Genomic DNA, 72,089 nt, shown 5'->3' with positions numbered 1-72,089 from the left:
GTTCCACATATATGTGTTAATATACAATATTTGCTTTTCTCTTTCTGACTTACTTCACTCTGTATGACAGTCTCTAGATCCATCCACGTCTCTACAAATGACCCAATCTCGTTCCTTTTTATGGCTGAATAATATTCCATTGTATAAATGTACCACATCTTCTTTATCCATTCGTCTGTTGATGGGCATTTAGGTTGCTTCCAGGACCTGGCTATTGTAAATAGTGCTGCAATGAACATTGGGGTGCATGTGTCTTTTTGAATTATGGTTTTCTCTGGGTATATGCCCAGTAGTGAGATTTCTGGATCATATGGTAATTCTATTTTTAGTTTTTTAAGGAACGTCCAAACTGTTGTCCATACTGGCTGTATCAATTTACATTCCCAGCAACAGTGCAAGAGGGTTCCCTTTTCTCCACACCCTCTCCAGCATTTGTTGTTTGTAGATTTTCTGATGATGCCCATTTTACCTGGTGTGAGGTGATACCTCATTGTAGTTTTGATTTGCATTTCTCTAATAATTAGTGATGTTGAGCAGCTTTTCATGTGCTTCTTGGCCATCTTTATGTCTTCTTTAGAGAAATGTCTATTTAGGTCTTCTGCCCATTTTTGGATTGGGTTGTTTGTTTCTTTAATATTGAGCTGCATGAGCTGTTTATATATTTTGAAGATTAATCCTTTGTCTGTTGAGTCATTTGCAAATATTTTCTCCCATTTTGAGGGTTGTCTTTTCATCTTGTTTATGGTTTCCTTTGCTGTGCAAAAGCTGTGAAGTTTCATTAGGTCCCATTTGTTTATTTTAGTTTTTATTTCCATTTCTCTAGGAGGTGGATCAAAAGAGATCTTGCTGTGATTTATGTCAAAGAGTGTTCTTCCTATGTTTTCCTCTAAGAGTTTTACAGTGTCTGGTCTTACATTTAGGTCTCTAATCCATTTTGAGTTTATTTCTGTGTATGGTGTTAGGGAGTGTTCTAATTTCATTCTTTTACATGCAGCTGTCCAGTTTGCCAGCACCACTTGTTGAACAGACTGTCTTTTCTCCATTGTATATCCTTGCCTCCTTTGTCATAGATTAGTTGACCATAGGCACATGGGTTTATCTCTGGGCTTTCTATCTTGTTCCATTGATCTATGTTTCTGTTTTTGTGCCAGTACCATAATTTCTTGATTACTGTAGCTTTGTAGTATACTCGTCAGGGAGTCTGATTCCTCCAGCTCCATTTTTTCCCCTCAAGACTACATTGGCTATTCAGGGTCTTTTGCGTCTCCATACAAAGTTTAAGATTTTTTGTTCTAGTTCTGTAAAAAATGCCATTGGTACTTTGATAGGGATTACATTGAATCTGTAGATTGCTTTGGGTAGTATAGTCATTTTCACAGTATTGATTCTTCCAATCCGAGATCATGGTATGTCTCTCCATCTGTTGGTATCATCTTTAATTTCTTTCATCAGTGTCTTATAGTTTGCTGCATACAGGTCTTTTGTCTCCCTAGGTAGGTTTATTCCTAGGTATTTTATTCTTTTTGCTGCAATCGTAAATGGGAGTGTTTCCTTAATTTTTCTTTCAGATTTTTCATCATTAGTATATAGGAATGCAAGAGATTTCTGTGCATTAATTTTGTATCCTGCAACTTTACCAAATTCATTGATTAGCTCTAGTAGTTTTCTGGTGGCATCTTTAGGATTCTCTATGTATAGTATCATGTCATCTGCAAACAGTGACAGTTTTACTTCTTCTTTTCCAATTTGGATTCCTTGTATTTCTTTTTCTTCTGTGATTGCCATGGCTAGGACTTCCAAAGCTATGTTGAATAATAGTGGCAAGAGTGGACATCCTTGTCTTGTTCCTAATCTTAGAGGAAATAGTTTCACTTTTTCACCATTGAGAATGATGTTTGCTGTTGGTTTGTTGTATATGGCCTTTATTATGTTAAGATAGGTTCCTTCTATGCCCACTTTCTGGAGAGTTTTTATCATAAATCGGTGTTGAATTTCTCAAAAGCTTTTTCTGCATCTATTGAGATGATCCTATGGTTTTTATTCAATTTGTTAATATGGAGTATCACATTGATTGATGTGCGTATATTGAAGAATCCTTGCATCCCTGGGATAAATCCCACTTGATCATGGTGTATGATCCGTTTAATGTGTTGTTGGATTCTGCTTGCTAGTATTTTGTTGAGGATTTTGCATCTATATTCATCAGTGATACTGGTCTGTAATTTTCTTTTTTTGTAGTATCTTTTTCTGGTTTTGGTGTCAGGGTGATGGTGGCCTCATAGAATGAGTTTGAGAGTGTTCCTTCCTCTGAAATTTTTTGGAAGATTTTGAGAAGGATGGGTGTTAGCTCTTCTGTAAATGTTTCATAGAATTCACCTGTGAGGCCATCTGGTCCTAGACTTTTGTTTGTTGGAAGATTTTTAATCACACTTTCAATTTTGTGATTTGTGATTGGCCTGTTCATATTTTCTATTTCTTCCTGGTTCAGTCTTGGGAAGTTATACCTTTCTAAGAATTTGTACATTTCTTCCAGGTTGTCCATTTTATTGGCATAGAGTTGCTTGTAGTAGTCTCTTAGGATGCTTTGTATTTCTGTGGTGTCTGTTGTAACTTCTCCTTTTTTATTTCTAATTTTATTGATTTGCGTCCTCTCCCTCTTTTTCTTGCTGAGTCTGGCTAATGGTTTATCAATTTTGTTTATCTTCTCAAAGAACCAGCTTTTAGTTTTATTGATCTTTGCTATTGTTTTCTTTGTTTCCATTTCACTTATTTCTGCTCTGATCTTTATGATTTCTTTCCTTCTGCTAACTTCGGGTTTTGTTTGTTCTTCTTTCTCTAGTTCCCTTAAGTGTAGGGTTAGATTGTTTATGTGAGATTTTTTTTTTGTTTCCTGAAGTAGGCTTGTATAGGTATAAACTTCCCTCTTAGAGCTGCTTTTGCTGAATTCCATAGGTCTGAGATTGTCGTGTTTTCATTGTCATTTTTCTTTAGGTATTTTTTTGATTTCCTCTTTGATTTATTCAGCGATCACTTCATTATTTAGTAACGTATTGTTTAGCCTCCGTGTGTTTGTTTTTTTTACGTTTTTTTCCCCTGTAATTGTTTCTAATCTCATAGCGTTGTGGTCAGAAAAGATGCTTGATATGATTTCAATCTTCTTAAATTTACTGAGGCTTGATTTGTGACCCAAGCTGTGATCTATCCTGGAGAATGTTCTGTGCACACTTGAGAAGAAAGTGTAATCTGCTGTTTTTGGATGGAATGTCCTATAAATATCAATTAAATCTATCTGGTCTATTCTGTCATTTAAAGCTTGTATTTCCTTATAAATTTTCTGTTTGGATGATCTGTCCATTGGTGTAAATGAGGTGTTAGAGTCCCCCCTATTATTGTGTCACTGTTGATTTCCTCTTTTATAGCTGTTAGCAGTTGCCTTATGTATTGAGGTGCTCCTATGTTTGGTGCATATATATTTTTTTTTTTTTTTTAACATCTTTATTGGAGTATAATTGCTTTACAATGGTATGTTAGTTTCAGCTTCACAACAAAATGAATCAGTTATATATACACATATATTCCCATATCTCTTCCCGCTTGCGTCTCCCTCCCTCCCACCCTCCCTATCCCACCCCTCCAGGCGGTCACAAAGCACCGAGCTGATCTCCCGGTGCTATGCGGCTGCTTCCCACTAGCTAACTGCCTTACGTTTGGTAGTGTATATATGTCCATGCCTCTTTATTGCTTTGTCACAGTTTACATATATATTTATAATTGCTATATCTTCTTGGATTGATCCCGTGATCATTACATAGTGTCCTTCCTTGTCTATTGTAACTTTCTTTAATTTAAACTCTATTTTATCTGATATGAGTATTGCTAGTCCAGCTTTCTTTTGATTTCCTTTTGCATGGAATATCTTTTTCCATCCCCTCACTTTCAGTCAGTATGTGTCCCTAGGTCTGAAGTGGGTCTCTTGTAGACAGCATATATATGGGTCTTGTTTTTGTATTCATTCAGCCAGCCTGTGTCTTTTGGTTGGAGCATTTAATCCATTCACGTTTAAGGTAATTATTGATATGAATGTTCTTATGACCATTTTCTTAATTGTTTTGGACTTGTTTTTGTAGGTCCTTTTCTTCTCTTGTGTTTCCCACTTAGAGAAGTTCCTTAAGCATTTGTTGTAGAGCTGGTTTGGTGGTGCTGAATTCTCTTAGCTTTTGCTTGTCTGTAAAGCTTTTGATTTCTCCATGGAATCTGAATGAGATCCTTGCCGGGTAGATTAATGTTGGTTGTAGGTTCTTACGTTTCATCACTTTAATTATATCATGCCACTCCCTTCTGGCTTGTAGAGTTTCTGCTGAGAAATCAGCTGTTAACCTTAGGGGAGTTCCCTTGTATGTTATTTGTCATTTTTCCCTTGCTGCTTTCAATAATTTTTCTTTGTCTTTAATTTTTGCCAATTTGATTACTATGTGTCTCGGCATGTTTCTCCTTGGGTTTATCCTGTATGGGACTCTCTGCACTTCCTGGACTTGGTGTCTATTTCCTTTTCCATGTTAGGGAAGTTTTCGACTATAATCTCTTCAAATATTTTCTCAGGTCCTTTCTCTCTCTCTTCTCCTTCTGGGACCCCTATAATGTGGATGTTGTGGCGTTTAATGTTGTCCCAGGGGTCTCTTAGGCTGTCTTCATTTCTTTTCATTCTTTTTTCTTTATTCTGTTCCGCAGTAGTGAATTCCAGCATTCTGTCTTCTGGGTCACTTATCTGTTCTTCTGCCTCAGTTATTCTGCTATTGATTCTTCTACTGTATTTTTCATTTCAGTTATTGTGTTGTTCATCTCTGTTTGTTTGTTCTTTAATTCTTCTAGGTCTTTGTTAAACATTTCTTGCATCTTCTCGATCTTTGCCTCCATTCTTTTTCTGAGGTCCTGGATCATCTTCACTATCATTATTCTGAAATCTTTTTCTGGAAGGTTGCCTATGTTCACTTCATTTAGTTGTTTTTCTGGGGCTTTATCTTGTTCCTTCATCTGGTACATAGCCTTCTGCCTTTTCATCTTGTCTATCTTTCTGTGAATGTGGTTTTCGTTCCACAGGTTGCAGGATTGTAGTTCTTCTTGCTTCTGCTGTCTGCCCTCTGGTGGATGAGGCTATCTAAGAGGCTTGTGCAAGTTTCTTGATGGGAGGGACTGGTGGTGGTTAGAGCTGGCTGTTGCTCTGGTGGGCAGAGCTCAGTCCCTTTCTTTTTAAGGCTGAATAATATTTCATTATGTATATGTCACATTTTGTGTATCCCTTCATCCTTTGATGGACACTTGGTTGCTTCCATCTTTTAGCTATTGTGAATAATGCTGTTATAAACATCAGTGTACGAATTATCTCTTTGAGACCTAAGAAGGGTACTTTCTGATGGGAAAGTCACAATTCACAATGTAGGTGTAGCCTTATGAATATTTATGCATCAAATAACACCTTTATGAAAATAAACTATAGGAGTTGCAAGGAGACAGAGGTAACTACAGTAATAGTAGGAGACATTCATACAGTGCTGTTAATACAGGAAAGACGAAGTAAACAAAAAACATAGGAGATGAAAGACCTAAAAACATGACAGATGTGGAAGATCTTGTGCATAGGTATCACTCTATACCCTGACAATAGAGAAGACATTTTTTTTCTTGAGTTCATGCACCAGTCACACAATTTGATTATTTTTTACTACACATACACACACAGTAAATTCAGTGGTATGATGATAAATATTAAACAAGCATGTGTCTATGAGAAAAAAGCTCTGTTGCAGTATTTGCTAATTTCTCTGATGTAAATCCTCATACAGCCAATTTGAAGTTACCAAGGTAATGTCACTGAACAAGGAATTGGGAAGAGATGAAGACGATTGGATTTCATAAGCCAGTACAAGTCAGCTCTAACACATTACTAGGTTTCATAAAGTAGAAATATTACAGGTGAAACTCCATGATCACAAAGCAATAAAACTAAAAATTACTAACAAAAAGAGAACTGCTCTTTGAAATTTAAATATTTTTTATTAAGTAACTCAGTGAAAGGGGAAATACAAAATGAAATTATAGAATGAAAAATTAAGACAAAGCTCTCTCTTTATTACAATCTGTGGGATACATTTTAAGCAGTTGTCAAAGCAAAAGTCATTGGAGTAAACACTTTTACCAGTAAAGATGAAGTTCTGAAAATAATGTTTTAGCTCCAAAAACTAGTAAAAGGACAACAAAGTAAATATAGCACAAGGAAGGCAATCATAAGGGCAAAGCAGAAATCATTGTGGTAAAGAATAGCAAATCAGTAGACCTAATCAATAAATCCAAAATTGTATTTTTATAAGTCAACAAAACTAGCTAACTTGATCCTGAACAAAGGCAGAAAGCACATAAGTACAAAATAAGAACTGACAAAGGGGAAATAACCATTGAAACAGAGGAAAATTTAAAAGTACTAATAAACTATAGACCTCGATGCAAATCTGAAAATTTAGATGAACTGGATAAATTTTTAGGAAAATAGAGATTACCATAATTGACCCAATTGGAGTTAGAAAGTATAAACAGATCAATTTTCATAGTAGAAATAATGAGAGGTAAGGAATTATCCCACAAAAAAGGACTAGGCTCAGATGATTTCACAGAGGAATTGTAGTAAGTCTTCAAAAAGCAGTAGTCCTAATGCTCCATAAATTGTTCCAGAGCATTGAAAACAAAAATGAAAAATGTCCTAACTTCTTTTATGAAGCAAATATAATATTGATACTTAATGCTGCTAAATATACTGTAAAATTATAATAACCATATTATTTATGAATATTGATGCAAAAATAATAGCAAAGAGAGTTCAACAGCACATTAAGAAAAAAATACACTATGACCAAGTGAGATTTATTTCATGGTTGGTTTGGTATTAGTAAATTCATTAATATCACATACCATATTAATAGCTCTAAGGGGGAAAATCATGTGATTATCTCCATAGATGCTGATAAAGCCATTGATGAAATTCAAAATTAACTGATGATAAAAGCATTCAAGAAAAAAATGAATTGAGAGCTACTGTCTTAACATGATTAAATATATATTAATCTCAAAGCCAGTGTCTTAATTGGGAAATACTAGAGGAATTTCTACGATCAGGAATGTATGGCATGGATGCCAATATATTCACTAAATTTCAGTGTTTCGCTAGAGAGATTACCCAATGCTATTAGATGCAGGAAATCAAAGTATAAGGATAAAGAAGTAAACCTATATCTATCTGCACAAGATACATTACATTTGACAAACTGAACAGAATCAAAGATACAAATGATTCAAACACATCATCACAAATATGTCAGTTCTTCCTGTTAATTTCTAAATTTACCACAATAATAAAATATAATTTTTATGGAATTTTACAAATTAATGCTTAAATTTTTATAGAAAACCAAATGTAGAAGAATAACCAGAGAAACCCAGAAAAAGAAAAATTATGAGTATGAACTAAACCTATCAGATATTAACATACTATACAGCCTCTGTAATTAGAACAAGGAGGTATTGAAGCATAAATAGACAAATACACCAGTGGATTAGAAGAGAAAACACAGTGATAGACCAATGGTCATATGGAAATTTAGTATAAGATAAAAGGCAAAGATAGACTTTTTAATAAAGGAAGCTTGGACAACCCTGTTACCGCTTGGAAAAAGAAAAAAATTAGATTTGTACTTTACACTATACAGCAAATGCATTATTAACTTAAAATGCATCAAAGATCTAACTGTAAAACCAAAACCGTTTAATACTCTAAGAAAACATGTTAACAGCTGATCTTTCAGCAGAAGCTCTGCAAGCCAGAAGGGAGTGGCAGGACATATTTAAAGTGATGAAGGAGAAAAACATACAACAAAGATTACTCTACCCAGCAAGGATCTCATTCGGATTTGATGGAGAAATTAAAACCTTTACAGACAAGCAAAAGCTGAGAGAGTTCAGCACCACCAAACCAGCTTTACAACAGCAGCTAAAGGAACTTCTCTAGGCAGGAAACACAAGAGAAGGAAAAGACCTACAATAAAAAACCCAGAACAATTAAGAAAATGGTAATAGGAACATACATATCAATAATTACCTTAAATGTAAATGGATTAAATGCTCCCACCAAAAGACACAGACTCACTGAATGGATACAAAAACAAGACCCGTATATATGCTGTCTACAAGAGACCCACTTCAGACCTAGGGACACATACAGACTGAAAGTGAGGGGATGGAAAAAGATTTTCCATGCAAATGGAAATGAAAAGAAAGCTGGAGTAGCAATTCTCATATCACACAAAATAGACTTAAAAATAATGACTATTAGAAGAGACAAAGAAGGACACTATGTAATGATCAAGGGATCGATCCAAGAAGAAGATATAACAACTGTAAATATTTATGGACCCAACATAGGAGCACCTCAATACATAAGGCAAATAGTAACAGCCATAAAAGGGGAAATCGACAGTAACAAAATCATAGTAGGGGACGTTAACACCCCGCTTTCACCAATGGACAGATTATCCAAAATGAAAATATATAAGGAAACACAAGCTTTAAATGATACATCAAACAAGATGCACTTAATTGATATTTATAGGACATTCCATCCAAAAACAACAGAATACACATTCTTCTCAAGTGCTCATGAAACATTCTCCAGGATAGATCATATCTTGGGTCACAAATCAAGCCTTGGTAAATTTAAGAAAATTGTAATTGTATCAAGTATCTTTTCTGACCACAACGCTGTGAGACTATATATCAATTACAGGAAAAGATCTGTAAAAAATACAAACACATGGAGGCTGAACAATACACTACTTAATAACCAAGTGATCACTGAAGAAATCTAAGAGGAAATAAAAAAACACCTAGAAACAAATGACAATGGCAACACAACGACCCAAAACCTATGGGATACAGCAAAAAAGTTGTAAGAGGGAAGTTTATAGAAATACAATCCTACCTTAAGAAACAGGAAACATCTCAAACAACCTAAACTTGCAACTAAAGCAATTAGAGAAAGAAGAACAAAAAAAAAAAAAACCCAAAGTTAACAGAAGGAAAGAAATCATAAAGATCAGATCAGAAATAAATGAAAAAGAAACGATAGCAAAGATCAATAAAACTAAAGGCTGGTTCTTTGAGAAGATAAATAAAATTGATAAACCATTAGCCAGACTCATCAAGAAAAAAAGGGAGAAGACTCAAATCAATAGAATTAGAAATGTAAAAGGAGAAGTAACAACTGACACTGCAGAAATACAAAAGATCGTGAGAGATTACTACAAGCAACTCTATGCCAATGAAATGGACAACCTGGAAGAAATGGACAAATTCTTAGAAATTCACAACCTGCTGAGACTGAACCAGGAAGAAATAGAAAATATGCACAGGCCAATGACAAGCACTGAAATTGAAACTTTGATTAAAAATCTTCCAACAAACAAAAGCCCAGGACCAGATGGCTTCACAGGCGATTTCTATCAAACATTTAGAGAAGAGCTAACACCTATCTTTCTCAAACTCTTCCAAAATATAGCAGAGGGAGGAACACTCCCAAACTCATTCTACGAGGCCACCATCACTCTGATACCAAAACCATACAAAGATGTCACAAAGAAAGAAAATTACAGGCCGATATCACTGATGAACATAGATGAAAAAATTCTCAACAAAATACTAGCAAACAGAATCCAACAGCACATTAAAAGGATCATACACCATGATCAAGTGGGGTTTATTCCAGGAATGCAAGGATTCTTCAATATATGCAAATCAATCAATGTGATACACCATATTAACGAAGGAGAAAAACTATATGATCATCTCAATCGATGCAGAGAAAGTCTTTGACAAAATTCAACACCTATTTATGATAAAAACCCTGCAGAAAGTAGGCATAGAGGGAACTTTCCTCAACATAATAAAGACCCTTTATGACAAGCCCACAGCCAACATCGTCCTCAATAGTGAAAAATTGAAACCATTTCCACTAAGATCAGGAACAAGACAAGGTTGCCCACTCTCGCCACTATTATTCAACATAGTTTTGGAAGTTTTAGCCACAGCAATCAGAGAAGAAAAAGAAATAAAAGGAATCCAAATTGGAAAAGAAGAAGTAAAGCTGTCACTGATTGCAGATGACATGATACTATACATAGAGAATCCTAAAGATGCTACCAGAAAACTACCGGAGCTAATCAATGAATTTGGTAAAGTAGCAGGATACAAAATTAATGCACAGAAACCCTGGCATTCCTATACAATAATGATGAAAAATCTGAAAGTGAATTTAAGAAAATACTCCCATTTACCATTGCAACAAAAAGAATAAAATATCTAGGAATAAACCTACCTAGGGAGACAAAAGACCTATGTACAGAAAACCATAAGACACTGATGAAGGAAATTAAAGATGATACAAATAGATGGAGAGATATACCATGTTCTTGGATTGGAAGAATCAACATTGTGAAAGTGAGTACACTACCAAAAGCAATCTACAGATTTAATGCAATCCCTATCAAACTACCACGGGCATTTTTCACAGAACTAGAACAAAATATTTCACAATTTGTATGGAAACACAAAAGACCCCGAATAGCCAAAGCAATCTTGAGAACGAAAAATGGAGCTGGAGGAATCAGACTCCCTGACTTCAGACTATACTACAAAGCTAGAGTAATCAAGACAGTATGGTACTGGCACAAAAACAGAAATATAGATCATTGGAACAGGATAGAAAGCCCAGAGATAAACCCACACACATATGGTCAATTTATGTTTGATAAAGGAGGCAAGAATGTACAGTGGAGTAAAGACAGCCTCTTCAATAAGTGGTGCTGGGAAAACTGGACAGGTACATATAAAAGTATGAAATTAGAACACTCCCTAACACCATACACAAAAATAAACTCAAAATGGATTAAAGACCTAAATGTAAGGCCAGACACTGTCAAACTCTTAGAGGAAAACACAGGCAGAACACTCTATGACATAAATCACAGCAAGATCCTTTTTGACCCACCTCCTAGAGTAATGGAAATAAAAACAAAAATAAAGAAATGGGACCTAATGAAACTTAAAAGCTTTTGCACAGCAAAGGAAACCATATACAAGACCAAAAGACAACCCTCAGAATGGGAGAAAATATTTGCAAATGAAGCAACTGACAAAGGATTAATCTCCAAAATTTACAAGCAGCTCATGCAGCTCAATATCAAAAAAACAAACAACCCAGTCCAAAAATGAGCAGAAGACCTAAATAGACATTTCTCCAAAGATATATAGATTGCCAACAAACACGTGAAAGAATGCTCAGCATCGTTAATCATTAGAGAAATGAAAATGAAAACTACAATGAGAGGGCTTCCTTGGTGGCGCAGTATTTGAGAGTCTGCCTGCCGATGCAGGGGACACGGGTCCCTGCCCCTGTCCGGGAAGATCCCACATGCCGTGGAGCGGCTGGGCCCATGAGCCATGGCCGCTGAGCCTGCGTGTCCGGAGCCTGTGCTCCGCAATGGGAGAGGCCACAACAGTGAGAAGCCCGTGTACCAAAAAAAACCAAAAACTAGAAAAAAAAAAACAAAAAAACAAAACTACAATCAGATGTCATCTCACACTGGTTAGAATGGCGATCATCAAAAAACCTAGAAACAATAAATGCTGGAGAGGGTGTGGAGAAAAGGGAATACTCTTGCACTGTTGGTGGGAATGTAAATTGATACAGCCACTATGGAGAACAGTATGGTGGTCCTTAAAAGACTACAGATAGAACTACCATACGACCCAGCAATCCCACTACTAGGATTGCTATTTACAATAACCAGGACATGGAAGCAACCTAAATGTCCATAAACAGATGAATGGATAAAGAAGTTGTGGCACATGTATACAATGGAATATTACTCAGCCATATAAAGAAACGAAATTGAGTTATTTGTAGTGAGGTGGATGGACCTAGAGTCTGTCATATAGAGTGAAGTAAGTCAGAAAGAGAAAAACAAATACCTTATGCTAACACATATATATGGAATCTAAGAAAAAAAAAGTCATGAAGAACCTAGGGGCAAGACGGGAATAAAGACACAGACCTACTAGAGAATGGACTTGAGGATATGGGGCGGGGGAAGGGTAAGCTGTGACAAAGTGAGAGAGTGGCATGGACAAATATACACTACCAAACGTAAAATAGTTAGCTAGTGGGAAGCAGCTGCATAGCACAGGGTAATCAGTTGGTAGTTTGTGACCACCTAGAGGGGTGGGATAGGGAGGGTGGGAGGGTAGGAGGGAGGGAGCAGCAAGAGGGAAGAGATATGGGGACATATGTATATGTATAACTGATTCACTTTGTTATAAAGCAGAAGCTAACACACCATTGTAAAGCAATTATACTCCAATAAAGATGTTAAATATATATATATAAAACTATATATATATATATATATAGGAGCTCAGTTAAAAAAAAAGAAAACATGAGTGAATTCCTATTTACTTGGTGTAGAAAAAGTCTAATTACACCTCAAAATCTATAGGCAATAAAGTGCTGATAACTCTTGACTACGTAAAATAAGACGTTTTTACATGTTAGAAGAAAACACCGTAACTGAAAAACTGGGAGAAAATATTTGCAGCATATACTACAGACTAAAGCCGAATATCCGTTAACATATAAAAAGAAACCTTAAACATCAAGGTGCCAAGAGCCAAAATCCAACAGAAAAGTGGGAAAGAGACATGATCAGATAATTCACAGATTAACATGTAAAATGGCCCTTAGATATGAAAAAGTTTCCATTCATAATCAAATAAATGCAAATTAATAAAACCACTGAGATACCATTTTCCACCTATAAGGTGGGTGAAAATTAAAAAGTATCGACAACATACTCCATTGGCAAGGCTGTGGGGAACAGTTACTCTCATACCTGCAACATGAAATGCAAACAGATACAACCCTTCTTAAGGGTTATTTGGCAATGCCTACAAAACTGTGCTCACCTTTTGATTCTGCAATCTCGCTTCTCGGAATCTGCTCTGAAGATACATCCCCCCAAATATGAATATTATAAATGCACAAGGTTTATCATTGGTAATTGGAAAATACACATGGGAAAAATCTAAGTGTCCATCCATAGCAGAGTGACTGAGTCAGCTACAGTACCTCCATCCAATGGAGTCCTCTGCAGTTGTCAAAAGAATGAGGAAGGTCTCTGTGAACTAATACGAAGTGATTTTTCCAGGATACATTGGTTAAGTGAAAAAGTACAGAAAGTGTCCGTAATATAGTGCCCTTCAATATAGGTAAGAAGGAAATAGGAAAAGATATCTGTATCTGCTCATTTGTGTAAATAAATACAGAAAAGTTAAATCAGAAGCTTCTGACAGGCTCAGTGTAAAATTGGTGTCCTGAACCCTGGCTGAGATTTTTTTTTTGAGAAGTATAGTTGACTACAGTATTAGTTTCAGGTGTGCAACATAGTGATTCAACAGCTAAATAACTTTACCAAACGGCCACCATGATAAGTCTAGCAACCATCTGTTACTATATGAAATTATTATAGTATTGTTGACCATATTCCTTACGTTGTATATTACATACCATGACTTATTTATTTTATAACTGGAAGTTTGTACCTCCTAATCCCCTTCACCTATTTCACCTCCCACCACCCCACCTCCCTTTGTTCTGGTAACCACCAATGAAATATTTTTTTTCTCCCTATCCCCCTCCACAATATAAGTCCTCTCTCCCTACCCTTCCCTCCCTAGCAATAAGAACACACACATGAGATCTACCCTCTTAACAAAGTTTTAAGTTCACAGTATAGTATTATTATCTGCAGCTACTCTGTTGTAGAGCAGATCTCTAGAACTTATACTTTATACCTGTTGAATAACAACTCCCCATTTTTCCTTCCCCCCAACCCCTGGAAACCACCATTCTATTCTCTGTTTCTATGACTTTGATTATTGTTGTATTTGGCCAAGGTTAGGTTTAGCTTTTAATCAGACATTACGATCTCAAGGGCAGGGGTTAGAATAATTCATTCAAATGCCTTTTAAGGGGCTGGTTCTACTTGTTACTCTGTTAAACACTTGATAGATAGATCTTCCAACTCTTAAGATCAGTGCAAATGAGGAAAAAGTGATTCTAGATTGATGCAAAACCCTGATGACTTCCCCCTGGAACTGATTGAGTATATAATTTGAGTTGCCTCTGAGCAAGGTTTCTTGTCCCTTCTGGGGCCCTCAGTCCTGCCGTTCCCACATTAGAGCCTCAAGATGCTTCTTCTGAGACGCCTATGGTTAAAGGTTAGCAGCTCTGCCTGTTCCTTGATAGAAAGGAGTATCTTCAGTGTCCAGTGGATTATGATCAAGCATCTGTGGAAAAGCAAATAAAGCCAGTCCTATTATTACAATCTGGGGCATATGTTACCTGGGACAAAGGCAGAACTACTAAGACCTAAGAGGTGGGAATTCTAATGCCTTATAGCTGTCTCTATGTTTATATATCCTATCAACTGGAATAGGAAAAAAGTAACGTTTTAGACAGGCAGTCACATGTGGGGAAAAGAGGAGAATTTGCATCAGAGAGACCCAAATTTAAATCCTGATGCAGATACTTATTAGATATAACCTTTGCAAACTGCTTAACTTCTCTGAGCCTCAGTTTCCTTATCTGTAAGACAGAAGATCACCCTTTGGTTGAGCTGTCATGAGAACTGGATAAGGCACTGTGTATATCCAGGGTATGTACTAGATTTACAGTCAATGTTGGGTCGTTCCTTCCGATTATTATCTCATAATTTTATATCTTTTCATTCATTTCTGTATTTTTTTCTGTTTTATTTCAGTTCCCATTCACCTTCTCAGCTGCTTAATGACAGGGATTCTCCACAGTTGACTCTGCCTTTTCTCCTTCCTTTGTAGTCCATAGAGGTCTTCCCTCTATCCTTGGTTTTAATTATGATTTTCTTTCCCTGAGAGGGAACAGTATCAGTGTAAGAACTGTTTATATTGATTAGTACCAGGGAAGAACATTGCAAAACTACATTGATATCTAACTTATGGATCATTCAATCTCACTATCTATTGAAGACCTCCTTTGCATAAGGTATGGAGATAAAGTCATAAATGAGACCTAGACTTTTGAAGGAGTCTGGTTATAAACCAATAAAAAATATAAGCAAAATAATAATAAATAATATAAATTTTTTAATGTAATTTTAAACAAAAAATAAATTTTAAATAATAAAAGCAGAATGATAGGATTGAAATAGAGATGCATAGACTGTGCTATGGGATGTTAAAAGTCATTAATTATGACCAGAGAAATCTTTGCAAAGAAGATGCATTTAGAGTGGGTCTTGAAGGAGGAGAATGTCAAGAGGAAACCGTTTCAAAAACTGATTATTTGGTGATTTAGCTTAATTTTATTCAAAGCATATGAAAGAGAGAGAGGAGGGATCAAAGAGATCTAAGTAAACAAATAATATAATGTTCCTCGTTTTAATTTTCCCATTGGGTGGAAAATTGTTATAGGGCAAAGACCTGTGAGGAAAAAGCATTTTTCCCCCCACTGTGTCATTCATAAGAAGTCATAAAAAGAGCCAGTATCAGGAAATTACCTCCTCTCTATTGAGACTAGCTAAGGACTTGGTTTAATAGAAACCACTCATTAGAGAAATTAACAGTAATAATCTCAATTATGATCCTCTCTCATCTTGTTATGTGGAAACAACAGAGCACTGAAACCTAACTGCAGACGGGGGCAGATGCCTAGAACCCTGATGTGGCACTGATGGAAATAGTCCCTCAACCTGGGGACACTCTTGGAGGGAGACACAAGTCCACGCTGCACTGTGTTTTGGGTCAAGCTTGTACTGAGCAGTAGCAGGAACTGACTTGTAACAATATTTTGTCTGTAGTTTATCAATTTGTTTGGTGCTTTGAACAAGATAGTTATGCAAGTTTACTTGTGAAGAGCACGACCTCCAAAATAAGGAAATCTGGACTCATTCACAGCTGTGTGACTTGGGGACCACAGTTTCTTCACAAATCAAATGAACCAATGTGACTTCTTACCAGGCTTGGTGAGAATTAAAGGCCCAAATCCAGATGAACACAGTTTAAAACTTTTAAAAGCTTTTACTCATGTCAGTTATCGTTCAAGGGCACATTAAATCAACCAATAAATTACCAGACACATGGCATTACCTTGTCTCGGGAAACCAGGAATTGTTCTCATTTTGTGGAGAAAGCTGGAAGGTCATTATTGAATTCTTCTTGTGGATGGTCTAGATAATAGCTATAAATTATGACTCTATTTCCTCCAAAATAGTGTCTTTCAAACTGTAGGTTGTCGGCATTATTGGGGCCTGGAATCAATTTAGAGTTGTCACTGGAATTTTTTTTTTTCCTTACTGAAACAGAGAAAGTAGAATAGACCAGAATGCAATAGAAAATACACAACTGTATCATGGTCTAAGGGCACAAACTTTTTTTTTTTTTTTTTGCGGTACGCGGGCCTCTCCCGTTGCAGAGCACAGGCTCCGGACACGCAGGCTCAGCGGCCATGGTTCACGGGCCCAGCCGCTCCGCAGCATGTGGGATCTTCCTGGACCTGGGCACGAACCCGCGTCCCCTGGATCGGCAGGCAGACTCTCAACCACTGCGCCACCAGAGAAGCCCCAAGGGCACAAACTTTTAAATGAAGAATTTGTTACATGCCTGTACACATGTGCGCATGCACAAACACATATACACTTTGTAACTATTAGTTAGAAAGGTCAAATGTATTTCTTAAAATGGCTTGCAGTCAACATTTGAAAAACTTCCCTCTAGAGGGTTAATGATGAATGACATTCTTAAATTTTTTTTCCCCCCCAAGCTGCTGCTTTTCTCTCTGCAACCTGCCTCTGCTGATGGGGTCTTCGCTCATATTGCATTTCCCTTATTAGCATTCACTGGCCTTCTATTTTTTTTTTTAACATCTTTATCGTAGTATAATTGCTTTACAATGGTGTGTTAGTTTCTGTTGTATAACAAAGTGAATCAGCTATACGTATACATATATCCCCATATCTCCTCCCTCTTGCGTCTCCCTCCCATCCTCCCTATCCCACCCCTCTAGGTGGACACAAAGCACCGAGCTGATCTCTCTGTGCTATGCGGCTGCTTCCCACTAGCTATCTATTTTACATTTGGTAGTGTATATATGTCCATGCCACTCTCTCACTTCATCCCAGCTTACCCTTCCCCCTCCCCGTGTCCTCAAGTCCATTCTCTACTTCTGCGTCTTTATTCCTGTCCTGCCCCCAGGTTCTTCAGAACCTTTTTTTTTTTTTTTTAGATTCCACATATATGTGTTAGCATACGGTATTTGTTTTTCTCTTTCTGACTGACTTCACTGTGTATGACAGTCTCTAGGTCCATCCACCTCACTACAAATAACTCAATTTCATTTCTTTTTATGGCTGAGTAATATTCCATTGTACATATGTGCCACATCTTCTTTATCCATTCATCTGTCGATGGACACTTAGGTTGCTTCCATGTCCTGTCCTACATGTACATTGTGGTACATGTGTTTTTTTCATTTATGGTTTTCTCAGGGTATATGTCCAGTAGTGGGATTGCTGGGCCATATGATAGTTCTATTTTTAGTTTTTTAAGGAACTTCCATACTGTTGTCCACAGTGGCTGTACCAATTTACATTCCCACCAACAGTGCAAGAGGGTTCCCTTTTCTCGACACCCTTTCCAGCATTTATTGTTTGTAGATTTTTTGATGCTGGCCATTCTGACTGGTGTGAGGTGATACCTCATTGTAGTTTTGATTTGCATTTCTCTAATGATTAATGATGTTGAACATCCCTTCATGTGTTTGTTGGCAATCTGTATGTCTTCTTTGGAGAAATGTCTGTTTAGGTCTTCTGCCCATTTTTGGATTGGGTTGTTTGTTTTTTTGATATTGAGCTGCATGAGCTGCTTGTAAATTTTGGAGATTAATCCTTTGTCAGTTGCTTCATTTGCAAATATTTTCTCCCATTGTGAGGGTTGTCTTTTTGTCTTGTTTATGGTTTCCTTTGCTGTGCAAAAGCTTTTAAGTTTCATTAGGTCCCATTTGTTTTTTTTTTGTTGTTTTTATTTCCATTTCTCTAGGAGGTGGGTCAAAAAGGATCTTGCTGTGAGTTATGTCATAGAGTGTTCTGCCTGTGTTTTCCTCTAAGAATTTTATAGTGCCTGGTCTTACATTTAGGTCTTTAATCCATTTTGGACACTTACATTTTTTATCTCCTCTTACATTTCTCATAAGTCTTATTTTCTACATTCTCAACTGCCTACTAGACATTTTATCCAGGCTGTTTAGCTTTCATCTCAAACTGATATGCCTAAAACTAAACTCTCTACCTTCAAATCATTTTATTTTACTAAATTTCCATGTCTGTTTTATTCACTATACTGCTGGTTATTCTTGGTCAAGCCCTTTGTAATTTTCAACTCTTGTCTGTCTCTTTCCCTCTCTTCCTCATCTTGAATCGTGGGGGGTAAAGAGGGTGTGGAACTGTCATTAACAAAGTACTTGAAATTTATCAGGCACCTTGCCGCTTGTTTTATATGTTGCTTCATGTAATTCTCATGATACCTTTATAGGCAATGAGGCTCACAGAGGTTGAGGAGCCAGCCCCAAGTCAGGCAAATTGTATTTATGTGGAGCAGCTCTTTTCCTTCTGTCAGCTTAGGTATCTGACTCCAAAATACACATGCTTTCTGTCACATTCTGCCATCTTCCCAAATGTACTCTCCTTAAATTTATTTCTACAGAAGCTTAGTGCAGTTATGATCCAGAATAATAATCACGACAAGGTCTTGGGTTACCATCAGGGCTCATATTGCTGGAAAGGACTTCAGAGCCCTGAACTGTTATTTTACAAAAGACATAATTAAGACACAGAAAGGTTAAGTGATTTGACTTCAGCCGGAGGCTACCTGTGGCAGATCCTTGGTCAGAATTCAGGTCTGATTTTCATATAATGTTCATTTCATGTCTCTTACTAGCCTGAGGAAGTAGGTGAAAAGACAGAAAAGACCCAGGATATCTACAGGGCAGAGCGCTTCGGCACCCCCTAAGGTGTCAGAATCTTTAGATGAAATGGGCTCCTTATCAAAGCCTTACGATCAGAAATCCTTTGAGATTTTTCGTCTGAATCATCAGGGCTCAATATACTTCTAAAAGTCCTTTATTGGCCAGTCCTGTGTGCACGGTTGGAAGGCCTGGTAATGGGCCCTCTGGTGAGTTAAGGATTCTAAATATTAGAGAAATAAACTCACTGAGTCTTTTGCCTTCCCTCTGGGGCTCCAGCTGACCAAGCAAGGGTGGGGTTGAAGTCAAGCCCAAGACTGTTGAAGCGCAGTAAGTGGGGTTTATGTGCCGACCCCTTATCCTTCCATTTCATCTCTTGATATACTCAGTTATCCCAACCTTGGTTCCGTGACTCATTTATTCATTTCAACTTTTGGTGGAGCCGTTATGATTTTTGTGTGTGTGTGTGTGTGGTATGCGGGCCTCTCACTGTTGTGGCCTCTCCCGTTGCGGAGCACAGGCTCCGGACGCGCAGGCTCAGCGGCCATGGCTCACGGGCCCAGCTGCTCCGCGGCATGTGGGATCTTCGTGGACCAGGTCACGAACCCGTGTCCCCTGCATCGGCAGGCGGACTCTCAACCACTGCTCCTCCAGGGAAGCCGTCCGTTATTATTTTTATTATGTTTTGAATTTGCCTCGGTTCAACTTAAGGTTTCCTTCATCTCCATTTCTCTCCCCCCTCCAATAAAACCACTTCTATATTTCTAAAAAAAATACTTTTCATTTACTTTCTTCACTGAGAGTTAGGAGGTTCTTAGTTCAGATTTCTGGCAGCTGTGCAGGCAATACTTGGTAAGGATGGCACAGTGGTTACAAAATCTTTAATATTAGGCTTCCAGTCTTCCTGAAATAGGCAGAAGGGGTGTATCAAGAGTAGATCCTGGGCTTCCCTGGTGGCGCAGTGGTTGAGCGTCCGCCTGCCGATGCAGGGGACACGGGTTTGTGCCCCGGTCTGGGAAGATCCCACATGCCGCGGAGCGGCTGGGCCCGTGAGCCATGGCCGCTGAGCCTGCGCGTCCGGAGCCTGTGCTCTGCAGCGGGAGAGGCCACGGCAGTGAGAGGCCCGCGTACCGCCAAAAAAAAAAAAAAAAAAAAAACAAAAAGAACCTTTATTTGAACACATTCTGTTTATGATAGGAATCACTTTAAAATGCAGAAGAGTTCTGGATTATTGATGGACTCACCTGAGTGTTGAAAGGCACACATTGAAAAGAGATTATTTTAGTAAAATGTCCTACATGCAGATAGGCCTAAGGTAAAAGTATAGGTCTTTTGTTCATTGTGGTTTAAAGTCATTGATGACTTCAGAAGATGAGACCTCTAGTTGTGAGACCATGAATACTTTTATTTACTAAGTGAGAGGACCCATTAATATCCTGAATTCAGTATTTATTTGTTTTTATTTAGAAGGAAAACAACATTCCAGAGTAAATGGAGAGACTAAATATTGCTCCATATCTTGTATGCCGTAGTCTTTTCTACCTTTGTATTTTATTCTTATGACAGTACCTTCCACCTCCCATCTGGAATTCCCATCCAGCCCTCTCCTCTGCTGTAAGTTCTACTCAGTGAAACAACTAGTGTCTTAAGCTGCCGGAGTCCTTGTCAAATCCTTAGGACCAGACGTCCTAGGAGGTGTTTTTCTAAATCATCCTGGATTGATATGCCTCTAAAAGCCCTTCTTTTTTTGGTCAAATGCTTTGTGAGTTGTTTGAATGTAATTCCACCAAGAAACGGGAATCAAATTGTTAAAATTCCCAGCTGCACCATGAAAATTGATTTTATTGCACTAGCCCACACATATAGCTCTGCATTCTCGGAACGGTTACCCTTAAGCCCACACAGTTTAGTATTTAAATTTTCTTTAATTGTTTTGAAGTTATTTTTTTGTATCCACCTCTAAGTACAAATCTCTATACATTTATTAAGTGTCCACTATGAAAGGTGCTGCTGGGCACTGGGGAAGATTCTTTTTAATGGAGATATTGCCAGTGACCTCAAATTATTGACCCATCCATTCCCTGGACACCCATTTATTGAGCATTTTCTGTGGGAGAGGTCCTGTGTTAGATATTGGGGATATAACATTCATCAAAAAGTCACTTGGCTGTATGTACTCAACAGGAACCGTGACCAACAGGTGCTGAAACCAGGGGTCAACGAACTTTCTGTAAAGGGCCAGATAGTAAATATTTAAGGCTTTTCCATGTGGTCTTTATGGTACCTACTCAATTCAGCCATTGTAAGAGCAGCCATGGACAATACGAAAGTGAATGGGCACGGCTATATTCCGATAAACTTTTATTTCCAAAAACAGGAAGTGGGCCAGATTTGGCCCTGGGCCACAGTTTGCTGGTCTAAACAGATAGGTCTTCATTATTCTCAGGTAATAAGATGCCCGTAGGTAGCTGCTATTGGATTTAGAAGCTCAGTCATAGTAGTGCCACTGTCTCTGAAATTTTCTTGTTTTTTTTTCGTTATGGGGACAGGATGACCACTGTCGTCCAGCTATTATGATGCCACTCAAGGTAGGAATAACAGGGAAAGGAAAAGGGCCAGGACACTGACGAATATTGCTTTTTTTTTTTTTAAATAAAAATCCTCACAGCAGACTTTCTGTCGTGTCTCATGGACCGTAACTCCTTGCTGTAAGGAGGGCTGGCAACACAAGCATTTGACTTTTTAATCTTCATTGTGAGATGTGGCAAGGGAGAGGGGATCGCAAATGGCTTTGGAGGAAGCCAGCGTCTACTACAAATACAGCGGTCAAGACAATTCCTGTTTTCGGGGGACTAATAAATGGGTGGGGTTTATTGTTCAGATGAACAATCGACAGATAATTCTAATACGATGTGTGAAACAGGAGTCAGCATAGAGTCGCACAGGAGCCGACGGAAAGGACAGCATAGCTTTGGGTGGGGTTAGGTATGGGGGCACTCCAGGGAAGCCACATCTAATCTGAGCTGTTGAGAAGAGAGGAATGGCATGTAGATAAAAGGATTAAGTACTATAGTCATGGTGGAAACAAGGAGCTAGAAGAATTCGGAGGGAAAAGAACTCAGCTGGGTAATTTTGTGAGTCTGCTCAGTTTTCAAGTAAAATATCTGGGTTGAGGATGTTGGGGGAAGAGTGTTTTCAGGTGGTGAGGACAGAGTGAGCTGAGGTATAGAAGGGGAAGAGAAATGTGGACAAATAGACCCAGTTCTTTCTGGTACACCAAGGAGAGCATGACCAGTAATTACTAAAGGGGAGCAGCAGTGCGCGGCTGTTATTTGACGTGTCACTCTAGCCCACCAGAGCGCTGGCTTCAGCTCCATCTGAGCTCCCAGCTGGCCCCCATTTAGCAGCCATAGACACGGACCTCCTTGCTCCACCTATTCTGCCTGCTGCTGCATGGATCAGAGATGAGCCTTCCTTGCAGAGCCCTGCCACATTCATACATTTGTGAGCTAAAAATATGGGTTGCTGTTTTAAGCAACTAAATTTTGGAAGATTTGTTACACAGTGATAAATAACCAGAAACATTTCTGATCGTCTTCTCAGAATAGATTCCTAGAAAAGGAAAGGCTGTGTAAGAGTATAAATATTTTAAAGGCTCTTCATACATATTGCCTTACAGACTTCTAGAAGCGTTGTCAATTGCACCCCTCTCATCAGTGTATGGGAGTGTCTGTTTCACTGTATACTTGCCAGCGTTGAAGATTATGTGAAAAAGAACTTGTTTTAAATTCTTGAATGTGAACTTTTTAGTTATTTAATGAATTTCTATTAGTTATTTACTTTTGTGCAACTGCCTGTTTTTCCTTTTGATTTGTCCTTTAATAAAAGGACTATCCTCTTATACTTCTGGCCCATGTTTCCCCAGCTTATTTGCTTTTAAATCTTTTATCCTTTTAATTTTGCTTTCAATTTTTATGTAAGTGAATTTAGTATTACATAATCCAGTTTCTTACTTCTTTCCATGAAAAGACAAGCAAAGAATGATAACCCATACAGAATGACCAGAAATAATACCTGAGGCTCCAGTAGAGACAGCCAGATGCACAAAGCAATCTGTAGATGTCACATGTACAGCACAGGCAGCTATAAACTCCTTTCCAGAGGTGACTGCTTGTGGCTCTGATTGCATCACCAGGGAAGGGCAGTTTCTTTGGGGATTACGAACAAATAAAACTCTTCTGGAAACACAGATGAAAGAGTACAACATTGCCCAAGTCTATGGATTGATTATACCTATAATAACAAATGATCCCTTCTACAATACACTTGCGATATAACAGGGTATCTCTAGGAAGCAAACACCATCCTCCTACTTAGGGATCTACATTTTAATGGACTTCTATGATAATACAGAGAATGAGACTTCAACTCAAGGATTTAAGTTTTTATGTTTCTTAAAGTCAAGGATTTAAGTTTTCTATGTTTCTTAAAAATTATATACTTAGAGTATAAGTTTAAATTCTTCAAAGAAAATTATTAATTTCCATCACCCAGACACACTGCTATTAACATTTTAGTAAATGTCTTTTTTTATAAGCAGTTTTAACATCTGAATTCCTTTTGTGTGAACAACTATGTAACCTGCACTTCTCACTTACTAGTAAATGAAGGCACCTGGCTTTGTTATTCAAAACTATTCCTAAACATTTTAATAGCTATGTCAGTTATTCTTTGTGTAGCATATTTAGTTTTTTTCCATTTGTATCACTGTTATGGGTAATTCTATGATGAACATCTTTGTGCTTTCTCCACATTTATTATTATTTTTTAGGTTACTTCCAAGAGGTGAATTATGGAGTCAATATGAACTTCGTTAATTTTCACAATGTATATGGACAAATACAAATATTTACTTTTTCATAAAGAAAACTTTGCTGTTTTCCATATGTTTAATTTTGTCTGGCTGGTTTAGCCTTAAAGCCTTTAGGTTGATGTCATTGCTTAGCCCCAGACCTTATTGGAAGGAAGGCAGGAAGAGGGGTAAACATGGCAGTGCCCAGAGGATGGGTTTCGGATGAACAGTTAAGTATAGAAAAGCGGAGGTTTTGAGACAGATTAAATTGCGCTCCAAGTATTTGACTGCTCAGGGTGTGTGGAGTTGGGAGTTTATTCAATGACCTCCCAAAGCTTCCTTATACAAGGTAGTGATTTAGCTGGGTTGTACTATTAACATATGGACTCTTCAGAAACGACAAGGATTCTGTGGAAGATAGACACAAACGAGCCCGTAGACTGTCGGCACAATGAATCAGCGTTTGTAGCACCTGGCCTGCCGGGCTCGGGATGATGTATAGGAAGCCCTGTGTCCCTCTTGGGAATCTGTGGGCAGACATACAGGATGGATGGCCAGCTACAGAAAACACATCCATGCCCACAGAGGGAAATCCTCTTACAGGAGCCACCTAGGGGGCTGGAGGAAATTTACTTTAGGCAAGAATTTACTTTGTCAGTTACACTGAACATGGTGGGATTAGTAGCAGAATTTAGGAATTCTCTTTTTCAAGTTCCTACTTTGTTTGGCAACGACTTTTTTTGTTTTTAATTCTCTTACATATAGCTATAGCTATTCTCAGTCTTCACTGTGAACCAGATTCACTTGTGGAGCTCATGAAAATGCACACTCTCAGGCCTTACCCCTAGAGACTCTGATTCAGTAGGTTGGAGTTGGGGCCCAGGAATATGGCCTTTTTAGGTGAAGCTGATGCAGGTGCTTCTTTGACTACAGGTAGAGAAACACTGACCTGGGAGCTGTGAGGACCAGCCAGGTGCTTCTCCCAAATCCCCCTTCTAGGAAGGATTGTTGCCCCCGCTGCTGGCAGTGCTCTCAGCCCCCTCAGGGATTGCTTCAGCGACAGAGAGCCTCTTTGCCCCCATCCCCAAAACAGTGACCGATCCAGGCAGGAGTACAAAGGCCTGGCGCACTCGGCTCATCATAGATCAATCTCATGGCCACGGTAGCTCCCAAGTCCCTCATGGTGTCGGCTGAGGTCCCAGGTCTGGCTTCACAGGACAGCTTCTCCCTTCTCCCCGTCCTGCTTCCTTTTCCCACCTTCCGCCAGGCTTGATCCCGAGGATACTTTCTAGTGAATTTTCTACACAGTAAATTCCATTTGAGACCGGGCTTCCCCCAGAACTTGACTATAAACGGGGGCTCACCCAGGTTCTGCCATCATGTAAATCGAAAGAGGACAGAAAAGTAGAGGGCTAGATGGGATGCCCTCCACTCCACTGGTAACCCCACCTACCCACTGGCGCCCCGCAGCCACCATCAGCTTGTCCTCTGACAAGTTCCACATCTTCTCCATTACCTGCTGCCTTTTCGTTACCCAAGGTTTATCCTTGGTCCCTTCAGTTGTTCAGTAAACCTTTGTTAAATAGATTTTAATCAGATTTTCCCTGATTGAAAATATTATGGTCTGGAAGAAATAGAGTATAGAGTGAGGTTTTTTCCAAGATGCTCTCCTCTCCAGAGTAGATCATGGTTTATAAGTGTCTCTCTTGTGATATGTAAGTTTGTGATATGAGTCACAAAGTGAGCTCTTACAAGGTTTATTGGAGTCTCTTTGTTAATGCTTCCCTTTGCTCTATCTTCTGTTCGTACACCCTCCTCACCCACCCCACCTACAGAGGGCAGAGGCAGAATAGAATGGTGATTAGGGGCAGAGGCTTCAGTGTCAAACTAAGTTGAGATACATAGTAAGAACTCAATAATAATTGAGCTAATATTTATAGAGCCCTTATTCTGTACCATGCACTGTTGATTTAATCCTTGCCCAGTTCTATGAGGTAGATACTATTAACCTCATACTCCAGGTGAGTAAACAGGTAAAGAGAGATTAAACAACTTATTGGTCACATAACTATAAGTAAGTGATGGAGTTGAGATTCAAACCCAATTATTGATAATTATAAGCTATCAAATAAAGTATCAATAATGATATTTGTTATTAATATCATGGAATTAATATCATGGAATTAATTAATATTAATATTAATATGTAGAAAGCAATTCTCTTTTTCTTTTGTCAAACATTCCCCAGCGCTCTCAGAAACATTCTTAATTTGTAAAGCCAGTGACTGAGGTCCAATATTGCGCTATTCATTTGTCATTGAGCAGTGCGCTTAGCATACTGCCAGGGTTACTGGGCATGGGGTGACGCTTCAACAGTCTTAATTCACAATCCCCAAATTATTAAGGTCGTCGTTCTGAGAAACATACACAATTAGTTTTTTACGGAACTGTGTCTCCAAAGCTTCATCCTTTTAGACACAGGTTGCTTTCTGCTTTTTTGTGATTGGTCTCCCATCTAACATCTAAACATTCCTGGGAAACTGGTGATGGATTGGAGTCCCAGCGTTGCTTATAGGAAAATAAACTTTCAAACTCCTTAGATGGTTGGTCTCGGTTTATGCTTTTATTCTCAGCTTATGTCCTTATTTACACCAGGCCTGGGAAAAAAAGGGGGAAAGCCAAGTTCTGAAGCAAAACTTTGGAAATGAGATAAATTCCAGCTGCTTCAGCAAAAGGAAGCAGCTGTATTCAAGCAAAGCAAATGATAAAAACTGGATTACCCTCTCCTGCTGGAGACCAAAAGAGTTTCAAGAAGTTTGGGACAAAAATGGAATTATTTCTTTGAGTTTAATTTCAGCTTAGTATAAGGCATCCTCTGAAATGTGGATATTTTCACTTTAATGATTCTCCCACAGAACCAGGATGAAATGGTCTTTTTAGAGAGTGACCTTTAAAAGTACGTGGAGAGAAAAGAAGATGAAGGAAGGTGCTGGGCAATTGTCACCTTTTCATCAGAAGTGAAAAAATGTTTTATGTACCTCATCCCTAAAGGCTGGCATCATCATCATCATTACAATCACCAGTTACTGAGGTTGACTATGGGGCAATCACTGGGGTACACAGATGATCTGTCTTTCTATAATATGTCCTTGACTATGTATAGATCAACACCTCTAACATCTGACCCAACATTGCTCGGTATCACTCTTTGCTCTCCATCTATCAAATCTGTCATAGTCACCTGTTACCTTTCAATTAGCTCATTCATGCATCGATTTCTTCATTTATTAAAGAGTTGTTGAACATCGAATACAACGTAGGCACTGTGCGAGGTGCTTACAGCTCATTGGGGGAGATAAACTTATTCACAAAAAAAGTCACAGTGCAGAGATACATGTTTAATGTCGGTGCTCTCGGAAAGGAGGAAGTGGTCATTGCTGCTTAGGAAAAGATTTCATGGGGGTCAGGGATGCCTCACGGGACGGGAGGAGGAAGAAGTGAAGGAGATGCTGAGTGGGTCTTGAAAGGAGCAGAAGTTTTCTAGCTTTTGCTCAGAGCTTGATTCTCCTACTGTGCTCCGTGGACCTTAAACACTGTTCAGACATGTTTTGGGGTATCTGTCCAGCCCATTCCCATAATGGTAAATCATATTTTATGGCATGCATCTACCTCCTTCCCGTATTTAATTGGACTAAGGGTAAATCTCTAAACTTAGCTGCACCAGTAAGATTCTCTTTTTTGTTTTTTCAGGTTCTTGATTAATAGACACAGAGGCTGTGATTGGGGAGTCGAGGACACTGGAGCCAAAAGATCAGGATTAAAATGTCAGACTAACTTTCCTCTCTGCTTGCATAACTTGTTATTGTTTAAATGGGCCCTGAGATATTGCAGCTGGACCCAAATAAATCAACAAATGAATTGATCACAGGGTGCTAGGATAATAAATATGGGATTTGGCACAGCAAGTGGAAGAAATTGGGAGCCACTTTCGATGGTGTGGTTGGGGAAGTCTCTCTGAGGAAACAATATTTCAGTTGGGATCTGAAAGGTGAGAAAAAACAGGCCATCAGACAATGAAGGCAAGTGCCGCCCAGGCAGGAGCAGCAGCTGGAGCGCGTCCTAGCGGCAGAGCAGCGTGGCTTAGAGAAGTGAGTAAGGAGGAGAGGAGATCTGGACCCGTTGGGACCAGGACCTGGAGGCAGTTGGTATTTTACTCTTGATATAGAATAAAACCAGTAGCCATTAACGAGTTTTAAGCAGAGCTTTGACTATCTGAGTTAAGTACAGTCGTCCCTCCCTCTCCGAGGGAGATGCTTCCAGGACCCCCGCGGATACCAAAATCCATGGATTTTCAAGTTCCTCATGTAAAGTGGCCTAGCACAGTCGACCCTTCATATCTGTGGATGTGGAACTTGAGGATATGGAGGGCCAACTGTGGTATCAATTCATTTCAAGCTCTCAGTGAGTTGACCTAGCAGTAGGGATTTTTTTTTTTTTTTTAGTTTTATTGAAATATAGTTGATTTACAATGTTGTGTTAGTTTCAGGTGTATAGCAACTTGATTCAGTTATACATCCATATAAAATACATCCTTTTTTTTACATTCTGTTCCATTATAGATTATTACAAGATACTGAATATAGTTCCTTGTGTTGTACAGTAGGTCCTTGTTGGTTATCTATTTTATATGCAGTAGTGTGTGTATTTTAATCCCAACCTCCTAATTTATCTTCCCTCTCCCCGCTATCAACTTTGGTAACCATAAGTTTGTTTCCTATATGTGGAGGCAGTAGGCATTTCTACACGTGGCGTAGGGTAGCACGATCAAAGTATTCTACGTGTGTCTGTGGACTTCACATGACCCAGTCTGGCCCTTTTATGGGGCGCAATCTGTTACCTAGATACCCACAACTCAGTGGCATAGGAAACTAATGATTATCAAAATAGCACCATTTACAGATTCAGACTGTAAATATTTTTAATATAACGAACTGTATTTAAGCCTCACGTATTAGGTCAACTACCTATTAATGGGTAATTGGGGATGATTATTATCCCGAAGTCAAGAGAAGTTCCATAATTGGTCAGTGGTGGAGCTGGGATTCCTGTTTAGGTTGTTCTGACTCTAAAGCTAGAATACTTAACTACTCTTTTGTCTTTTGTTATGTTAAAGCTGACTGAGATTTCTGAGCAGAATCAACTCCTACCCTCTCATTTTAGAAAGTGAGGCAGTCATGGCCGAATGTTAGGTGGGCTGGGTGAGGTCACGCAGCAGCTAGTTGGTGGCCTAGCCTTGTTCCAGATTGTACTCACTAGTTCTCACAGACAGTTTTGAACTACGTGTGCCCTCGTATTGCACGTACTGGTGCTAGTTACCTCCATCTTGTCTTAAGAATCTTTGGTTTTGTGACTCTTACAAGCAAGACGACAACACACTTTTGCATTAATGACAAAGTGAGATTACTTCACTGAAGAATTAAGAAGGAAAAATATCTATCTGTGGGAGGAAGGTCAGATAACATGCTATGCAAATGTAGCTCAAAATCATGTGGTCTGTCACATGTCCAGAGCAACAGCCGGAAAATGAAAGGCTTCCTATGGTGATAAGCATCTCGGTGCTTTTTTGTCAATCTGCATCTTATCCCACCTGGTGAACTTAAACCCACCTCCCCCAACTTGCCTTTCATCTGTGAACACCAATCTGGGTTATTTTATTTTTAAGGCTCTACAGCTCCTAGGCTTCATCTTCCCATGACAGAGGAGAGGTTAATTATGAATATCTGAACGATGTTGTGTCAGTCATTCCCAATGTGTGTTTCTGGAATACTAGCTCTAGTAGGCATTACGTGAAAAAAGGGTTCTGTAGCCAAATGGGTTTGGGCAAGGCTGAGCTTACTGAGTTAGATAATTGTTTTTCCTACAAGAAACCTATGGTCTTTAGTATGTATTGTGACTATCAAAGACAGGGGTATAGAACATGGCATTTCCCAAATAGATTTGACAGTGGAAAACTTCTCTCAGGGTTTCCACTAAAACTCTCAAAACTGTAAGTGCTGGCCAATTCTCTGACCTAATTCTCAGGCACTTAATCAGCTACAGCCAGGCTTGCTCTATATAAATAAAGTCTGCTCCAAGTATAACAATGAGATTCTCCATCCCTAGGACTCTTAATTAGTTTTTTACCCTTTCTTTATCTCCCAGCCTTTCTCTACTTTTTTATTTTTTCCATTTTCGTATCGGTACATGGCAAAACCTTTTTAAAATTGAAAAATGCAACTTGATGTACACGTGGAGAAATATGTAGTCTGTGTAGGATAACCTCAGAGGCACAGGAAAGGTACCTTTGCTCCAAACTATCTGTACTTCTCTTTAGCCCATTTTGTGATATGAATGATATACTTAACAACTCATTTATGTAGCTTTATTAGTATTGTCTTAGAAAGAGTATCTTCTAGCCATTGATAGCATCTGATGAATTAGCTGCTTTAATTCTCTAATTATTTTCCCTTGGAAGGTTATAGGGAGAGAGCTTTGAGAGGGTAGGAATTTTGATAAGGACTGTTACAGGCTGTTGCGCTTTGGGGCCAGAATCATCTAGCTGTTTCCTACTTGCCAGCACTACCCTTCCTTGACTGGGACACTCCTGATTCCCCAATCCACATTACTTTGATTCTGGAAACTTCCATAGGGAGTTCCAGAGTTCCACAGTAGACTCTGTTCCACTGTACACTCTGGGACTTGATGAGTGTTGAACAAGGCGGATAACTCTGCATGTAAATTCACACAGCATTTTGGCCTTTTAGGTCAAGAAGTAACAGTAAATCTTCAAACAGTAATACCAGTTACTAAACAGCAAAAACAGTTTATTTTGATACCACTTGATTTTACGTGACACTTAAAAGTGGCTGGAATCACGGTTAAAAAGGTGCGTTTGAACATTGTGCCTCTTTCCGACTGTTTCTGGAATGCTGTTGGGTAGCTAACAGCTACCTAGGCAGTAGATGGACGGCTGACTCAGCGTGGACTTCCTGGCTTCTGGCTCACTATGCCGAGATCAAGAAGGGGGAGGGAAGGGGAGGGGGTAAAGAGGGGAGCAACTAAGTGTGCAGTGGGGTGAGAGATTGAGGAATGAACTCTCCTGTCTCATGGAGACGTTGAATCTTGTCACTGGAAAGGACATTTACATTGAGTTTAATTGCTGTCTTTTAGAGGTGAATCAAGCAGACCAGAGAGGGTAAATGACCTGCCTACAGACATGCGTTAGAGCTTGGATCAGAGTTCAAGCCTAGCGCTCTGCTCTGTTAGACCACACTGCCAAAGACCTGCGGGCTGGGTGACATCAAAAGGATGATGGAGCCAGGAGAAAATGTGGGCAGAGCGACTTCTCTTCTCTGTCACCTCCATCTTCCCACTGCCCACTTCAGTGCTCCCTTCTTTCACATTTTTCTTTCCTTTTCTTGCCATTTGTCACAAAACCAGCCCCCTCTTCTCCTTTTGCTACTCCTTTTGTTTCTCATTCTTTCTCACCTTATTTCGTTACTCTTTTTTTTTTTTTTTTTTTTTTTGTGGTACGCGGGCCTCTCACTGTTGTGGCCTTTCCCGTTGTGGAGCACAGGCTCCAGACGCGCAGGCTCAGCGGCCATGGCTCACGGGTCCAGCCGCTCCGCGGTATGTGGGATCTTCCCGGACTGGGGCACGAACGCGTGTCCCCTGCATCGGCAGGTGGACTCTCAACAACTGTGCCACCAGGGAAGCCCTCGTCACTCTTTTTTTCCCCATTCTTTTCTCTTCCCACAATTTTAGCTACTAACTCATTTCTTTCCTATGTCTCAAATGTTTCTCTCCAAGGTGTCAATTCCTACAACTTCAACTGATTGGTAACTTGGTTCTATTCAAGTTGACTGCAAATGGCTATGCATCTGAGCGCACAGCTCTAAGGGGTACAGAAACTTCAGTATGACCATCCCCTGTCCTCTGGTCCCATCCCCATCCAAGAACTTGATTTATATGCAACAAAATGGAAAAAAAATTGACAAACTTCCATTAGCTATGACAACTGCTCTCTAAGGGCAGAGCTCGTATAGTCCTGCTGAGGAGCTTGTTGGGTTTGGTGACTGAAGGTAAGCTAAGACAGGCTTTTTCTATCTTGTCCTGGGAGAGTTGAATGGCTTTCCATAGCCAAAAGAGAGGAATTTGAAGTTGCATGAAGAAGAGAGATGAAATAGCTTGGATAAGAAGAAAGAAGCCAGAAAGATGGGGTGAAGCTGGTCTCAGGAGTAGCCAGTGGAAATTCCCCATGGTGAAGTGACCTAAAGACATCTTAAGAACAGGGATGCATAAAAGTTGTGATGGCAACAGCCTCTTCTGTCTCCCTCCAGATCCTAAGTTCATTGAATTTCAGTCGTACATGCTTTGGGGTTATGTTTGATTGATGGCTTTGGAAATTGCTTACAAGGCTAAGTTTGACATTTGGGGACATTCAGTGCTGAGTGGAGAGAACAAGCCTATGAGAAATAGGAGCCTGGAGCAGAGGTGACCGTGAGCATGAGGCTGCCTAGGAATCTGAAAGAAAGTTTGGAGGGAGGGCAGATGTTTTGGACTTGCACTGAGCATGGAACAAGGATTGGAGCTGATTTTATCTACATTTCAAGGGGCCAGGATTCCTTGGCCGACATCTGGTTTACACATATATGATTAGAACACAGATGGGTTTCCCCAGGCCCAAATTATAACCACATAGCAGCAGCTTCTCATAAGCTGCTAAGAGAGAAGGTCATAGAGGCTCTTATCCAAGGGCAATGGCATGTTTACTTTTCATTTAGAAAGAAGGTCTTGGAAAAGATCAAATGGGTAAACTTGTTAATACAGCGAATGTGCAAAACCTGAGAGGAGTCTCTTCAGTGCTTATTGCCAGCTGGTACATGGCAGTTGCCTAAAGACTTAGAGACAGGGGGCCTGGAAGGATGATTAGAAACCATTTCCACTCATAACTGAGCAGGGATGCCAGGTAGGAGAAGTGTTGGCTTCCATAATGGGAAGACACTTTTCCTAATGAAATAGGATTTTTTTCTTTTGGAATTGGCTGAAACACCATAGACCATAAACCATCATCACCCCTCTCTGGTTAAAGTAAAACAAGTATTGGAAAGCTGACATGGTCTGGGGTGCTGGTAAGCAGGACTCAGTGGTCCTCAGTTTCTTCCATTTCAGAGCAATGAGAGAATTTCCAGCAAAGAGGGTGTCTTTAAATAAAAATGCTTACCAGTAGGAAGCCTTGATGTAACAGGTACTGTGCTAAGTAAATGCATCACTTAATTAAATTTAATTCTCACCACAGATATTATTTGTGGCCAATGGAAGTCCTGTGGTTGCCCACTTGAGCAAATATTGACTTTTTAGGCCTTTAGAAATGTCTGAAAGCAATCTGTCATTATCACTGTTGATTGATTAAATATCAATTAATTTTTACTACCATGCCCCCAGCTCAAAGACCAAATCAAACACAGCAGCTTTGATAGCTGGTGAGCAACAAGGGTAGGTTTTTAAAAAAAATATGGACTACTTTGTTGATTACTCCTGAGATCTTTGAGACGGATCTGCAGAAGTAGGAAAAGAGAAAACCCATTACAGGGGCAAAGCCAGGCACCTTAGGCTATAATCTTGGATAAATTGATAGTATTTCCTAGTCTCAGATTTTTTATTGGTAAATGAAGGGATTTGAAATGAAAATTCTTTTCTGGCCCCTCCAGCTAAAAAATCTGCTTCTACGTTTTGAAGCTCTGGAGCTGTTACTGTCTCTTCTGTCCTGATTTGCCTGATTTCCTGACACTGTCACTTATAAATAAGAGATCAAGTGTGAATTGAATCATTCAACTGAGGACCAGGACACCTAATGTCCCTGAAACCAGCCCAGCAGTTGTGTCTTTCTGTTCCTCACTCCTCTCAATTGGAAATAGAAACTGTCCTTACTTTTTCTAAGTAATAATATAATAAGATACACTCAATCCCATCAAGTTCCACAGAATGGAGTCTATGTAAACAGGACATCAGCTAACATGGATAAAAGTCCAGACATACTGTTGCAGAAAAGCAAGTTACAGAATTTGTACAGTGTAACACGATTTATGTGACACATATAACAATTTTGTGTATGTGTGTGTGTGTCTATGCCAATAAATGCGTAAAAGTAATTAGGGGTAGTGGTTAAAGAGAATTTAAGTCTTATATATATTTTTTTAACAAGAACAAGGCGTTATTTTTATTTGAATAATTCAAAGCAATAAAACTACACTGTAATTTTTGTTGGCTGTACAATGATTTGCCATCTTTAGATGGAAACTACATTATGAAGTCTCCAAGAACGGATCAAAAGAAAACAGTCACCAACTTGAAGAGATCTGGTTGGTGTTTGCGTGATGGGAAGGGAAGTGGGTGTTGGAAGCATGATGCAATATGGGCGGTGTGATATCGGGAAATGGAATGTATGTGTATGTATTGCTGTGTTCTGGAGAAGCCTCTTTTTTGGTCTGTTTCTTGTTTTGATATTGCTTTGAGGAAAGAGTCCAAGAATATGGTTTTCTTTAAAAAAAAAAAAAAGGGAAGATGATACGGTGCCTGTGAAATTGACGACAGGCGTGTGTGTGTGTGTTGGATGCTGGAGGAATCCTATACCCCTTGTTACTCTTTATTTAGGTTTTATAGGAATTAGTAGCTGAACACTTTTCAAAAACTTCCTATATTCATTATTTTGTTTTATCATTAATGAGGATAAAGGAGAGGAATCTGGAGCTCAGATAAATGAAATGATTTGCCCAAAGGATATACCACAACTGGACTTCATCCCAACTCACACCAACACCAGCCTGCTAATACCCTGCTCTGCTGTGGGCAGAAGGTTCAGAGGGCATGGCCTGATGACACAGAAGCCTACAATGGGTTGTGATGGTTAAAGAAGTAGGATACAAATACAAATACCAGCTTCCTGCTGGCCATATGATTAGTCCACAAGATATGTCAGATATTATGTGTTGTTCCAGTTATTCGAATTTCCAGAAACAATGAAGGACAATCCTCCAGACTTTGAGATTCTCTGACCTGATTCTGCAAAGATTCCCCCTCCTTTGCACTACCTCCACACCTCCTTCCCTTTGCTTTTAGGTTCCTTTTTTTTTTAAAAATTAATTTACTTATTTTTGGCTGCGTTGGGTCTTCGTTGCTGCGCACGGGCTTTCTCTAGATGTGGTGAGCAGGGGCTACTCTTCATTGCGGTGCGTGGGCTTCTCATTGCAGTGGCTTCTCTTGTTGCAGAGCATGGGCTCTAGGTGCACGGGCTTCAGTCGTTGCAGCATGTGGGCTCAGTAGTTGTGGCGCACGGGCTTAGTTGATCCGTGGCATGTGGGATCTTCCCTGACTAGGGTGTGAACCCGTGTCCCCTGCATTGACAGGCTGATTCTTAACCACTGCGCCACCAGGGAAGCCCCTGCTTTTAGGTACCTTGAAGAGCACGATTTACATTTTAAGCATTGGTTGCTACCACCAGAGACCTGTTGTTGAGTTGCCTAAGTAGTTTGGAGTCCCTGACAAAGATCGAAGGCTTTGGCTTTAGCTGTTTCAGGAGGCAGTGGTGTGCATCTGAATAAACTTAGCTTAATCATGGTTGGCGCAGTTTATCAGGGACATAACATCAAATAAATAAATGACTCCTGGAAAACAGCTCATTCTAAAGCCAGCCACTTTTACTGCTGAGCTCTGATTTCACTATGATTAATGAGGATGTGCTTCCTCATCTTTGGAGATCAAAAGAACAGCTTCTCAAATCCCTTCCCCTCCCAGCACTGTCTTGCCGTTTAATCTGTGAGACTCAAGATGGTTCCATTTCGTGAGTACTCCGTGGCTTAGAAACAACTGTGTCCTGCACAAATAAATAGGACGGTTATGATCACTGTGCCATCCTAAGACTCAGTCTCCTGCTCAGAGAGTGTAGCTTCAGGATAACAGTGGTAAGTGATTTCCCCCCAGTAATGCCTCGTATGCTTTAGCACTTCTGAGGTTCTCGTAAAGGAATTCACTGGTACTGAAGAGGGAAGACATTTCCCTCCAGAAAGTTAGAAAGTCTCTCTGTGTAGAAAAGCGAGAAACTGCGTTCTTTGGGGTTTGCCTTTGAGTGTTGCTCTGGGCTTAATTCTTTGTGTTTTGTGTTTATTATGACTCAGGTGGAACATTCTCAAAGATTCAAACAACCCAGAGGCCTGCAGAGCAAAACATGGAACTTCTCTCTGCTTCCTTCCCCTTTTCTTTCTTATTCCAGAGGTAGCCACAGTCAGCAGTCTGTCTGCATCTTCCTTCATTAATGCATTGACATACATGTATAAAGTCATTTTCTTCCTGCTTATTTTATTTATTTTAAAGGAATGTGATTCTGAATGCAATATTCAACAATATACTCAATAATACACAGATTTTAAAAAAATTATGAAATATTTCAGGCACGTAGAAAGTTTCGACAATAATGAAATATCCACTTACCTATTACCTAAGCTTTGTGAATGGTTACATTTTGCTTAATTTGCTTCATATATTTTAGTGAAGTGTCACAGTAGAAATACTTGTTGATGCTCCCTCAATATCTTTCCTTTATCCCTTCCCTCCTTCAAATGTAATCTCTATTCTAAATTTGGTGCTTATTCATCCCTAATATGTTTTTATACTTTTACTAAATGTTTTAAGGTAGAATTGTTATATAAAATATTAGTCTCAGGTGCACAGTATAATGACTTGGTATTTGCATATATTGTAATTTTTTTTTCTTGTGATGAGAACTTTTAAGATTTACCCTTAGCAATGTTCAAATATGCAGTACTACATTATTATTAACTATAGTCACCATGCTGTCTATTACATACCCATGATTTGTTTATTTCACAGCTAGACGTTTGTACCTTTTGATCTTCTTCATCCATTTTGCCCACCCCCCCACCTCCAATCTGTTCTTTGTCTCTAAGAGTTTGATTTGTGTTGGGGTTTTGTTGTTGTTGTTCTATTGGGGTTTTTTTTTTTTTTTTTTAGATTCCACATATAAGTGATATCATACAGTATTTGTTTTTCTCTGTCTTATTTCACTAAGCATAATATTCTCTAGGTCCATCCATGTTGATAAAAATGGCAGTATTTCATTCTTTTTATGACTGAGCAATATTCCATGGTGCATACATGTGTATAAACACACAGAGCACGTCTTATTAATTAATACAATCATCTGTTGATGGGCACTTGAGTTGCTTCCATGTCTTAGCTATTGTAAATAGTGCTTCTGTGAACACTGAGGTGCATGTATCGTTTCAAATTAGCATTTTCAATTTTTTTGAATATATACCCAGCAGTAAAATTGCTAGATCCTATGGTAGTTCTATTTCTGATTTATTAAGGACCCTCTATACTGTTTTCCATAGTGGCTGCACCAATTTACATTCCCATCAACAATGAACAAGGGTTCCCTTTTTCTTAACATCCTAGTCAACATTTGTTATTTGTGTTCTTTTTGATGATAGCCATTCTGATTTGTATGCGGTGATACCTCATTGTGGTTTTGATTTGAATTTCTCTGATAATCAGTAATGTTGACCATCTTTTCATGTGCCTGTTAACCATCTGTTTGCTTTATTTGATTTTGAGTTGTATGAGCTGTCTATATATTTTGGATATTAACCCTTTGTCTGTCATATCACTTGCAAATATTTTCTTCATTTCTGTAGGTTGTCTCTTGATTTTATTGATGGTTTCCTTTGCTGTGAAAAAACTTTTAAGTTTAATTAGGTCCCATTTGTTTAATTTTGCTTTTATTTCTTTTGCCTTAGAAGACTGATCCAAGAAAATATGGCTATGGTTTGTGTCAAAAAGAGTTCTGCCTATGTTCTCTTCTAGGATTTTTATGGTTTCAGGTCTTACACTTAGGTCTTTAAATCATTTTGAGTTTACTTTTGTATATGGTATGGGGAAATGTTCTAATTTCATGGTTTCACAGGCAACTATCCAGATTTCCCAACACCACTTGTTGAAGAGACTTTCTATTCTCTATTGCATATTCTTGCCTCCTTTCTCATAGATTAATTGACTGTAGGTGCATGCTTTTATTTCTGGGCTCTCTATTCTGGTCCATTGATCTATATTTCTCTTTTTGTGCCAATACCATGCTGTTTGGGTTACTGTAGCTTTCTAGTATAGTCTGAAGTCTCTAAGGGTTATAACTCTGGCTTTGTTCTTTATTCTCGGGATTGCTTTGGCAATTCATGGTCTTTTGTTGTTCCATGTATATTTTAGGATTCTTTATTCTAGTTCTGTGAAAAATGTCATGGATATTTTGTTAGGGATTGCATTAAATCTGTAGATTGCTTTGGGTAGTATGGCCATTTTAATAATATTGATTCTTCCAATTCAAGAGCATGAGTTATTTTTCCATTTCTTTGAATCATCTTCAGTTTCTTTCATCAATGTTTTATAGTTTTCAGAGTATAAGTCTTTCACTTCCTTGGTTAAGTTTATCCCTAGGATTTTTTTTTTTTTGATGCAACTTTAAACAGGATTTTTTTTTTTACTTTCTCTTTCTAATATTTCATTATTAGGGTATAGAAAAGCAACAGATTTCTTTATATTCATCTTGTATCCTGTAACCTTACTGAATTCATTTATTCTAATAGCTTTTGGGTGGAGACTTTAGGGTTCTCTACATAGAATATCATGTCATCTACAAATAGTGACAAGTTTTACTTCTTACCTTAAAATTTGGATACTTTTTTTTTCCTTGTCTGATTGTTGTGGCTAGGACTTTCAATGCTATGTTAAATAGGAGCACTGTGAGTGGGCATCCTTGTCTTATTCCTAAATTTAGCAGGAAGGCTTTCAGCTTTTCACTGTTGAGTATGATGTTGACTGTAGGTTTGTCATAAATGACCTTTATTAAGTTGAGGTATGTTCCCTCTATAGCCACTTTGATGAGAGTTTTTATCATGATTGAATGTTGAATTTTGTCAAATGCTTTTTCTGCATCTATTGAGTTGATCATATGGGTTTTGTCTTTCCTTTTGTTAATGGGGTGTATCACATTGATTTTGTGCATGTTGAACCACCCTTGTGACCCTGGAATAAACCCCTCTTGATCATGGTGTATGATCCTTTTTATGTGTTGGATTTGGTTTGCTGTAGTTGAGGATTTTTGCATCTATATTCATCAAAGATATTGGCTTGTAAATTTCTTTTTTGTAGTGTTTTTCTCTGGTTTTGATATAAGGTAATGGTGGTCTCACTGAATGCATTTGGGAGTGTTCTGTCCTCTTCAATTTTTTGCAGTAGAATAGAATAGGTATTAGTTCTTCTTTATATGTTTGGTAAAATTCCCCTGTGAAGCCATCCAGTTCTGTACTTTTGTTTGCTGGGAATTTGTCTATTACAAATTCAATTTCACTTCTAGTGATCAACCTCTTCAAATTGTCTGTTTCTTCCTGATTCAGTCTTGTATGTTTCTAGAAATTTGTCCATTTCTTCTAGGTTGTCTGTTTTGTTGGCATATAACTCTTTGTAGTATTCATTTATGGTTTTTTTTTCATATCTCTGAGGTATTATTATTTCTCCTCTTTCATTTCTTATTTTGTTTATTTGGGTCCATTCTCTTTTATTCTTGGTGAACCTGGCTAAAAGTTTATCAATTTTGTTTATCATTTCCAAAAAACTCAGCTCTTTGTTTCATTGATCTTTTCTATTTTTTTGTCTTTATTTTATATATTTCCTCTCTGATCTTTATTTTCTTCCTTCTGCTAATGTTGCACTTTGTTTATTTTTTTTCTAATTCCTTAAGGTGGTAGATAATGTTGTTAGAGATTTTTCTTGCTTCTTGAGGAAGACGTGTAACACTATATACTTCTTTCTTAGAACTGCTTTTCCTCCATTCCATAAACTTTGGAGTGTTGTTTGCATTTTCATTTGTCTCTAGGTATTTTCTAATTTCTCCTTTGGTTTCTTCATTGACCCACTGGTTTTTTAATTTATTTTTTGAATTTGAATTTTATTACTTTTATACAGCAGGTTCTTATTAGTTATCTATTTTATACATATTAATGTATATATGTCAATCCCAATCTCCCAGTTCATCCCTCCCACCCCACCCCCACCTCCCAGTCTTCTTTTTTTTTTTTTTTTATTAACATCTTTATTGGGGTATAATTACTTTACAATGGTGTGTTAGTTTCTGCTTTATAACAAAGTGAATCAGTTATACATATACATATGTTCCCATATCTCTTCCCTCTTGCGTCTCCCTCCCTCCCACCCTCCCTATCCCACCCCTCCAGGCTGTCACAGAGCACCGAGCCAATATCCCCGTGCCATGCGGCTGCTTCCCTCTAGCTATCTACCTTACTACGTTTGTTAGTGTGTATATGTCCATGACTCTCTCTCGCCCCGTCACAGCTCACCCTTCCCCCTCCCCATAACCTCAAGTCCGTTCTCTAGGAGGTCTGCGTCTTTATTCCTGCCTTACCCCTAGGTTCTTCATGACATTTTTTTTTTTTCTTAAATTCCATATATATGTGTTAGCATACTGTATTTGTCTTTTTCGTTCTGACTTACTTCACTGTGTATGACAGACTCTAGGTCTATCCACCTCATTACAAATAGCTCAATTTCGTTTCTTTTTATGGCTGAGTAATATTCCATTGTATATATGTGCCACATCTTCTTTATCCATTCATCTGATGATGGACACTTAGGTTGTTTCCATCTCCGGGCTATTGTAAATAGAGCTGCGATGAACATTTTGGTACATGACTCTTTTTGAATTTCGGTTTACTCAGGGTATATGCCCAGTAGTGGGATTGCTGGGTCATATGGTAGTTCTATTTGTAGTTTTTTAAGGAACCTCCATACTGTTCTCCATAGTGGCTGAACCAATTCACATTCCCACCAGCAGTGCAAGAGGGTTCCCTTTTCTCCACACCCTCTCCAGCATTTATTGTTTCTAGATTTATTGATGATGGCCATTCTGACTGGTGTGAGATGATATCTCATTGTAGTTTTGATTTGCATTTCTCTAATGATTAATGATGTTGAGCATTCTTTCATGTGTTTGTTGGCAGTCTGTATATCTTCTTTGGAGAAATGTCTATTTAGGTCTTCTGCCCATTTTTGGATTGGGTTGTTTGTTTTTTTGTTGTTGAGCTGCATGAGCTGCTTGTAAATTTTGGAGATTAATCCTTTGTCAGTTGCTTCATTTGCAAATATTTTCTCCCATTCTGAGGGTTGTCTTTTGGTCTTGTTTATGGTTTCCTTTGCTGTGCAAAAGCTTTGAAGTTTCATTAGGTCCCATTTGTTTATTTTTGTTTTTATTTCCATTACTCTAGGGGGTGGGTCAGAAAGAATCTTGCTGTGATTTATGTCATAGAGTGTTCTGCCTATGTTTTCCTCTAATAGTTTGATAGTTTCTGGCCTTATATTTAGGTCTTTAATCCATTTTGAGCTTATTTTTGTGTATGGTGTTAGGGAGTGTTCTAATTTCATTCTTTTACATGTACCTGTCCAGTTTTCCCAGCACCATTTATTGAAGAGGCTGTCCTTTTTCCACTGTACATTCCTGCCACCTTTATCAAAGATAAGGTGTCCATATGTGCATGGGTTTATCTCTGGGCTTTCTATCCTGTTCCATTGATCTATCTTTCTGTTTTTGTGCCAGTACCATACTGTCTTGATAACTGTAGCTTTGTAGTATAGTCTGAAGTCAGGGAGCCTGATTCCTCCAGTTCCTTTTTTTGTTCTCAAGATTGCTTTGGCTATTCGGGGTCTTTTGTGTTTCCATACAAATTGCGAAATTTTTTGTTCTAGTTCTGTGAAAAATGCCAGTGGTAGTTTGATAGGGATTGCATTGAATCTATAGATTGCTTTGGGTAGTAGAGTCATTTTCACAATGTTGATTCTTCCAATCCAAGAACATGGTATATGTCTCCATCTATTTGTATCATCTTTAATTTCTTTCATCAGTGTCTTATAGTTTTCTGCATACAGGTCTTTTGTCTCCTTAGGTAGGTTTATTCCTAGATATTTTATTCTTTTTGTTGCAATGGTAAATGGGAGTGTTTTCTTGATTTCACTTTCAGATTTTTCATCATTAGTATATAGGAATGCCAGAGATTTCTGTGCATTAATTTTGTATCCTGCTACTTTACCAAATTCATTGATTAGCTCTAGTAGTTTTCTGGTAGCATCTTTAGGCTTCTCTATGTATAGGATCATGTCATCTGCAAACAGTGACAGCTTTACTTCTTCTTTTCCGATTTGTATTCCTTTTATTTCCTTCTCTTCTCTGATTGCTGTGGCTAAAACTTCCAAAACTATGTTGAATAAGAGTGGTGAGAGTGGGCACCCTTGTCTTGTTCCTGATCTTAGTGGAAATGCTTTCAGTTTTTCACCATTGAGGATGATGTTTGCTGTGGGCTTGTCATATATGGCCTTTATTATGTTGAGGAAAGTTCCCTCTATGCCTACTTTCTGCAGGGTTTTTATCATAAATGGGTGTTGAATTTTGTCAAAAGCTTTCTCTGCATCTATTGAGATGATCATATGGTTTTTCTCCTTCAGTTTGTTAATATGGTTTATCACATTGATAGATTTGCGTATATTGAAGAATCCTTGCATTCCTGGAACAAACCCCACCTGATCATGGTGTATGATCCTTTTAATGTGCTGTTGGATTCTGTTTGCTAGTATTTTGTTGAGGATTTTTGCATCTATGTTCATCAGTGATATTGGTCTGTAGTTTTCTTTCTTTGTGACATCCTTGCCTGGTTTTGGTATCAAGGTGATGGTGGCCTCGTAGAATGAGTTTGGGAGTGTTCCTCCCTCTGCTATATTTTGGAAGAGTTTGAGAAGGATAGGTGTTAGCTCTTCTCTAAATGTTTGATAGAATTCGCCTGTGAAGCCATCTGGTCCTGGGCTTTTCTTTGTTGGAAGATTTTTAATCACAGTTTCAATTTCAGTGCTTGTGATTGGTCTGTTCATATTTTCTATTTCTTCCTGATTCAGTCTTGGCAGGTTGTGCATTTCTAAGAATTTGTCCATTTCTTCCAGATTGTCCATTTTATTGGCATAGAGTTGCTTGTAGTAATCTCTCATGATCTCTTTTATTTCTGCAGTGTCAGTTGTTACCTCTCCTTTTTCATTTCTAATTCTATTGATTTGAGTCTTCTCCCTTTTTTTCTTGATAAGTCTGGCTAGTGGTTTATCTATTTTGTTTATCTTCTCAAAGAACCAGCTTTTAGTTTCATTGATCTTTGCTATTGTTTCCTTCATTTCTTTTTCATTTATTTCTGATCTGATTTTTATGATTTCTTTCCTTCTGCTAGCTTTGGGGTTTTTTTGTTCTTCTTTCTCTAATTGCTTGAGGTGCAAGGTTAGGTTGTTTATTCTAGATGTCTCCTGCTTCTTAAGGTGGGCTTGTATTGCTATAAACTTCCCCCTTAGAACTGCTTTTGCTGCATCCCACAGGTTTTGGGTCGTTGTGTCTCCATTGTCATTTGTTTCTAGGTATTTTTTGATTTCCTCTTTGATTTCTTCAGTGACATCTTGGTTATTTAGTAGTGTATTGTTTAGCCTCCATGTGTTTGTATTTTTTACAGATCTTTTCCTGTAATTGATATCTAGTCTCATGGCGTTGTGGTCAGAAAAGATACTTGATACAATTTCAATTTTCTTAAATTTGCCAAGGCTTGATTTGTGACCCAAGATATGATCTATCCTGGAGAATGTTCCGTGAGCACTTGAGAAAAATGTGTATTCTGTTGTTTTTGGATGGAGTGTCCTATAAATATCAATTAAGTCCATCTTGTTTAATGTATCATTTAAAGCTTGTGTTTCCTTATTTATTTTCATTTTGGATGATCTGTCCATGGGTGAAAGTGGGGTGTTTAAGTCCCCTACTATGAATGTGTTACTGTCAATTTCCCCTTTTATGGCTGTTAGTATTTGCCTTATGTATTGAGGTGCTCCTACGTTGGGTGCATAAATATTTACAATTGTTATATCTTCTTCTTGGATCGATCCCTTGATCATTATGTAGTGTCCTTCTTTGTCTCTTTTAATAGTCCTTATTTTAAAGTCTATTTTGTCTGATATGAGAATTGCTACTCCAGCTTTCTTTTGGTTTCCATTTGCATGGAATATCTTTTTCCATCCCCTTACTTTTAGTCTGTATTTGTCTCTAGGTCTGAAGTGGGTCTCTTGTAGACAGCATATGTAAGGGTCTTGTTTTTGTATCCATTCAGCTAATCTGTGTCTTTTGGTGGGAGCATTTAGTCCATTTACATTTAAGGTAATTATCGATATGTATGTTCCTATTCCCATTTTCTATATTGTTTTGGGTTCGTTATTATAGGTCTTTTCCTTCTCTTGTATTTCTTGCCTAGAGAAGATCCTTTAGCATTTGTTGTAAAGCTGGTTTGGTGGTGCTGAACTCTCTCAGCTTTTGCTTATCTGTAAAGGTTTTTATTTCTCCATCAAATCTAAATGAGATCCTTGCTGGGTAGAGTAGTCTTGGTTGCAGGTTTTTCTCCTTCATCACTTTCAGTATGTCCTGCCACTCCCTTCTGGCTTGTAGGGTTTCTGCTGAAAGATCAGCAGTTAACCTTATGGGGATTCCCTTATGTGTTATTTGTTGTTTTTCCCTTGCTGCTTTTAATATGCTTTCTTTGTATTTAATTTTTGACAGTTTGATTAATATGTGTCTTGGCGTATTTCTCCTTGTATTTATCCTGTATGGGACTCTCTGTGCTTCCTGGACTTGATTAACTATTTCCTTTCCCATATTAGGGAAGTTTTCAACTATAATCTCTTCAAATATTTTCTCAGACCCTTTCTTTTTCTCTTCTTCTTCTGGAACCCCTATAATTCGAATGTTGGTGCGTTTAATGTTGTCCCAGAGGTCTCTGAGACTGTCCTCAGTTCTTTTCATTCTTTTTTCTTTATTCTGCTCTGCAGTAGTTATTTCCACTATTTTATCTTCCAGGTCACTTATCCGTTCTTCTGCCTCAGTTATTCTGCTATTGATCCCATCTAGAGTATTTTTAATTTCATTTATTGTGTTGTTCATCATTGCTTGTTTCATCTTTAGTTCTTCTAGGTCCTTGTTAACTGATTCTTGCATTTTGTCCATTCTATTGTCCATTCTATCTCCAAGATTTCGGATCAACCTTACTATCATTATTCTGAATTCTTTTTCAGGTAGACTGCCTATTTCCTCTTCATTTGTTAGGTCTGGTGCATTTTTATCTTGCTCCTTTATCTGCTGTGTGTTTTTCTGTTTTCTCATTTTGCTTATCTTACTGTGTTTGGGGTCTCCTTTTTGTAGGCTGCAGGTTCGTAGTTCCTCCTGTTTTTGATGTCTGTCTCCAGTGGCTAAGGTTGGTTCAGTGGGTTGTGTAGGCTTCCTGGTGAGGGGGACTAGTGCCTGTGTTGTGGTGGAAGAGGCTGGATCTTGTCTCTCTAGTGGGCAGGTTCACGTCTGGTGGTGTGTTTTGGGGTGTCTGTGGCCTTATTATGATTTTAGGCAGCCTCTCTGCTAATGGGTGGGGTTGTGTTCCTGTTTTGCTAGTTGTTTGGCACAGGTTGTCCAGCACTGTGGCTTGCTGGTCGTTGAGTGAAGCTGGGTGCTGGTGTTAAGATGGAGGTCTCTGGGAGATTTTCGCCGTTTGATATTATCTGGAGCTGGGAGGTCTCTTGTGAACCAGTGTCTTGAAGTTGGCTCTCCTACCTCAGAGGGAGAGCCCTGCCTCCTGGCTGGAGCACCAAGAGCCTTTCATCCACACGGCTCAGAATAAAAGGGAGAAAAAGTAGAGGGAATTAGTAGACGTATGAGGAAAGAAAGAAGGAAAGGAGGGAAGGAAGGAGGGAAGGAAGGAAGGAAGGAAGGAAGAAAGAAAGAAAGAAGCAAAGAAGGAAAGAAGGCAAGAAGGAACGAAAGGAGGGAGGGAGGGAGGGAGGAAGGAAGGAGGGAAAGAAGTAAAAACAAAAAGAAAGAAGATACAGTAAAAATAAAATAAAGTATAATAAAGTTATTGAATTAAAAAATTCTTAATTAGAAAAAAAAAAAAGAAAAAAAGGACGGATAGAACCTTAGGACAAATGTTGGAAGCAAAGCTGTACAGACAAAGTCTTACACAGAAGCGTACACATACACCCTCACAAAAAGAGGTAAAGGGGGAAAAGTCATAAATCTTGCTGTCAGAGACCACCTCCTCAATTTGGGATAATTCGTTGTCTAAAGGAGGGAAGGAAGGAGGGAAGGAAGGAAGGAAGGAAGGAAGAAAGAAAGAAGCAAGGAAGGAAAGAAGGCAAGAAGGAACGAAAGGAGGGAGGGAGGAAGGAAGGAAGGAGGGAAAGAAGGGAAAACAGAAAGAAGATACAGTAAAAATAAAATAGAGTATAATAAAGTTATTGAATTAAAAAATTCTTAATTAGAAAAGAAAAAAAAAAAAAAAAAAAAGGACGGATAGAACCTTAGGACAAATGTTGGAAGCAAAGCTGTACAGACAAAGTCTTACACAGAAGCGTACACATACACCCTCACAAAAAGAGGTAAAGGGGGAAAAATCATAAATCTTGTTGTCAGAGACCACCTCCTCAATTTGGGATAATTCGTTATCTAAAGGAGGGAAGGAAGGAGGGAAGGAAGGAAGGAAGAAAGAAAGAAGCAAGGAAGGAAAGAAGGCAAGAAGGAACGAAAGGAGGGAGGGAGGAAGGAAGGGAGGAGGGAAAGAAGGGAAAACAGAAAGAAGATACAGTAAAAATAGAATAGAGTATAATAAAGTTATTGAATTAAAAAATTCTTAATTAGAAAAAAAAAAAAAAAAAAGGGACGGGTAGAACCTTAGGACAAATGTTGGAAGCAAAGCTATACAGACAAAGTCTTACACAGAAGCGTACACATACACCCTCACAAAAAGAGGTAAAGGGGGAAAAATCATAAATCTTGCTGTCAGAGACCACCTCCTCAATTTGGGATGATTCGTTGTCTAAAGGAGGGAAGGAAGGAAGGAAAGAAAGAAAGAAAGAAAGGACGAAGGTAAAGTATAATAACGTTCTTAAAATTAAAATTGATTATTAAGAAAAAAAAATTTTAAGAAAAAACCATGGACGGATAGAACCTAGGACAAATGGTGGAAGCAAGACTATACAGACAAGATCTCACACAGAAGCATACACATACACATTCACAAAAAGAGGAATAGGGAGAAAAATCATAGATCTTGCTCCCAAAGTCCACCTCCTTAATTTGGGATGATTGGCTGTCTATTCATGTATTCCACAGATGCAGGGTACATCAAGTTGATTGTGGAGCTTTAATCCGCTGCTTCTGAGGCTGCTGGGAGAGATTTCCCTTTCTCTTCTTTGTTCTCACAGCTCCCAGGGGCTCAGCTTTGGATTTGGCCCTGCCTCTGCGTGTAGGTCGCTGGAGGGCGTCTGTTTTTTGCTCAGACAGGACGGGGTTAAAGGAGCCGCTGATTCGGGGGTTCTGGCGTACGGAGGCCGGTGGCGGGGAGGGAGGGGCACGGAATGCGGGGCGGGCCTGCGGCGGCAAAGTCCGGCGTGACTCTGCACCAGCCCGAGGCCCGCCGTGCGCTCTCCCGGGGAAGTCGTCTCCGGATCCCGGGAACCCGGCAGTGGCGGGCTGCACAGGCTCCGCGGAAGAGGGGAGTGGAGAGCGACCTGCGCTCGCGCACAGGCCCCTTGGTGGCGGCAGCAGTAGCCCCAACGTCTCCCGCCCGCCTTGGGGTCCGCGCCTCCAGCCGCGGCTTGCGCCCGTCTCTGGAGTCAGCGCCCTCAGCCGCGGCTCGCGCCCGTCTCTGGGGTCCGCGCCCTCAGCCGCGGCTCGCGCCCGTCTCTGGGGTCCGCGCCCTCAGCCGCGGCTCGCGCCCGTCTCTGGGGTCCGCGCCCTCAGCCGCGGCTCGCGCCCGTCTCTGGGGTCCGCGCTTTCAGCCGCGGCTCGCGCCCGTCTCTGGAGTCCGCGCTTTCAGCCGCGGCTCGCGCCCGTCTCTGGGGTCCGCGCTTTCAGCCGCGGCTCGCGCCCGTCACTGGGGTTCGCGCTTTTAGCCGCGGCTCGCGCCCGTCTCTGGAGTTCCTTTAAGCAGCGTTCTTAAACCCCTCTCCTCACGCACCAGGAAACAAAGAGGGAAGAAAAAGTCTCTTGCCTCTTCGGCAGGTGCCGGCTTTTCCCCGGACTCCCTCCCGGCTAGCTGTGGTGCACTAACCCCTTCAGGCTATGTTCAAGCCGCCAACCCCAGTCCTCTCCCTGCGCTCCGTCCGAAACCGAAACCCTAGCCTCAGAGCCTCAGCTCGCAGCCCCGCCCGTCCCGGCGGGTGAGCAAACAAGCCTCTCGGGCTGGTGAGTGCCGGTCGGCACCGATCCTCTGTGCGGGAATCTCCCCGCTTTGCCCTCCGCACCCGTTGCTGTGCACTCCTCCGCGGCTTCGAAGCTCCCCCCTCCGCCTCCCGCAGTCTCCGCCCGCGAAGGGGCTTCTAGTGTGTGGAAACCTTTCCTCCTTCACGGCTCCCTCCCACTGGTGCAGGTCCCGTGCCTATTCTCTTGTCTCTGTTTATTCTTTTTTCCTTTTGCCCTACCCAGGTACGTGGGGAGTTTCTTGCCTTTTGGGAGGTCTGAGGTCTTCTGCCAGCATTCAGTAGGTGTTCTGCAGGAGTTGTTCCACGTGTAGATGTATTTCTGGTGTATCTGTGGAGAGGAAGGTGATCTCCGCGTCTTACTCTTCCGCCATCTTCCCTTCGACTCCCCTCCCAGTCTTCTTAATAGCATGTTGTTTAGTCTCCACATAGTTATTCTTTTTCCAATTTTTTAAATTGTTGATTTCTAGTTTTATAGTGTTGGGGTTGAAAAAAATGCTTAATATAATTTCTATTCTCTTAAATTTGTTGAGACTTGTTTTATGGCCTGGCATGTGATCTGTCCTGTAGAACGTTCCACGTACAGCTGAAAAGAATGTGTATTCTGCTGTTTGGGGATGGAAGTCCAGCTGGTCTATTGTGTCATTTAAGACCACTGTTGCTTTATTGATTTTTCTGTCTGGATGATCTGTTCATTGATGTAAGTGGGGTGTTAAGGTCCCCTACTCTTATTGTATTATTGTCAGTTTCACCCATTATGTCTGCTAATATTTGCTTTATATATTTAGGTGCTCCTCTATTGGGTGCATATATGTTAATGTGTGTAATATCCCCTTCTTGTCTTATCCCTTTATCATTATATAATGCTATAGGCTTGTCTTTTGCTATAGGCTTTGTTTTAAAGTCTATTTTGTCTGACAGGAACATTGCTGCCTCCACTTCCTTGTCATTTCTGTTTGCATGAAATATCTTTTTCCATCCTCTCATTTTCAGTCTGTATGTATCTTTAGTTCTGAAGTGAGTCTCTTATAGGCAGCATATAGATGAATATCTTTTTCTTTTAAATCCAATCAGTTAGCCTATGTCTTTTGATTGGAGCATTTAGTCCATTGACTTTATTTTTTTTTATTTTATTTTTTTTGCGGTACGCGGACCTCTCACTGTTGTGGCCTCTCCCGTTGCTGAGCACAGGCTCCGGACGCACAGGCTCAGTGGCCATGGCTCACGGGCCCAGCCGCTCTGCAGCATGTGGGATCTTCCTGGACCAGGGCACGAACCTGTGTCCCCTGCATCAGCAGGCGGACTCTCAAACACTGCACCACCAGGGAAGCCCCTAGTCCATTGACTTTTAAAGTAATTACTGATAGGTATGTGGTCATTGCCATTTTATTACCTGTTTTCTGGTTTTTTGTGTAGTCCTTCTCTGTTTCTTCCCTCATGGTTTGCTAATTTTCTTTACGAGTGCTTGGGTTCTTTTCTGTTTAGTTTTTGTGTATCTACTCTAGGTTTTTTATTTATGGTTACCATGGGGTTCATATATGTTGACCTCTAACTATATTTACTTGTTTTAAATTGGTAGCCATTTAAGTTCAAACACATTCTAAAAGAGTTACATTTTTACTCTCCCACATTTTGTGTTTTTAATGTCATATTTTATATCTTGTTTTTCTGTTAGCCATTTATTAAATACCATATTTTTGCCTTTTCTAACGGGATTTTCCCTTTCCTATAGACTCTTACTTCTTTTCTACTTAGAGAAGACCTTTTAACATTTCTTTTAGGATAGGTTTAATGTTGATGAACTTTTTAGTTTTTGCTTGTCTGAGAAGTTCTTTATCTCTCCTATTCTAAATGATAATCTTGCTGAATGGAGTATCCTAGGTTACAGGTTTTTCTTTTTCAGCCCTTTGAATATATCATGGCACTTCCTTCTGGCCTGCAAAGTTTCTGCAGAAAAATCAACTGATAGCCGTATGGGGGTTTTTGTGTATATGACTTTTTGTTTTTCTCTTGCTGCCTTTAGAATTCTCTCTATCTTTATCTTTTGCCATTTTAATTATGATATGTCTTGGTGTGGGTCTACTTGGGTTCATCTTGTTTGGGACTCTCTGTGCTTCCTGTACCTGAATATCTATTTCATTCTTCAGGTTTGTGAAGTTTTCAGCCATAATTTCATCGCATACATTTTCTTTAAAAAAAAAACTGTATATCTAGGTATAATTTTATTTTTATTTTTTTAAATTTTATTGAAGTATAGTTGATTTACAGTCTTGTGTTAATTTCTGCTGTACAGAAAAGTGACTCCGTTGTAGGTACATATTCTTTTCCATATTCTTTTCATTATGGTTTATCACAGGATATTGAATATAGTTCTCTGTGCTGTACAGTAGGACCTGGCTGTTTATCCATCCTATATACACTAGTTTGCACCTGCTAATCCCAAACTCCCAATCCTTCCTTCCCCCACACTCCCTCCTCCTTGGCAACCACAAGTCTGTTTTCTTTGTGAGTCTGTTTCTGTTTCATAGATATCTTCATCTGTCTCATAATTTAGATTCCATGTATAAGGGATATCATATGGTATTTGTCTTTCTCTTTCTGATTTACTTCACTTAGTATGATAATCTCTAGGTCCATCCATATTGTGGCAAATGGCCTTATTTCATTCTTTTTTATGGCTTAGTAATATTCTATTGCATATATGTACTACATCTTCTTTATCCATTCATCTGTCAATGGACATTTAGGTTGTTTTTGTGTCTTGGCTATTGTAAATAGTGCTGCTGTGAACATAGGGGTGCATGTATCTTTTCAAATTATAGTTTTGTCTGGATATATGCCCAGGAGCAGGATTGCTGGATCATATGGCAACTCTATTTTTAGTTTTTTGAGGAACCTCCATACTGTTTTCCATAATGGCTGCACCAGTTTACATTCCCACCAACAGTATAAGAGGGCATGTTTTCTCCATACCCTCTCCAACATTTATTGTAGACTTTTTAATGATGGTCATTCTGACTAGCGTGAGATGGTACCTCACTATAGTTTTGATTTGCATTTCTCTAATAATTAGTGATGATGAGCATCACTAATTATTAGAGAAATGTAAATCTTTTTAGGTGCCTATTGGTCATCTCTATGTCTTCTTTGGAGAAATGTTTATTTAGGTCTTCTTTTTGTTACTGAGTTGTATGAGCTGTTTGTATATTTTGGAAATTAAGTCCTTGTCTGTCTCATCATACGCAAATATTTTCTCCCAGTCCATAGGTTTCCTTTGCTGTACAGAAGCTTATAAGTTTGATTAGGTCTCATTTGTTTATTTTTGCTTTGATTTCCATTGCTTGGGAGACTGACCAAAGAAAACATTGGTATGATTTATGTCAGAGAAAGTTTTGCCTATGTCCTCTTCTAGGAGTTTTATGGTGTCATGTCTTATATTTAAGTCTTTAACCCATTTTGAGTTTATTTTTGTGTATGGTGTGAGCGTGTGTTCTAACACCCGTTACATGTAGCTGTCCAACTTTTCCAACACCACTTGCTGAACAGACTGTCTTTTCCCTAATGTATAGTCTTGCCTCCTTTGTCGAAGATTAATTGTCCATAGGTGTGTGGGTTCGTTGAATACATTTTCAATCCTCCTCTCTCTTCTTCTGGGACCCCTATAATACGAATGTTGGTACGCTTGGTATTATCCCAAAGATTTCTTAAGCTGTTTTCATTTTTTTCCAATTTGTTTTTATTTTTCTCTTCTAATTGGGTGATTTCCATTATTATATTTTACAGATTACTTATGCATTTTTCTGTATCATTTACTATGCTATTCATTCCTTCCAGTGTGTTTTTTATTTTCCTTATGAAATTCCTCATTTATGATTTTTTTTTCATATTTTCTAGTTCCTTGTTAAATTTTTCACTGTGTTCATCTACTTTTTTCCCCTAATTCAGTGAGCATTCATATTACTAATGTTTTGAATTCTTTATCTGGTAAATTGTTTATTGCTATTTCATTATTTCTTCAGGGGTTTTCTCTTGTTCTTTCAACTGAGAGCAGTTCCTCTGCCTTTTCATTTTGTTTAGCTAACTCTATCTCTATGAATTTAGGTCCAACAATTATTAGTTGAGGTCTTGAAGTGGTGCCCTTACGTAGGAGTGTCCGCTATAGACTGCTTATGCCCAGTGCCTTTGATTGGAGAGATAGATTTGACGTGGACACAAGTCATGTCTTTCTTCAGGATATGCTGGCAGCTATCACCTTGGTAGGAGGTGAGGCTGGAGATGGAGGGGCTAGATCTAGAGCCAGGTGTGAGGCAGAGCTCTGAGATTCGGGTCTGAGCTGGCTCTGTTTTCTTTATGTGTATGTTTTCCTCTCTCCCAACGCTGGGACCCTTGCCCAGAGGGGAGCAGTCCTAAAATAAGGGGGGCCTGTGTAGGTTCTTAGATGTGATGGGGCATGGGCTGCAGCAGATCAGCTGCAGACAAAGGTCTAAGCTGCCTCTGATGCACTGTTTGTGCAGATACCAGCAATTTTTGCCCTCGCCCTGCTCAGCCCTGGCCTTGGGTCCAAGTACTCTTTGTCCCTCATAGCCAGTAACTCCCCCCACCCTGTTGTGGAGCTGTACTGCAGGGTAGATGGGACCCACGTTGCCTCTTTGCATGTACTGGGACATGGGCTGTGGTGGACTGGCCATCATCAGAGTTCCAGGCTGCTTCTGATGTGCTTCTGAGTACACACCAACAATGACTGCCCCCACCCCACCCAGATGCCACCCTGTGTCTGAATTGCCTCTGTGCCCCATGGCCAACCTGTCTTCTCAGTCATGGCAGCTCTTGGTCCAATGCAGAGCTGTAACATGGAGTAAGTGGGGCTGGAGTGTTTGCTCAGCTCAGGCTGGGGCGTGTGCTGGCTGTGTCATAGGAAACTGGACAGAGAAGTCTTAAATCTGCCTTCTCCATTCTGCCTTTGGGGGCAAGGAAGCATGCATCTCCATTCTGCCTTTGGGGGCAAGAAAGCATGCACACACTCCTTATGAGTGGAGCCCAGGCTTTCCACAGCCCTCCTGTTAGTTCCAGCAGCCCTCCAACCAGCCAAGGGGCTTGTCTTCCCTAGATAAGAGTCAGGAATGGAGTGCCCAGTAAATGGCTTGAACTGCTCACTCCCAGGGTGAATTTCTGCCCATGTAATCTCGCTTTTCCTCTGAGTCTCCTCCCAGGGCCATAGGTCCTGACCTGATTGCCTCTCTTCCTTTCCTACCCAATTCCATGTATATCCTTCTTAAAGCTTTGATTGTATAGGAGTCTTTCTGCCAGTTTCTAGTGAGAATTGTTCCATATGCAGATGTATTTTTGATGTGTCTGTGGGAGGACAGTGAGTTCCATGTCCTCCTACTCCACCAGCTTGATCTATCTGTGTCAAAACTGTAATGATTGATACTCTGCAAGTCACGTTCTACAAGACTTCGGAGAGTTTTCTAGAGTACCCACCATGAGCAAAATTGTTGGATTGTAGTTTATGTGTTATTCAGCTTTAATAAATATTGCCAGATTGTTTATTGAAGATGTTGTAGTTTAAAAAAATTACTTTTTTCTTCACAACTTCCTTAATACTTGGTATTGTCAGACGTTTAAATTTTTTTTTTTTATTGCTTTAACTTGCATTTCCCTAGATGTTAGTGAGGTTGACACAATTTTCCATGTTTATTGGACATTAAAGTTTCTACTTTAGTGAATTGTCTAGTTACGTCTTTTGCTAATTTAATATTTCCATAGTAATATGTAACACTTAAAAAACACTTATTATATGTCAGGCAAATTGGAAGGGCTTTATGTATGAAGTCATTTTATCTAAACAAGAATCACGTGAAAAAACTCAACCAAGCTCTCATGGGCAGTAAATTGCAGAACAGAGATTCAAATTCATGAAGTCTGGTTTCAGAGTTTGTGCAATTAACCACTGTGCTGAAAGTACCCCCTCACCCACACCCACCCCTGTTATCTGCAGTTTCACTTTCTACAGTTTTAGCTACCCACAGTCAATCATGGTCTGAAAATATTAAGTGGAAAATTCTAGAAATAAACAATTCATAGGTCATGGCTTGATGATCCTCCTTCTGACTCATCAGAAAGTCAGTAGTAGCCTAAGCCTATGTCACAATGCCTACTTCATTCACCTCACTTTCTCTTATCATCTAGGCATTGTGTCATCTTACATCATCACAAGAAACGTGAGTACAGTGCAATGAGATATTTTGAGAGAGAGACCACATTCACATAATTTTATCACTGTATATTATAATTCTATTTTATTATTGTTGTTGTTGAGCTGTTACTGTGCCTAATTTATAAATTAAACTTTATCATAGGTAGGCATGGGACAAAAACATTGTATATATAGGGTTGGGTACTATCCATGGTTTCAGGCATCCACTAGGGGTCTTGGAATGAATCCCCTGCAGATAAGGTGGGGGGGGGTGCTGTAGTATCTGGCCAGATAGCAATCCTACCTTGTTCTTGTTCATATTCTTCTTCTTTATATTTCATGCCTATTCTGGGCTCTTGGCTCTTCCGTATGCATTTCAGGATTACATGCTTTTCAGATTCCTCCAAATCCTGTTGGAATTTTTAATTACATGGAAATTATAGTTTAATTTGGGAATACTTAACACTTTCACACTGTTGGGTTTTTCTCCCATGAGTGAATATGTTATATCTTACCACATATTTATCTCCTTTATTTGTCTCCTTAATGACTTTTAATGATTTTTAAAATAATTTTGTCCATGAAGGGGTGGCATATCTCTCATCCTCTCTCTTTAAATTTATTCCCGAAAAATGTATTGTTTTTGCTGCTGCTTTAAATGACATGTTTTTATCAATTTATTTTTACTTAAAAATTTTCTATATAAAAGCATAATTATTTTATACTTAGTTTTTATCTGGGAAATTTTCTGTTTCTCATTAGTTTTAATATTTTGAATAGAAATCTTTTGAATTTTCTAAAATCTACAATTTTAATTTCAGTGAAGGGAAGTTTTCTTTTCTAAATCTTATACCTTTATTTAATTTTCTTATCTTATAATTTCTTATGGTTTTCTTATGGTCCTTGTCTGTTATTGGAATCCAGGATTTACTTGCCTTCTAAAGAGTTAGAGAGAATTTCCTTTTTATCCACCCATTTTTATCTTGAATACTTGCATAATATTGGGATTATCTCTTCCTTGAATATTAGGTAAAACTTGTTTGTAAAATCATCTGGGCCTCCCCCCCACCCCTGCCCTGTAGGTAGATATTAAATTACTACTTCATTTCTTAAACAGTCTTCAGTCTATTTTTTTAAATTATCGCATTTTGAAAAATGACTTGTTCTTTAGAAAATTATTCATTTGTTCTGTGTTCATGTTAACAAACAAATTTTCTCATGACATTATATAACTTTTACTTTAAATTTTGGAACATTTAAAAGCTGTTGAAAAATATTTACATAGAAAATGATGTAACAGAATCATATAAAATGTCAAGTTAGGTTTTAACTATTTGTCATATTTGCTTCAGATCTCTCTCTCCATCTCTCTCCCTTCCTTTCTCTCTCTCTCTCCCTCCCTTTCTCTCTCCCTCCCTTTCTCCATCTATCTCACTTTCTCTCTCTCTTCTCTCAAAGAGAAAGGAAGGAAGGTGAAGGGAGAGAAAGAGGAAGGAAGAAAGAATATAATTGAGGAAGGAAAGAAGAAAATATTACAGATACAGTTAATGATACCCCTTCACATTTCATCTCGGTCTTCTCTCTTGAGATAACTGTTAACCTGAAGCAGTTGTACATCACATTTCTGTTTATTTTCTTACCTTCTCTATATATTTATATATGTATATTTAAATGATATAGTCTATTGTTTTGTGTGGTAAGCCAGATTTACATATGTGACAGCTACAGGCAGGTACTGTTCAGGGATTTCCTTTAACTATCCCTTAAAAAAATTACATATATATATGGTTTTTATCACCTATGAATGTATTCCTAACAATATACTGTTTTGCTTTTCTTATAATTGGGCTTTGGTATTATGCTGTGTATTATAGTTTTCTGCAACTTACTATTCACTCAAATTATATTTCCAAGAACCATGTATCAATATGTTTTTCACAGTTACCTTCATTTTTTCACTACTAAATAGTATTTTTTGTGTGTCATACAGCAATTTATTTATCCACTTATCTGTTGACAGTTATTTTTTCCAGCTTTTTGCTACTGTGGACAGTACTGCCTTCAGAACACTTCCTTCTTTCCTTTTCTTTATCAAACAGTTTTTTAAAAATATCTTTATTGGAGTATAATTGCTTTACAATGTTGTGTTAGTTTCTGTTGTACAACAAAGTGAATCAGCTATACATATACATGTATCCCCATATCTCTTCCCTCTTGCGTCTCCCTCCCACATTCCCTATGCCACCCCCCCATCCCACCCCTCTAGGTGGACACAAAGCACGGAGCTGATCTCCCTGTGCTATGCGGCTGCTTTAATGAGTACTAATATGCTAGGCACAACTCTAAAAACTCGGGTCATAGCAGTGGACAAACCAATCAAAGATCTGTGTATTGGCAACTTAGATTCTAGAGGGCAAAACAGCTAAGAAACAAGACAAATAAGTAAACTCTATAATCTGTTATATGGTAATAAATACTAAAGTAAAAAATAATATAGCAGAGAAGGGAGAAAGGAGGTCTTGGTAGCAGAGGAATGATCGTTTTGGAAAGGACGCCAAGGAAGCCCGTACTGAGAAGGTGCTCTTTGAGCAGAGACCCACAGGAGTGAGGAAATAAGCCACGCACGTGTCCAGGGAAGGAGAATTTCAGGCAGAGGTAGCAGGAAGTTCAAAGGTCCTAAGGCAGGAGCGTGCCTGGTGCACTCCAGAGCCTTCAGAGGGCAGTGTGGCCGCCACACTGTTCAAGACAGAGGGTGACCAGAGATAAGGACAGAAAACTAGGGGGTGAGGGGGCAAGGGGAGGGTGCAGATCCTGGAGGGCCTTGTGACACAGAAGAGCATTTGGCTTTTACTGTGAGTGAGATAGCAAGTTCTTTCACTTCCATTTTTATCCAAATCCCTTTAGCGGCTGAGCTGAGAAAAGTCTATGCGGGCTGGGATAGAAGCAGAGAGACCGGTTAGGAGGCTGTTTCCGGAATCCAAGTATGATATTAGCCAAGGTCTGTACTTTATCTCACTTCATATTGCCCCACAACAACCCTTTAAGGTAGATATTATTATGCCCATTTGCCAGTAAGGAGTTGAGGCTCAGAGGAGGTGAGTCAGCTCTCTACCTAACCCTCTGTCACACGGCCTGTTCAAGGCAGAACACGACTTGCACCTGAGTCTGACTTCAACTACTTTGCTACATTCCCAGAAATAGTTCCCAGTTACAACAAAACCATTTTGCCTAATTTAAAATCCCAAATACCAACAGGGGATCTTACAATGGACTGAATTATTCGAACCTGGAATTTTGCAAAGAACTTCAGCTATAGTGCTTCAGCTCTCAGATATTCATATCTACATACAGAAGAGGTATTACTGGAAGGCAAACTTAGTCCAAAGCACATGAAAGACACTGTTGGAACTGTGGCAGCTACAGTTGTCTACAGGCCCAGCCCTCAAAGATCACCCCATAATAATTACATGACTATAGTTAGATTCACTGAGGAGAATACATTTGTTTGTTTGTTTTCTGTTGACTACAATCAAACTTTTAGGAAGGACCATGACCATTTGTTGCCCTCCACGTTCAGTTTTGGAAACTGCCTATTGAAGGTAACTGCTAGCAGAGTGTTTAACCTATAGAATATAAACAAGATTTTGTGCTTTAGAATTTCAAAGGCTTCTACAAATCCTAGGGAAATGTCACTGCATTGTGTGTTGGGCAGTATGGTCTTTAATTGTGGAACTCACATGGTGTCATAAGATTTAAAGCAACAAGGAAACTCAGAATTACTCAGTGTACTACCTTTATTTTATAGAGGAAAAAAACTGAGGCAAAGAGAGGCTGATTGTTTAAAGTTAGTCATTGATCCAGAACTGAGCAAGGATGTTCTGAGGAGCGCTCCAGTGCATTTCAAGGAAAAGTCTTGAGACATCAGATGGACTTGTCTCTTTGACTGTCTGGCTGTGTGACCTTGGGAATGTTATTTAACATTCCTATCTCTCAGGTTCTCCATTAGTAAAAGCTGGATAATAACTATCTTGCAGAGTCATTGGGGAGAATTAGAAACATGTCAAAAGCTCCCAGGTAGTGTCTGGCACAAGGCAAATGCCAGCTATAATTTGTACTCTTTTTTGAGTTCAGGAGTCTTTTCAAGACTACCCTCTAAATTACCGACCTCAATACCTAAGGCCAAGCCAAGTTTTAAGCCTCATCTACACCGACAAATAATGCAGCTTTGACCCATCTAGACACTCATTAAGAGATGTATTTTAGGTACATCATTGGGAAATGATGTATTTCATGAAGGCCCTAGGGCTCTCAGGGAAAGGGGAAAAGGTAGCTAGTCTTCAGAGCATCCCAGGTGAAGCAAATAAAGAGATAATGACTTTTTTTTTTTTGGTAGAGAAATTATGTGATTTCCCATTTCCAGGGGGCTGCAATCTCCCATGTGCACCCAACCCTGGTGCTGCAAGTGTTTGGAGTAGCTTGTTCTTTCTAAATGGGTGTTCAGTGTGCTGGAGGGCATTTGATTGCAATGAGCTAGACTAGACACATTTCCTTTGGGTGCTAGAATGAGAAGTTATTGAATTCACAAGTTTGAATTACACATCAAGTCTTCACAATAAAAATGACTCCTGGTTGTTCTGACATCTGCATTAACTACTGTTCACCAGAACAAAACATCATCGTTTTGGTGGGGGGTACATTTGAATGATCTCTTGAGAGCACACAGTGCTATTGGAGGAGAACTGAACAGTCCTCAGGCAGGGGAACACTGTGTCTTTTCTGCTTTAAAAAAAAAAAAAAAAAATGCTGCCGAACGAAGCTGGCGTTCGCTCAATTAAAGCCTCACTAGGTATTTCTTGGTGGAGACTGCAGTTTAATGACAAGAGACAGCTTTCTGGATTCAATTTTCCCAGAGTTCCTGAGGCTCTTAGGTGTTGACACACAGTAAACCCCTAAGAAATACATGATAAACCAGGAAGTTGATACAGTGATTTACAGTGGGCTGAATATTTTTCCAGGAACTGGAGTACTGTGTTCAGTATCTGGGGCATCTTCTTCTTGGGGTCACACTATTTGGCACACCAAATAAATGATCATGAAATTGCTTTGAAATCATGGAGTCAGAACCGACGCAGGCACATTGTCCTTAAAAATATTATATCCAATTTTAGAGCAATAGATAAGGCATTGCTATTGACTGAAAACTGTCTCCCAAAGGGATACATTGAAACACTTTCTGTGCAGATCACTTGACTTCTTTAACACTATCTATCTTCAGATGTGTTACTGGATTAGATTAGAATCTAAAGGATTCCTTGAAAACTGTCTTTCATTACTGGCAGGCTATGCCGACCTCGACTGTTGCCCAGTTCTTCATCAGCGGTGTGTTTGCAAACCACTTCCGAATCATGTGTTGAATCTCAGTAGTTTCCTTCTCCAGGGATGACTTTACCTCTAAATTTTTGGAACCAGTATTTACTGTAGACTGCCACCCTGTCTGCTTGGCCCTAAATATGCAAATCTTACATGTGGCTATCATCACGATGTCATAGGGGCTCTCAAGTTACACTCTTGGAGATCTCAACACCCATAGTAGTAGAAAGGACAGAGCGAGGACACACGGGCTTTAAGTGAAATAAACGGAAGGAGTTATTATTTTATTGACTAACCAGCCATGTTTAAGAGCAACAAATATTTGACATGTCTTCTCTTTGGGGACTACGGTCCTAGGCAGGCTTCAAAAGTTGGTGGATGGAAGTCAAAAGAGAGTTACACAAAGCAAAGCAAAATATATCTCTGAGTGTTTTTAATTTAAAAACCCTACTTGTGAAGGGTATTTGCCCCTCTTTCATCTAAAGTAAGGTTATGACCATATTAGAAGAGCAAAACCATTTTGAGATTTCGACGTGCCATGTTTTATTTTACAACAAAATAATGATTTGTATTTTGTTTAAAATATGTTGCAAAGAATCAGACATCAGGAATATTTGCACAATAGCTGACTTACTGGCACTACCTGGACCTTATTCCAGGATGGTCTGACAGTCATAAGTTGCCTGTATCCCCTAGTATCACATGTTGTGACTCATTTTTCCACAGTGAAAAGTAGAGCAGCCAATAAGATGCAGTGGAGGAGGCTTTCTGGTCCACATGTGGGAACTTTTCCCTTTCCCCTCCAGTTGATTATACTGTAATTCTGTTGGCTAATGTCAGTGATACCTGGCAATAGGTAGAGTATTTAGGTGTTTAAATAGATCTTTTTCTACCACTGGATGAACCTCATCTTTCTCTCTTTTCCTGGGATTAACCTTCCTGTTATTCTGTTCCTTCCCTCTTCTCATTTGTCTTTATCTCGGGTTGTGAATTAAGGGGAGAAACAAATCCTGAACTCTGTGACACCTATTTCCCCTCATTCCTCAGTCCTAGTACTTAGCGGTCTTGCTGCTGGTTTATCAGAATCGGTAACAGACAAGTTGGGTACTTTTAGGTTTGTCTGGACACAGGGGCAGCCATGGTGCTGGGGGAATATGATCACTTAATCCCCCTTTCTTTCTTAGCTCGAATGCTAAATTATATAGCGTTGTCAACATCTGTTGCATTTAATTTTTTTAAGCCGAATGTATTTTCTTAGGTATGGGTAAATCTGCCTAAAGAATTGTGTTTTATTAAGGAATGAAAATTCAATAAAAGATCTCGGCTGCTCAATTCTGCAAAAGGGCCAGTAATGAGTATTTAAACTGTTAGTAACCAAGCAACCTGAAGACACAATAAGAGGACTTTTGAGTTCACCTCCTTCTTTTTGTTCTTGTGAGCATTTTCCTTTCACAGGGCTTGGAAGGGATTTGTCCTTTGATGTAAATTTAATATTTTGAGACCTATTGGAAATGAGAAACATTGTTTTCTCACTGAGCTCTGTCCTGTGTATGCTTTGGGGAAATAGGTATTGATGAAGACAGTTTGAAAGCTGACGCGCAGGCATAAATCCTACATCTTTTACCGTTTGTTTGAAAGAAGCCAATCAAATCCTAGGAATAAATTTTCTCACCCTGCACCAGTGTTTTTGCCTCAGAAATCATGGTTTCATGTAAAATGCGGCCAAGCAGCGGCTCTCTGTACACTGTCAGATAAAAACCAAACAGCTTTTTTGTGGCTCCTCCCTGAAGCAGCCATGATGAAGGTATCAGCTGGGATTGCAAAAAAAGAACGTTGTTTTAGAGTCTCTCTTGCACCCGCTGTGTTCTCTGCTGTCAGTTTCATGCCCGTTCCGTGTGGGCCCTTCCACCCTTAGCCTGCTCCTATTCTGAGCTCCTTGGATGGGTACCACATTGCCATCCCCTGTATATCACCCTGTCTGTCCTCCACGATGGCCATTGGCCTATTTCTCATTGCTCTTCCCTCCACGTTCCTTCACTCACTGTTTCTGTCCATGTTCAACCTGGGTCTCTATGCATTGCTCACCGATCTGGGGGTTTGTTCTGTTCATCTTGGTCTGGGCTGACATGTCTTTGCTAAAAAGGCACAACCTATACTAGTACAGCTGAGTAGATTTCCCAGTGTTTCAAGAAATCCTTCGATTTTTTTCCCCTTAACAGAGAGGCCAGGAGAAGCAGGAAGCCCCCCCTTTTTTTTTCAATGTTGAGTGTCTATTTTGTTTTCTTTTGTTAAAATTAATTAATTATTTATTTGGGGGGGCTGCATTGGGTCTTCGTTGGTGGGCATGGGCTTTCTCTAGTTGCGGCGAGTGCGGGCTACTCTTCGTTGCGGTGCGCGGGCTTCTCATTACGGTGGCTTCTCTTGTTGCGGAGCACGGGCTCTAGGCGTGTGGGCTTCAGTAATTGTGACATGCAGGCTCAGTAGTTGTGGCGCATGGGCTTAGTTCCTCCGCAGCATGTGAGATCTTCCAGACCAGGGCTTGAACCTGTGTCCTCTGCATTGGCAGGAGGATTCTTAACCATTGTGCCACCAGGGAAGTCCCAGGAAGCCCTTTTAATATCAGGTGTTCTGAGTCCTCAGAAGCTGAGGTCACCAAGTTTCCCTCCATTCTGTGGTGAGCAAGCTTCAGCTGCCTGGTTGATGGAGACATTCTGTAACTGGGCAGCTGTGCACCTTGGAGGTGAGGTGAAGAATCTGCATTATTGAAGACAGGGTAGGGCCTGGCATGAGGCACCTTCAGCCGTTCCTTCATGAGATGGCACTGGGAAGCCCCCTCCCCTGTGTGCTGGAAATCAGGGATCCTAGTGTGATATTTACAAAGAACGTCCTTGATTTCTTTGAGTAACCTGATTGGTTAGTTGTGGTTAGGCAAGGGTGATTTGTGTAGCAGTAAATTCCCTCTCAGAAATTTCCCCTGAAACACATATGGTGTCCTCTGGTTGGAGATGGGCTATTATTTTGGTACTTAAAGTCCTGAAGGCCAGTGGTAACTTCATGTCCCCTCTCCACAGGGTTTCTGCTATTCAGTTATGCACTGGAAATGACAGGCTCTTTTCCTTGTTACCCTCTTTCCCTTAAACTAGGAGGCAGTAGGGGAGTGAACACCTGCTAGAATTTGTATATGTTTGTTATATTCTCTCAGTGTAATGAAAGCAGCTCTCTTTGGATTCCTACATAACAGCCATCACACCTTTCAACGGGCTGTCATGATGGCATGTTTTTTCCAAGGAATCTCTCTAATCATACTAATCACAGTGCCCACCTGTGGCCCCATGTCCCAGAAAAGCTTTTCATTCTCACGTGTCTATTTGAAGTTTTCGTTAGAACTGCCCCCACCCCCGCCATCCCCATGAGTTCTGTTCTTCCTCCCCTCAACCTACTTTCACGTGGTTATTGGCTCTCTCCCAGGAGTGACCTCCCACCCTGGCTTTTTAAAGATTTCTATTTTTCTTAACCTATTTCTTCTCCCCACATGCCACTAGTCCCTTTCTTTCTGTCAAGGCAGCGCTGCTTCTGTCTCCCTTCTTTCTTCACCTTGTTTTTCAGTCAGTCCCACAGCCCTCCCAGATCAATCAACCAGCACACTGATTATAGTAAAAATAACAACAGCAGCAAAACCACTACTATGGCCACCGTTACTGACTACCTACAAGTGCTGGTCCCTGTCCTTGCAAAACTCACTGTGAAGACGTCTCTTAAAAAGCAAGGTGGAGGTATCATTATCCCCATTTTACGGATGGGGAAAATAAAGCCTCGAGATGTTAGCTACTGTTCCTAAGTAACAAGACACTAGTTAGCAGACTTGAGATTCAAACCCGTAACTCTCCAACTCTGAGCCTGTGCTCACTGTACTGTGCTATCTGACAAGAAAAGCCGTGTACAGTTTCATGAAGTGTTGATAGCTCATCTTTATCTCATCTTTTCTTCAGATCTTGGCCATAGTTCTGTCAAGAAGAAACTGGCTCAGAGAGGTTCATGAACTGGTTCATAACCAGAAGGCTTGTAAGTGGCAGAAAATCCAGGATTGACCTGGAGCTGTGTTCTGTATCCTGCCACACACGGTATAGGGAAAGCCTTGGTTCTCTTTAGGTATAGCTGCTAAGAGCTGGGTGGGGACAACTCTGTTGCTGGCTTATAGTGTATTGTTTAGGCTCCATGTGTTTGTATTTTTTACATTTTTTCCCCTGTAATTGATATCTAGTCTCATAGTGTTGTGAGGAAAAGATACTTGATATGATTTCAATTTTCTTAAATTTACAAAGGCTTGATTTGTGACCGAAGATATGATCTATCCTGGAGAAGTTTCCATGAGCAGTTGAGAAGAAAGTGTATTCTGTTGTTTTCGGATGGAATGTCCTATAAATATCGTTTAAGTCCATCTTGTTTAATGTATCATTTAAAGCTGTGTTTCCTTATTTATTTTCATTTTGGATGATCTGTCCATTGGTGAAAGTGGGGCGGTAAAGTCCCCTACTATAATTGTGTTACTGTCGATTTCCCCTTTTATGGCTGTTAGCATTTGTCTTATGTATTGAGGTGCTCCTATGTTGGGTGCATAAATATTTACAATTGTTACATATTCTCCTTGGATCGACCCCTTGATCATTATGGAGTGTCCTTCTTTGTCTCTTGTAATAGTCTTTAATTTAAAGTCTATTTTGTGTGATATGAGAATTGCTACTCCAGCTTTCTTGTGATTTCCATTTGCATGGAATATCTTTTTCCATCCCCTCACTTTCAGTCTGTATATGTCCCTAGGTCTGAAGTGGGTCTCTTATTTTTTTCTTTTTTTTTTTTTTTTGCGGTACGCGGGCCTCTCACTACCGCGGCCTCTCCCATTGCGGAGCGCAGGCTCCGGACGCACAGGCTCAGCAGCCATGGCTCACGGGCCCAGCCGCTCGGCGGCACGTGGGAACCTCCCAGACCGGGGCACGAACCCGCGTCCCCTGAATCGGCAGGCGGACTCCCAACCACTGCGCCACCAGGGAAGCCCCCTGAAGTGGGTCTCTTGTAGACAGCATATATTCGGGTCTTGTTTTTGTATCCATTCAGCCAGTCTATGTCTTTTGGGTGGAACACTTAATCCATTTACATTTAAGGTAATTATCGATATGTATGTTCCTATTACCATTTGCTTAATTGTTTTGGGTTTGTTTTTGTAGGTCTTTTCCTTCTCTTGTGTTTCCTGCCTAGGGAAGATCCCTTAGCATTTGCTGTAAAGCTGGTTTGTTGGTGCTGAATTCTCTTAACATTTGCTTGTCTGTAAAGGTTTTAATTCCTCCATCGAATCTGAATGAGATCCTTGCTGGGTAGCGTAATCCTGGTTGTAGGGTTTTTCCTTTTATCACTTTAAATATGTCCTGCCACTCCCTTCTGGCTTGCAGAGTTTTTGCTGAAAGATCAGCTGTTAACCTTATGGGGATTCCCTTGTATGTAAATTGTTGCTTTTCCCTTGCTGCTTTTACTATTATTCTTTGTATGTAATTTTTTTTCGGTTTTTTTTTTTTTTACATCTCTATTGGAGTATAATTGCTTTACAATGGTGTGTTAGTTTCTGCTTTATAATAAAGTGAATCAGTTATACATATACATATATTCCCATATCTCTTCCCTCTTGCGTCTCCCTCCCTCCCACCCTCCCTATCCCACCCCTCTAGGTGGTCACAGAGCACTGAGCTGATCTCCCTGTGCTATGCAGCTGCTTCCCACTAGCTATCTATTTTACGTTTGGTAGTGTATATATGTCCATGCCACTGTCTTGCTTTGTCACAGCTTACCCTTCCCCCTCCCCGTTTCCTCAAGTCCGTTCTCTAGTAGGTCTGTGTCTTTATTCCTGTCTTACCCCTAGATTCTTCATGACATTGTGTTTTTCTTAAATTCCATATATATGTGTTAGCATATGGTATTTGTCTTTCTCTTTCTGACTGACTTCACTCTGTATGACAGACTCTAGGTCCATCCACCTCATTACAAATAGCTCAATTTCGTTTCTTTTTATGGCTGAGTAATATTCCATTGTATATATGTGCTACATCTTCTTTATCCATTCATCCGATGATGGACACTTAGGTTGTTTCCATCACTGGGCTATTGTAAACAGAACTGCAATGAACATTTTGGTACATGACTCTTTTTGAATTATGGTTTTCTCAGGGTATATGCCCAGTAGTGGGATTGCTGGGTCATATGGTAGTTCTATTTGTAGTTTTTTAAGGAACCTCCATACTGTTCTCCATAGTGACTGTACCAATTCACATTCCCACCAGCGGTGCAAGAGTGTTCCCTTTTCTCCACACCCTCTCCAGCATTTATTGTTTCTAGATTTTTTGATGATGGGCATTCTGACTGGTGTGAGATGATATCTCATTGTGGTTTTGATTTGCATTTCTCTAATGATTAATGATGCTGAGCATTCTTTCATGTGTTTGTTGGCAGTCTGTATATCTTCTTTGGAGAAATGTCTATTTAGGTCTTCTGCCCATTTTTGGATTGGGTTGTTTGTTTTTTTGTTATTGAGCTGCTTGTAAATTTTGGAGATTAATCCTTTGTCAGTTGCTTCATTTGCAAATATTTTCTCCCATTCTGAGGGTTGTCTTTTGGTCTTCTTTATGGTTTCCTTTGCTGTGCAAAAGCTTTGAAGTTTCATTAGGTCCCATTTTTTTGGTTTGTTTTTCTTTCCATTTCTCTGGGAGGTGGGTCAAAAAGGGTCTTGCTGTGATTTATGTCATAGAGTGTTCTGCCTATGTTTTCCTCTAAGAGTTTGATAGTATCTGGCCTTACATTTAGGTCTTTAATCCATTTTGAGCTTATATTTGTGAATGGTGTTAGGGAGTGATCTAATCTCATACTTTTACATGTACCTGTCCAGTTTTCCCAGCACCACTTATTGAAGAGGCTGTCCTTTCTCCACTGTACATTCCTGCCTCCTTTATCAAAGATAAGGTGACCACATGTGCATGGGTTTATCTCTGAGCTTTCTTTCCTGTTCCATTGATCTATCTTTCTGTTTTTGTGCCAGTACCATACTGTCTTGATTATTGTAACTTTGTAGTATAGTCTGAAGTCAGGGAGTCTGATTCCTCTGGCTCTGTTTTTCGTTCTCAAGATTGCTCTGGCTGTTCGGGATCTTTTGTGTTTCCATACAAATTGTAAAATTTTTTGTTCTAGTTCTGTGAAAAATGCCAGTGGTAGTTTGATAGGGTAGTTTGAATCTGTAGATTGCTTTGGGTAGTAGAGTCATTTTCACAGTGTTGATTCTTCCAATCCAAGAACATGATATACCCCTCCATCTATTTGTATCATCTTTAATTTCTTTCATCAGTGACTTATAATTTTCTGCATACAGGTCTTTTGTCTCCTTAGGTAGGTTTATTCCTAGATATTTTATCCTTTTTGTTGCAGTGGTAAATGGGAATGTTTTCTTGATTTCACTTTCAGATTTTTCATCATTAGTGTATAGGAATGCCAGAGATTTCTGTGCATTCATTTTGTATCCTGCAGCTTACCAAATTCATTGATTAGCTCTAGTAGTTTTTTGGTAGCATCTTTAGGATTCTCTACGTATAGTATCATATCATCTGCAAACAGTGACAGCTTTACTTCTTCTTTTCCAATTTGGCTTCCTTTTATTTCCTTTTCTTCTCTGATTGCTGTGGCTAAAACTTCCAAAACTATGTTGAATAAGAGTGGTGAGAGTGGGCAACCTTGTCTTTTCCTGATCTTAGTGGAAATGCTTTCAGTTTTTCACCATTGAGGACGATGTTGGCTGTGGGCTTGTCATATATGGCCTTTATTATGTTGAGGAAAGTTCCCTCTATGCCTACTTTCTGCAGAGTTTTTATCATCAATGGGTGTTGAATTTTGTCAAAAGCTTTTTCTGCATCTATTGAGATGATCATATGGTTTTTCTCCTTCAGTTTGTTAATGTGGTTTATCACGTTGATTGATTTGTGTATATTGAAGAATCCTTGCATTCCTGGAATAAACCCCGCTTGATCATGGTGTATGATCCTTTTAATGTGCTGTTGGATTCTGTTTGCTAGTATTTTGTTGAGGATTTTTGCATCTATGTTCATCAGTGATATTGGCCTGTAGTTTTCTTTCATTGTGACATCCTTGTCTGGTTTTGGTATCAAGGTGATGGTGGCCTCGTAGAATGAGTTTGGGAGTGTTCCTCCCTCTGCTATATTTTGGAAGAGTTTGAGAAGGATAGGTGTTAGCTCTTCTCTAAATGTTTGATCGAATTCGCCTGTGAAGCCATCTGGTCCTGGGCTCTTGTTTGTTGGAAGATTTTTAATCACAGTTTCAATTTCAGTGCTTGTGATTGGTCTGTTCATATTTTCTATTTCTTCGTGATTCAGTCTTGGCGAGTTTTGCATTTCTTAGAATTTGTGCATTTTCTTCCAGGTTGTCCATTTTATTGGCATAGAGTTGCTTGTAGTAATCTCTCATGAATTTTTGTATTTCTGCAGTGTCAGTTTTTAGTTCTCCTTTTTCATTCCTAATTCCATTGATTTGAGTCTTCTCCCTTTTTTTCTTGATGAGTCTGGCTAATGTTTTATCAATTTTGTTTATCTTCTCAAAGAGCCAGCTTTTAGTTTTATTGATCTTTGCTATTGTTTCCTTCATTTCTTTTTCATTTATTTCTGATTTGATCTTTCATTTCTTTCCTTCTGCTAACTTTGGGGTTTTTTTTTATTCTTCTTTCTCTAATTGCTTTAGGTGCAAGTTTAGGATGTTTATTCGAGATGTTTCCTGTTTCTTAAGGTAGGATTTTATTGCTATAAACTTCCCTCTTAGAACTGCTTTTGCTGCATCCCATAGGTTTTGGGTCATCGTGTCTTCATTGTCATTTGTTTCTAGGTATTTTTTTATTTCCTCTTTTATTTCTTCAGTGATCACTTCATTATTAAGTAGTGTATTGTTTAGCCTCCATGTGTTTGTATTTTTTCCAAATCTTTTCCTGTAATTGATCTGTAGTCTCATAGCATTGTCGTTGGAAAAGATACTTGATACAATTTCAATTTTCTTAAATTTACCAATGCTTGATTTGTGACCCAAGATATGATCTATCCTGGAGAATGTTTCATGAGCACTTGAGAAGAATGTGTATTCTGTTGTTGTTGGATGGAATGTCCTATAAATATCAATTAAGTCCATCTTGTTTAATGTATCATTTAAAGCTTGTGTTACCTTATTTATTTTCATTTTGGATGATCTGTCCATTGGTGAAAGTGGGGTGTTAAGGTCCCCTACTATGAATGTCTTACTGTCGATTTCCCCTTTTATGACTGTTAGTATTTGCCTATGTATTGAGGTACTCCTATGTTGGGTGTTTAAATATTTACAATTTTTATATCTTCTTCTTGGATCGATCCCTTGATCATTATGCAGTGTCCTTCTTTGTCTCTTCTAATAGTCTCTATTTTAAAGTCTATTTTGTCTGATATGAGAATTGCTACTCCAGCTTTCTTTTGGTTTCCATTTGCATGGAATATCTTTTTCCATCCCCTTACTTTCAGTCTCTATGTGTCTCTAGGTCTGAAGTGGGTCTCTTGTAGACAGCATGTATATGGGTCTTGTTTTTGTATCCATTCAGCCAATCTGTGTCTTTTGGTGGGAGCATTTAGTCCATTTACGTTTAAGGTAATTATCGATATGTATGTTCCTATTCCCATTTTCTATATTGTTTTGGGTTCGTTATTGTAGGTCTTTTCCTTCTCTTGTGTTTCTTGCCTAGAGAAGTTCCTTTAGCATTTGCTGTGAAGCTGGTTTGGTGGTGCTGAACTCTCTCAGCTTTTGCTCGTCTGTAAAGGTTTTAATTTCTCCATCATATCTGAATGAGATCCTTGCTGGGTAGAATAATCTTGGTTGCATGTTTTTCTCCTTCATCACTTTAAATATGTCCTGCCACTCCCTTCTGGCTTGCAGAGTTTCTGCTGAAAGATCAGTGGTTAACCTTATGGGGATTCCCTTGTGTGTTATTTGTTGTTTTTCCCTTGCTGCTTTTAATATGTTTTCTTTGTATTTAATTTTTGGCAGTTTGATTAATATGTGTCTTGGCGTATTTCTCCTTGGATTTATCCTGTATGGGACTCTCTGTGCTTCCTGGACTTGATTAACTATTTCCTTTCCCGTATTAGGGAAGTTTTCAACTCTAATCTCTTCAAATATTTTCTCAGTCCCTTTATTTTTCTCTTCTTCTCCTGGAATCCCTATAATTCGAATGTTGGTGTATTTAATGTTGTCCCAGAGGTCTCTGAGACTGTCCTCAGTTCTTTTCATTCTTTTTTCTTTATTCTGCTCTGCAGTAGTTATTTCCACTATTTTATCTTTCAGGTCACTTATCCGTTCTTCTGCCTCAGTTATTCTGCTATTGATCCCATCTAGAGTATTTTTCATTTCATTTATTGTGTTGTTCATCATTGCTTGTTTCTTATTTAATTCTTCTAGGTTCTTGTTAAATGTTTCTTGCATTTTTTCTATTCTATTTCCACGATTTTGGATCATCTTTACTATCATTATTCTGAATTCCTTTTCAGGTAGACTGCCTATTTCCTCTTCATTTGTTAGGTCTGGTGGGTTTTTATCTTGCTCCTTCATCTTCTGTGTGTTTTTTTGTCTTCTCATTTTGCTTATCTTACTGTGTTTGGGGTCTCCTTTTTGCAGGCTGCAGGTTCGTAGTTCCCGTTGTTTTTGGTGTCTCTCCCCAGTGGCTACAGTTGGTTCAGTGGGTTGTGTAGGCTTCCTGGTGGAGGGGTCTAGTGGCTGTGTTTTGGTGGATGAGGCTGGATCTTGTCTTTCTGGTGGGGAGGTCCACGTCTGGTGGTGTGTTTTGGGGTGTCTATGGACTTATGATTTTAGGCAGCCTCTCTGCTAATGGGTGGGTTTGTGTTCCTGTCTTGCTAGTTTTTTGGCATAGTGTGTCCAGCACCGTAGCTTGCTGGTCGTAGAGTGAAGCTGGGTGCTGGTGTTGAGATGGAGATCTCTGGGAGATTTTCGCCGTTTGATATTATGTGGAGCTGGGAGGTCTCTTGTGGACCAGTGTCCTGAAATTTGCTCTCCCACCTCAGAGGCAAAGCACTGACTCCTGGCTGCAGTACCAAGAGCCTTTCATCTACACAGCTCAGAATAAAAGGGAGAGAAGGAAGGAAGGAAGGGAGGGAGGGAGGGAGGAAGGAAGGAAGGAAGGGAAGAAAGAAGATAAAATAAAGTAAAATAAAATAAAGTTATTAAAATAAAAATAATTATTAAGAAAAAAAATTTAAAACAAACAAAAAAAAAACGGACGGATAGAACCCTAGGACAAATGGTGAAAGCAAAGCTATACAGACAAAATCTCATACAGAAGCATACACATACACACTCACAAAAAGAGGAAAAGGGGAAAAATCATAAATCTTGCTCTCAAAGTCCACCTCCTTAATTCGGGATGATTCGTTGTCTATTCGTGTATTCCACAGATGCAGGGTACATCAAGTTGATTGTGGAGCTTTAATCTGCTGCTTCTGATGCTGCTGGGACGGATTTTCCTTTCTCTTCTTTGTTCTCACAGCTCCCGGGGCTCAGCTTTGGATTTGGCCCCGCCTCTGCGTGTAGGTCGCCTGAGGGCGTCTGTTCTTCGCTCAGACAGGACGGGGTTAAAGGAGCAGCTGCTTCGGGGGCTCTGGCTCACTCTGGCGGGGGGCGGGGAGGGAGGGCCACGGAGTGCGAGGCGGGCCTGCGGCGGCAGAGGCCGGCATGATGTTGCACCAGCCTGAGGCGCGCCGTGCGATCTGCTGGGGAAGTTGTCCCTGGATCCCGGGACCCTGGCAGTGGCGGGCTGCACAGGCTCCCCGGAAGGGGCTGTGGATAGTGACCTGTGTTCGCACACAGGCTTCTTGGTGGCGGCGGCAGCAGCCTTAGTGTCTCCTGCCCGTCTCTGGGGTCCGCGCTTTTAGCCCCGGCTCGCGCCCGTCTCTGGAGTTCCTTTAAGCAGCGCTCTTAATCCCCTCTCCTCGAGCACCAGGAAACAAAGAGGGAAGAAAAAGTCTCTT

Source organism: Stenella coeruleoalba (genome assembly GCF_951394435.1).
Source record: "Stenella coeruleoalba genome assembly, chromosome: 13".
Lineage (NCBI taxonomy): Eukaryota > Metazoa > Chordata > Mammalia > Artiodactyla > Delphinidae > Stenella > Stenella coeruleoalba.
The sequence above is the reverse complement of the archived record's forward strand: the minus strand, read 5'-3'. Positions refer to the sequence as shown.